Source organism: Gordionus sp. m RMFG-2023, chromosome 3 (assembly GCF_954871325.1).
Source record: "Gordionus sp. m RMFG-2023 chromosome 3, tfGorSpeb1-WG-v2, whole genome shotgun sequence".
Lineage (NCBI taxonomy): Eukaryota > Metazoa > Nematomorpha > Gordioida > Chordodea > Parachordodidae > Gordionus > Gordionus sp. m RMFG-2023.
The window spans coordinates 53803038-53869009 of record NC_088777.1 but is presented as its reverse complement, the minus strand read 5'-3'; the positions used below and the strand labels follow the sequence as shown (position 1 = coordinate 53869009).

The 65972-nt window shown below is 30.0% G+C and overlaps 3 protein-coding genes across 5 annotated transcripts in view; 2 read left to right on the top strand and 1 right to left on the bottom strand.

Moving 5' to 3' along the window:
* Positions 1-8826: 8826 nt before the first annotated feature.
* Positions 8827-30833, top strand: LOC135927328 (casein kinase I-like). Its single transcript, XM_065463289.1, has 3 exons — positions 8827-8931; positions 17359-18898; positions 29717-30833. Exons 2-3 carry the CDS (start codon positions 17868-17870, stop codon positions 30135-30137), a joined length of 1452 nt encoding a protein of 483 aa, XP_065319361.1. The 5' UTR covers positions 8827-8931; positions 17359-17867; the 3' UTR covers positions 30138-30833.
* A 315-nt stretch (positions 30834-31148) lies between these two features.
* On the bottom strand, positions 31149-45435 carry LOC135927398 (ribonucleoside-diphosphate reductase large subunit-like). The gene is made up of 16 exons (XM_065463369.1): positions 45383-45435; positions 45266-45337; positions 45130-45218; positions 44908-45085; positions 44633-44793; positions 38510-38712; positions 38037-38262; positions 37465-37706; positions 36668-36810; positions 36503-36561; positions 35988-36149; positions 35539-35760; positions 33267-33488; positions 32561-32656; positions 32092-32280; positions 31149-31779 (listed from the first exon to the last, which is right to left on the bottom strand). Exons 2-16 carry the CDS (start codon positions 45282-45284, stop codon positions 31438-31440), a joined length of 2553 nt encoding a protein of 850 aa, XP_065319441.1. The 5' UTR covers positions 45285-45337; positions 45383-45435; the 3' UTR covers positions 31149-31437.
* Positions 45436-57907: 12472 nt separating this feature from the next.
* LOC135927533 (myosin light chain kinase, smooth muscle-like) overlaps positions 57908-65972 on the top strand; it is a 20052-nt gene continuing 11987 nt past the window's right edge. For 2 of the 3 annotated variants that reach the window (XM_065463572.1, XM_065463571.1), the window contains exons 1-2: positions 57908-58081; positions 65751-65831. The gene's annotated coding sequence lies outside the window, so the exon portion shown is untranslated. The remainder of the gene's footprint in view (positions 58082-65750; positions 65832-65972) is intronic. The other variant, XM_065463570.1, reaches the window with a different exon arrangement.

The following is a 65972-nucleotide window of genomic DNA, read 5'->3' as shown; positions in this document are numbered from 1 at the left end:
AAGTTTATTTGGTAAAGGCGAAAGAAAATTACGCCCTTCCAAAAATAAGCGTAATCCCGCCTACGGAAAACTCTTACCACCAAGAACATTTAAATAAAAATGATGAGCTTAAGGACTGTATCAAGGAGGATAATTCAACTAATGATTTAGGTATTACCAGATATATAACGGAATCACTAAACGGTATATTAGACGAGGGGAAATTGGTTAGGAAAACTGATTCGAACATAGGAAGTACAAACAAAAATATATTAGATGACACTAACAAACAAACTCAAATTCCATTCGATAATTTCGACCCTGACCCAAGGTGCAATCGTTTTATTTATTGCCAAAGAGCTAAGACGGATGATCCTACGGCATTCTCGGATTCTAAACTAGAAATCTCGCGCGATAAATCACTATTTTTGACCGGAAATAATGAACGCAACCATCAGGATTTCATGTTCAAATTAAATGCTGATCGAAATTCGGATTATAATTTATCCAAAGAAATTACGAATTCCCAAACATATTACAATGAAATTATGTGTAATCGGAATAACGAAAATAACGATGACCACGATATAATTTACGGGTTTCCGCTGAAAAGAAGCGTTGTCATGTCCCGAACTTCTAAAATCAATCTCAATAGAGAAAAGGTTTTCGAAAATTCGAAAAATAACATCAGGCAAAATGTTAATTTTGTAGGCACTCCACTGAATACCAGTTCTCTGTATTTAAATAAAAACGTATTCGATAATAATCATCATGGAAAGGCGGAACATTACGAAGATTCTGATTCGGAGCACACAAAAGAATTGGAAAGAATTAGCTCTTTACACGAATACCAAAATTGCGATTCCCAACTTGAAAGTTCAAACTTTCAAAACGCTCTAATCAATTATAAATCTTACACTGCAAAGTTGTGGACAAAAGACAAACACTGGTGGCTTTGGAAAACAAGTAATCCCGAACAAACTCAAATCGTTATGGTGGCATTATGGTTCGCTATGCTTGATATTCCGGAAAAGCCAAGTGCTATTGAATTGCATAAAATTATTGAAAAGTTCGGGAACCAATATGGGATAGATACGGGACAATATTTTAATTCTGACTCTCCTCCTCCTCGATCCCCCTTAGCCAAATACACCCATACTGATTATCATAAGGAAAGAGATGACAAGCATTTTCCCGACAATAAGGCATCCTTGAGGAGATATATAGTTGATACAATAGAGAGATTAATAGACTGTGACAGCTACGTGCTTCCTTTTGACCCTATCGTTAATAGAATAGATGAATTCAATAGTCTAGAAAGAGCTGGGTACAGTAGTGCGAAATGTTTGGAGGAAGAATTTTATCAACCTGACTTGGTTACTAGAGATGCCAAATCTGATACTTCAATACTAAGAAATTATTTTACGAACCTTGATTGTAATGGCATCAGTAAGAAAAGAAAAGTTTTGGAAGCCAAAAACTATTATAATCATGTCAAATACTTGGATCGATTAATAAGTCGAGTAAAAATTGATGAAAATTACTCTAACTTGGTATGCACCTGCCCTGTATATCCTACTCTGAGATCTGTTAATTCTATAATGAAAGATAAATCAAGAATGCCTGACAACGACATTGAATGCTTGGATCGTGATATTGACAACGATGTTTCTGATGTTGATCTTAGAAACAAAATTGATAAACATAGAAAGGAAACTTCATGCATAGTTGAAGAAGTAGATAGGAATTCGATACTAGATGAAAATGGATCAATAGATGATAGGTAAGATATATGTATAATGGCATAATTTTTTATATTTTATTTCTAAAAGCTTTTATAAAGGATATAATTTATTATATATCCTAACCATCATCATATAATCATAATTAACATCAAGTTTTTATATGTTGTTATTTCTTAATATAAAAATAAATTCACAAGTTGCTTGGTGTGCTCCCATCTTTTTAGAAAGATAGACGTACCCTGTGAATATAAATTGATAATATCAGAAATCCCACCTAAATTGTATCAGTTATGCAGGAATTGGAGCGTGAAAGATAGGAGATATGCCATGTGGAAATGCGATGATCCTTTAGCCAGGATGAGGCCATACATAAATGGTGAGAAAATATTAGAGATTTAGTTCAGTATAAAAATAATAATAAATTGTAAAAAATGTTTTTTAAATAAAAACGCCTGAAATTAATCACCATTTGATTACATATATTATATTTACATAATATCTGATAATGTTTAGGTAAGAATCAAATCTCAAATATTCCTTATAAAAATATAATATATTTTTATTGAGTATTATTAATGTAATAAGAAAATATTTTTTTATATTATAAATTAGATATTTTATTAATCTATACATATGCGATGAACAAAATTATATTATACTCTATTTAAATTTTATTATAAATGAAGAAAATATTTTTTAATATAAGTAACATAATGTCAACCTTAAATTATATAATAAAGGTTATATTTATAGTTTATATGCATCTTAAAATATTAATAAAATGCAAGGAATAGTTAGTTTTATTCATGAAACTCATTATGTATCTACAAACTAGCGCAAACAATCATAAATAATGTGAACTAAAAATAATAGTATCTGTAGCATATATATATATAAATAGGACTTCATATAATTCTTTATAGCAAGCAAATAAACCATTTATACAAATTATATTAATCATAATCCGATAACAACATCATAATAATACAATCAAAAACATCCAATATAAGCATTCTCAATCCATTCCATAATCCCTGGCAATCATTCTCGTGCTTTCCTCTACTACCAAAACCATATGATTTGGATTCACTATTCTTGTCCATCAATCCTCGTGTTCGGTAGCTAATCACTATATTTCTCCCTCACCTCCTTTATCCAATCCAAAACATTCTCGTGCAGTCGCAAACCTTGGATGGCCCCAATGGCGTTAAACTTTGATCGATCAACGAGAATCCCGTTATCGCTTGAATGGCATTGCATTCATCACACACAACCAAATTAGAACATCATTATTACTAATCGTATCCACGTGGACAGTCAACAAGGCGTGAGATGTTAAAAGGTCCTTGAATAATCCGTTATCCCTTGAACCACTCTGATGTCGGTGTAACCACCGCTACCAATTTCCTCTTTATCTTCGCTACTCCTTATTATCATTCACTGAGTAGACATTTTTACTTGTCCATGTCGATGGACCTCATCGATGGTGTATCCCCTTTTAATTTGGGGCAACTATCCCCGAATATCTTTGATGTACAACATCGATTCTAAATACCTTCCATAGAGGGTGGTGACTATGATTGCTAATTCATGGTCCCTTCTCATATTCAATCACTATGGTCACTATTGCTGATAGCTCAGAGTCCTATATTAATATTTATAATTACGCCAAATTAGTCATGTTCTTATATCAGAAACCATTTTCCAATGTCTAAATTATCCAGGTTCTTTTATAAATAACCTTTTAGCCTAAATTATCCAGATTTTTTTTGCCAGTGACCTTTTTCCCAATGTCCAAATTAGCCTGGTTCTTTTATCATTAATCTTTTTCACAATATCCAAATTACCATATATCCATAATCATTATCCATAAACCAAATTACCATGTAAATGTTACTATATCATTAGAATCCATGTTTTCGCAATATTATTTCCCATGATGTTCCATTTTTATTGAGTCATCAATTTCTCAAAATTAATTTCATGTCATAACCAGGGTTTCCATGTCTCCCCCCATCAGCTGGAGACTCCCGCAATTTTTTAGTTTACACGCAGACATCTCTCTCCCGCAAAACTACCGCAATTGGAAATCTCCCGCAAAAATCTACTGCAATTTTTTAATTTCTCCCGCAATTTTTTTTTTGATAGTATTTTAACGTTTTTAATATATAAATAATAATTTTGAGAGACATTAATTGATTTTTTTTAAATATTAAATATTTATTCGAAAAACATGTCTAGTTTGTAAATTTATTTCTATTCTGATTTATTTTTATCCAATAATAATTTTTTCATTCATATAAGTCAGTAAAGTACAGGGGGGTATATCAGCACCGATTGCAATACAAAATTATTCTCAAAAATAATAAATAATACAGATGCAACTACATTTGCGGAAATCCTATACATCTATCATGTAGTTCAACATTCACAGAGCTATATCATCACAATGTGGGTCGAATCTTTTTCTCATGATTTTTAACGACTCCATATAAGTGCAAACCTTACTTGTGGCAAAACAAAAATGAGCAAGGCTATCACAAGTGTTTTAGTATCTGAATCCTAGAGATCAATTCTAGACGAATTGAAATATGGGCATCTATATGCAATTCTAACAGATGCTAATAAGAGAAATATTAAAACATTTCCCTCGATCCTTCGCTCTTTTAACAAGAATAAGTACATTTCAATAAAACTGTTATTTTTTCCTCGGATAGTGAAAAATCCAACAATGTAGCTAGCCACATAATGGTAAATATAGCTGATTCAGGGTTATCAATGATTTACATTAATTCTTGCAAGAAGGCAATGAATGTACTATTTGTGGATGTCGAAATAATTGTGATGAAATGTTTTAACGAATTTAGTTCATCAACTAAAAGAGTTAATGAATTAAAAGAGGTGGTAAAGTGGTCTGACTTAGAATGGTGTGAGTTGTTGCTATATATACCTATCAGGTGGTTATCATTAATACCTGCCATCGATAGAATTTTAAAATTTACAAACCCTTAAAAAATAATTCTTAAAGAGATTTTAAAAGCTGTCCTAAATTTTTGAAAAATTTTTTCGAGTATGAAATGGCAGAAGCATATTTGGGATTCGTTTCACATGTAGGAAATCTACTTCATGCAGTTAATATTCAGTTGCAATCAGAATATTCTTTATTAAAAAGGATTCACAAAATCATGCTACAGCTCTGTTCATCTCTACAGTTAAAAATTGATAATAAATTTTATAGTGCTATTGCTAAAATTATTATATTAAAATGTTCAAATAATACTCTAATTAATACATTTTTATATGTAGCAGATATTTTTATTAAGACAATTTTAAAATATTTACAATCAAAATTTGATTTTAATAATTCTATTTACAAATGTATAAATATTATGACCTTGGAACAGAAACCAACAATTGATGGTTTTTATAATTTAATAAATATATTAAAAATACTGAAAGACATTGATGTCTTGTTTGTGGAGATTGTAATTCTCTCTATTTTTTATGATACGCCAAAATATTTAGTTAGATGGTTTAAAAGCAAAGGTAAAATGGGTAGAATTTTTTCGTAATAACGATAAATCCCCATGCTTGGAAAAAATATGCGAGTATGTCTTCTCCTTACCTCATTCTAATGCCTCATCCGAGAGCATTTTTAGCTTGATGAGGACTGCCTAGAAAAAGGAGAGAAATCGGATTGCTTTAACAACATTAGAGGTCGAGCTAATGGTTAAACAAATATATAAAATGTCATGCCAGAAATTTTATAAATATCTCTATATCGACGGTAAACATTTAGTTCTATTATTTAAAAATCTCAAATAAAATATAATTAAGTTTTAGCAATGGCGTCGTAAAATTTATTGTCAATTATTAAATGTAAAGATGAACACATCTGCAGCATAATTTTGTGAATCTTTGTTAAGATTATTCTCATTGAAATTACACATTAACAGCATGTAGTAGATTTCCTGCATGGGAAATCTTTCCTAAATATACCTCTGCCATTCATTATTAAAAAAATTTTTAAAATGTTAGGACAGCTTTTATAATCTTTATTTAAGAAATATTTTTTTAACGGTTTATAAAATTTTAAAATTTTACGATGACGGGTAAACATATAGCAACCAACATTGTTGACTCAATTCTATAAATACACTCTTTTTACCAAATTCACTAAGGCATTATCAAATCAGAAAGCTGACTTGCAATTTATTGATAATCTCGAATCTGCTATATTTACCATTATATGGTTAGCTATGCCTTTGGATTTTTCACTATTTGAGGGGGAAAAATTTAATAGTTTTATTTAAACGACCTTAATTATGTTGAAATAGCGGAATCAAGGGAAATATTTTAATCTTTCCCTTATTGGATGCATCTGTTAGAATTGCTTATGTATGCCCATCCCAAATCGTCAAGAATTTACCTCCTGGATTTAGGTCTTAAAACATTGATGATAGCCTTACTCATTTTTGTTCTACAAGTATAGTTTTCATTTATATTAGAGTTGTTAAATATTATGGGGAAAAGATTCTACCAACATTGTGATGATAAGTATATCTTAGAAGGTTGTACTACAAGATACAGTGTTGTGAAGATTTAATGAAACATATTGACGATTAAATTAAAACCCATCCATATAAAATTATAATCTTTGCAAAAATAATTTAAAATAATAGCATTATTGAAATTTCTTCTATTTATTCCTTTTGTTATTTTAATTAATTTTATATGGATGGGTTTTAATTTAATCGTCAATATGTTTCATTAAATCATCACAACACTGTAAGTGATTACAATTGCCGCAACTGTAGTTGCATCTGTATTATTTCTTATTTTTGGAGTACCTTATTATGTATTTAAACGTGATAAGTGATAATTAAGCGCCTATCCCTATAATGTTATACACACACGGTAGATTTCCAATTGCGGTAGTTTTGAAGGACATTCGCAAATAATGTTTTTAATTGTAAAATTAAAATCGTTTTTTTTATAAAATTTTATCTTGTTTACATTCTTTTATATTTAAAAAAGATCGTTGGTTTTTTTTTTATTAATTAATATATTTTAATAAATCAAGATGTTATTTTATTTTGAAAAATAGTTACCTTTATATTTATATAAACTAATTATAAAAAATAATAGGCGGATAGGTCCGCAATTTTTTTTTAGCATCTCCCGCATAATACCAAATTTCTCCCGCAATTTAAAAATTTTGACCTGGCAACCCTGGTCATAACTATTTTAACTAAATCCCCAAATAAATTATTACAATTAGTCCATAATCTCAAAATGATATTTGAATTCATTTACCAATTTGCAGTGCCAGATGGCTCGTTATATTTAATAAATATTTACCATGATCAATAAAATCCCAAATCATTACTCTAAATCCAATAATTATTCAATTCATTCTTCGTTTGTACCAAATTAACTATTTCTTATTTTATTATTTTCTTTATTTTGCCAATTCATTCATCACCCAATTTTCTTTGTCATCAATTATAATAATTCATTCAATATTAGATCCATTACATAATAATAATTCGTTTATTACAATATTTATAATTTATTTATTGTCTAAATTGATTCACATTTGTATCTTTATCCCAAATTTAATTTTACTCAATATCTATTCAAATTGCTCAGTATAAACACACATATAAAAAAAATCATACTTCAATACGTACGATTCATTAACATATTTTATTCGATCAAGTTAACCCTATAAAGCTAATATATAGTATATATAACTCGGACTTATTGCAATCAAATAATCCATCTATGCAAGTTTTATTAATTATAATTAATTTGATAACAATATCATAATAATACAATAATATATAAACATCCTCATTCCATTCCACTCCGCCAATAATTCTCGAACTTTTCTTCATCTCCAAAACCATATGATGTGGATTCATTATTCTTATCCGTCAATCCTAGCGCGGTAGCTAATCACAACAATATCTAATAGGGCAGTTAAAATTTTAATTATACACATTAATTAGAATATAATAATAGAAAGCATGATTAAGATGTATTGAAACTAAATTCAGGGAACGTATACTTTTTCATGTAAATAAAGCTTATAATTATTTCCTAAAGTTTGAACAGGGCTAATGAACGATTTATTTCGTGTTAATGCAGCTTTAAATCATCCATAAATCATACCATTTTCTGGGATGATATAGAAGATGTAATTTGCTTTAAAATTAAATTTATTTTAAAAATTGAGGATATGCCGTGCCCTGACCAAATATAAATGATAGCTAACATTTTAGATTAAAAGGAAATTCCTACCTTTTTTGCCAAATTAATATTCTTTTTAAAAACATTCCTTAGCAATCCTAGTATCATTGAAAAACTTTAACCATCCTCCTTATAAAATTTTCCTGTTTTCATAAATATTTTTGAAAAAATTCCTCACCTCGGATTCGTGGCTCGTTTCCATAAATGATATTATGTTATTTTTAATTTAAAATGTTTCTTCCATTTATAGTTTTTATAAATGAATGTCTTACAAAATAGAATACATATAAAAAAATATAATTATTATTATATATATATATATACATATACCATATTTTGGAATTTTATTCATTAACTTTAGAGATGCAATAAAATATAAATAATATAGATATATAAATGTAACATTACAATAACAAATTTACATCGAAACGATAATATATTATATATTAACAAAATTTTGAGCGAAAAGGAAAATCTAATCGTGTTATTGAATTTTTTTAGATAATACATATCTTGTGTCATCCTCATAGTGATTATTTAAATAAATAGAAGGAGCAGAGTTGGAAAGGGAATATGATAACTTTATATATTATAAGCCCTAAAAGAGGATCAGATTATTAAAAAATTTAACTAAAAAATCACTAAGAAAAACAGCGAATAACCAAGAAGCCATGCTCCTAAAACAAATATTTCTAATGAATTGGCATATTCTGAATTATTTGAAATCAAAAATGTATTGTAGTCGTCGAATACCAATAAATAAGTTAGGATGGCATCTTCTTGTACATCACGGATTATGAGATTTTATATATTTTGTAACATATTTCAAATTTCCATAAATTCGATAAGAAAACCTAATGTTTATATTTTTTTTGTTTCGGTACTCAATTAAAAACTTTTCCAGTCCTCGTGATAATCAATATAATGAAATGATATATTCTCGGTATTAGAAGTATAATATGAATAAATAAAAACTGTTTATTGTGTAGAATAATTTAAAATGTTTAAACTATGATAATATATAATAACTTTTTAAGAACAATTTGTAATAAACTCGGTTTATATGGATACTTCAAACTTTAAAAAAATTTACATGCCAGACAAAATTGTATATGTTTGTAATCAAAATCTTTTGAACTCCATATTTTGATATTATAAGTAATTGACCTATTTTAGAGCAACAATATATTCGATTTAAAATTCATTGTGAAATATTCATAGCAAATTATTGAATCTATTTTAATTTTGTTTTACTATAAATTAAAAATACTAGTTATTTAAATATATACATTTTACATGCTTGTTTTAATTTAAGAAAACAATTCATACATTAAATAATCTCTTATTTTCCAGGAACAAAAGTATTTCATAATTTTCTTATAATTTTTAAACTATTATTGTTAATTGATTGTAAATCTTTTTAATTTGGGCATCTAATAGGTTGGGACTAGTATTTTGCTTAAATTACCAAATTATTAAAATGCTTTTTCTTTTTGGGCTATTTGAGAATATTTAATTTTGAATTATGAATATAAATGTCATGGCAAAAAGATCTATACTAAAGTATTATAGTTAAAATATATTGAAATTGATTTTTTTTATTAATAAAAACTGTGAAAGGTCATATATTTATAAATAGATGAATAGCAATTTGAATAAATCATTTGTTATAATGGCAATATCTTTAAGTTGGACATAAATTACCAACAATAATACCTTACTTCACCATTTATTAGGATTTTCCTGGGTAAGTCATTCCCCCCTTTCTTCTGTTTTAATCACAGGTAATTGGTAACAACTGCAGATAGCTAATGAGGCTTAAGAGATTCCCACTGGTGTGGCATAGAATATAATCACCAGTTTCCTCCTCAAAAATGAGTTAATATTAGGAAGGGAATAACTGCTCCAAAATCCTCTTGTGGTCACATTGATAATTAACTCAAATTAAAAATAATTGCTTGCAATAAGCCATGAATTTATTTTTTAAAAATAACTGACAAATAGGTGATGTTAATTTATTTTATTTTTACTTTTAAATTCATCTAACTTTAACAAGTTTATTTCATATTTATAATGATGAATTTATATTAAAAAATTAAAATATTTGTGAATTATATTTTTGCCTTTCCCAATAAACAATACACATATAATAATAACGTTGGTATTACTGGTTGGACAAAAAAGTGGTAATTAGATATATTACATATTCATAATCTTTGGAACCCCTAAAATCTTGTTTAAATGCTGAAAGTTTCTTATAGAGTTTGAAATGCTCTCTAAAATAAATAATCAAAGATTTTATTCTTTTTTTAAAATAGATATTTTTCTTTTTTGTAAAAAATCTTTTGTTATTTATGCATGAAAATCATTTACGATTAAATGACAACTTTTTTTTAAAAAATGATTTAAAATCTTCAATTTTGTGAGTACCTAAAATAAATAAATAATATTTGAATGATATTTGGCATATTAGTCTAAGCCATTGTGGTTTATAGTTATCTTTTAGTGCAATGTTCTGAAACCCTATACTATAAAATATTTGGGTAATTGCTAAAAATCAGCTGATTTCGCCTGAAGTCACTGGGAATTGCACATGTTAATCTATCTATCCTTATCGCCAAGAAAATAGTTCCATATTAAAACTAATTAGCTATTTTTTTAGCTAATTAAAGAAAAATTAAACAAAATACTTGATTGCCATATTGTAAAAAATTGTATTACCCCGCAGTTACAGTTAGCGCGATGAATTATCAGCTAAATATATAAAAATGTCAGAGACCTGTGTGAGCCAGACCATATTTTAATTTTTTTTTTTAAATATGACAAGCTTTATCACGATTATTAGCTATAAAAATTAAAAATAAATGTAATAATATTAGACCTGCGCACCGATGTCTCAATCAATGGCGGCGGTTTTTTTAAATTTTTTTATCGGCGTTCGGTAGTGTTGTTAAACGGCTCATTTTGAGCCGATTTTTTAAAACGGCTAACTCAATATTTTAGCCAGAAAAATATTGCCTAAGTCTCGAGATTTCGAAAATATATGCCTAGACCTTTGTTCCTTCTATGAGCAAAATTTTGAGGCTTGCGTAATATTTTTCTGGACGAAATATTGAGCTAGCCGTTTTTAAAAATCGGCTCAAAACGAGCCATTTAACAACACTAGCGTTCGGCGACGCACCGATTTTGCCGCCGCTTACTAAATTTTCGGGCAGCGGCACAATATTTATTTTAAAATTTTTTTAATGAATTTAATTTATAAATCAATGTATAACACTTATATTATATAAATAAATTTACTCATAGATTTTTTAAACATTTAACATTTCAACTAATTTAATACTATAAATGTAGAAAATGACAAATTTGTAAAATAAATGGATATATAGATATATTAAAATTATATATTATAATGAAAACAATATCAGAAAAAAAAATTAATTAATAAATATTTAATAATACTATTAAAAAAAAGAACGGAGCATTTTTTATAATTTATGTAGGCGATCTTTTCTAACACATTGCTAACATAGTTTAATTGATCTTAAATTATTTCCTGTCTCACTCCAATTTAAATTTATGTATTTTCTCGTTCCCAGAAATAGAATAAGGAATTGTATTTTTATTTTTTACTCAATCAGAGTCATATCAACAACACATATAAGAAATATTCTATTCTATTGATTTTTTATTATAATTAAAATAAATTTGGAATGCTGGCAAAATATGAAGTATCTATATATATAATCACCGTAATCAAAAAATGAACGTTTTCGTATAACCTTAATGTTAATTTTTATTTTTCTCATCAACTTTCCTATCTTCTTAATGTTAAATAAATCGATGGAGACTATCTCTCTAATGTTAAATTTTAAGAAAATTTTTTGTACATAACGGGATTCGAACCCATGACTTAATGTTTTAAAGGCAATCGTTCTTCCCACCCAGCCACCTTCTATATTAAATTTTGAAATATAATCTTTCTTATACGTTATTATTTTTCATTTTTATTGGCTTATTAATCTTTATTTTTATTGGCTAATTAAGGTCTTATTTCATTGGTTTAAAATTATTATCCTTCTATTTCATTGGTTTAAATTTATTTTCTTTGTTTTATTAATTAATTAATCAACCATTTTTAATTAATGATTTTTAAGAAGATCACAACCTTTTTAAATTTACCACTTTTTAATCGAATTATAAATTATTTCTTACTCTGTCAGGTAAAATTATTATATGAATAAAATTTAATATTATAATTTATTTAATAGAATTTTCCTCCATATTTCAGGAAAAAACAGTAGGATGAATCAAATATTTGAATTTGAACAAGTTAAAAATCTAATAATATAGTAAGAATGAATATTATTAAATTTAAAATCAATTAATGTTTATAAGTTAAATTAAACTAATTATGATTTGTGAGTGTTAATAATAAAGTAGTAAGTCAAATTTATTTAATTGAATTTGCCTCCATATTTCAGAAAAAAAAACAGTAGGATGAGTGAAATATTTTTTAAAATTTAATATTATTTTATAGCTAGCATTTAAGTCAAATTTATATAATGGAATTTGCCTCCATGTTTCAGAAAAAAAAACAGTAGGATGAGTGAAATATTTTTAAAATTTAATATTATTTTATAGCTAGCATTTAAGTCAAATTTATTTAATGGAATTTGCCTCCATATTTCAGAAAAAAAACGGTAGGAACAGGGTTAACCTCACGGATAATAATATTGACAAAATGGCACATCATAATAGCCCCACCAATAAACTACCCTAAATTTTTTTTAAAAAAAAGTTTTGCCGACCCGGCCCGAACCCGAAATTTTTTTAAAAAAATTTACCGACCCGGCCCGAAGCCCGTTCGGGCCGGACTCGGGCCGGGCTTAACTTTGCAGATCTCTAATATTAACTACTAACTTACGAGCCATTGGATAAGGATCTAAACAAAATGCTTTCAATGGCCCCTACTACAGCCAATCAAATTTGTCCACGGCTGGCTTAAGAACCCTTTATAAGTGACGTCAGTCTACGGCGTTATCCATCCATTTTTTCCTTCATGAGGTGAACCTTTTGAATAGTTGAAATTAATGTTGCAAACTCATTTGTCAAAATAGTTTTTATTTTGTAAATAAAAATAATATCGATATAATGAAAAAAAAAATTTTTTTCCTCTTTTTATTTAGGGGAAATTTTATCCTGATTTTTAGTAATGTAAATAAAAAATTGCAAACAAAATTATGAAATAATGTTTTTATAACCATTGTCATATTTATATTTATATATATATAAATTGTATTAATAACACCAAATTTTTCAAAAATCACGATTTTAAAATTGAATAATTATATTCCACTATTTTTTACACGATGACTGGGGTGATGTACCAGATTCAAAATGAGTCTGTCTACAGGAAGTGGCCAGACCTGTTGCCAGGGAACTTCAGTTGGTGGGGGAAAAAAGTCTTGTTTTATATGGTATTAGAAACAAATTTTGAGGCCAAGTTTGGGGATAAATTTTGTTTTAGAAGAACCCCCCCCCCCCCTCCTTTTTGATTACTGGGCTGAGAAATGATGGGGTCAGAGAAGGGAAACTGAGGAATGAATTAAGGGGAAGGCCCATATGTTATTGTCATAAATGCTCTGATACCGCTTTTTTTTGCTAAGACCCCCATCACTGTCGGATAATGTAATAGCTCTCTGTCACCGTTATTTAACTTTAAAATAAATTTACCATATTTTTATATAAATGATTAATTTTTGAAAAAAAAATATATATTGTGATTAAATTACCTGGATTATTAAATGATGATCAGGAAAATCAAGATTTTTGATTGGTTCCTTTCAATTTTGGATTAAAAATTTGTGAGGCATATTTTATACGCATCATATTAAATTAACGTAATTTTAGCTCTTTGCTATTTTATACTAACCCTGGCATAATAGAGTTTCGAGGTGCAAAATTTGAGGTTTTTATTTTGTTAAATAATTAGTTTTAGATTAAAAACTAAATTAAGTACGAATATTGAATCTAATGTTAATTGGCTAATTTGAAAATCGATAAATTATGGGGGGGAAACGTTAAAATTAAATTTTTTAAAAATATTGGGTTATCTTATGTCCAATTGAAGGCTAATTTGAAAATCGATAAATTATGGGGGGAAACGTTAAAATTAAATTTTTTAAAAATATTGGGTTATCTTATGTCCAATTGAAAATTACGATCTTCACAAATTTTTCAAAATTTTTTATTATTTTTTTTTCAATTTCATTTGACCACTCTTTCTCTAATATAATTTCTTCGATAATATTTAGATGGTATTATATAGGGAACATTTTTCAAATGCAATAATAAGGCATATTTTTAAAAAAAAATATATATACCATTATCATCCCTTAAAAATCATTTTTAAAAGTAGATTATATTTGATCTAAGAGGTATAAAATTTATTCAGTCCCCGCCAGAGGTATCATTTGTAGGTCCCGGCCCGGGTTTTATTTTTGAAAATATATTTATTTCAAATATTCGGTTTTAAAATATCAGGCCCGGCCCGGATATCATTTTTTAAAAATAATTTCCGGCCCGGCCACATCCGGGTAAATTATGGCCTGAGGGTCTCTCATATATATGTATATATTAAAATTTAGCACTAGCAATTATTGATTACCAAAGAAAAAATATCGTATTTTACTCTTAAAATCATAAAAATCAACCTAAATCAGCTGTAGTTTTGAAAAAAAAAATTTTATTGCACGGTGGATTTTGTTAAGATGAGGAAAAACTTTCTTTGAACGAGGAAAATGGGAAAAGGAATATTGTTTGTTTGAATTTAAAAAAAATAAATTTTATAAAAGCAATTATTTTTTTTTAAAGGTTAACGAATAGCAATGGCACTTGATTATTCATAAATCATAATTATAAAAAAAAAATTTAAATTTGCCTTGAAGGGATTCGTCGAATATACGTAATTTTATTTTCATTTTTTTTAAAAACTTTTTATTCATTTTTTTGTCTTTCCATTCATTTATTCTTTTTTTTCCTCGAGGACTATAAATTCAATCTTTCATTTCCGGCGATTTATATTCTCTTAAAAAAAATATAGATTACGCTCCTCATTTTTTATGAAGAGAAAGTGTAAAAAAAATGACTAATTGGCATTGTCCTTGTCACATACAAATTCTAATTATCTCGCCATCTCGATAAAAACAAGAGAGAAAACACCTGTTTTGTACGACAGGCCGGGTCCTACCCCATACTAGGTCACGTGATCCGAAGATCGACTCGACCCGAAAGCCCTCGATTCGGGTTGGATAAAATAAAAACTGTGTTGGATCGAGTAAGATGTGCCAAATATATTTTAGGGCCTGGGGTAATTTGTGCGAAATTTTTTTAAACCTTTTACCTTCACAAGAAATTTTAAAAATATGAAATGGGAAGGGGCGGTGGGTGTGAGGGTGAGGGACGAATGGATCGGAAGCAAAGGAATGACCCATTTAGTCATAATAATAGGATAAAAGCTGTAATCAACGCTAATCTGGCCACTATATCAAGATTTTATTGGTGGTATTAAAATAACCAATAGCAAAATCACTCAGTGTGCCAATACTAATGAATCAATTCAATAGGCTTAAAAGCTGCGAATTTGGCTTTACTCTAAAAAAAAAATTATTTCCTTATATAATGTATCCCATTTTACCTAAAAAATATTTTTAATTTTTGATTTTACCGAAAAAAAAAATATATTGAACGCTATTATTGGTGGTGATAATTATTTACTTTGGAAAGATTAAATAATATATCGATCTTCTTATCCATACAATTTATTATATAAATGTAGTATCGGTGGTAGCAATATTTAGTATATCTACGAAAATACATTCTCGTATCTATTTAATTACGATATCATATTTGAAGTAAGTGAATATACAAAGAATCAAAAACTTCAATAAATGCCGACAGAATTTTCATAAAATGGGCAATCATTCATGCCACTTACAGTTTATTCCTCTTTAAGTTGGGGGTAAAAATTACAACTGTACTACTATCAATATTATTAAACCTATACAATAATACTGCTTAACTTATGTAATGATTTGAAGTCAAGTATTGGTTATTGTAAGCTAGCCACTAATCAAGACTCTTTTTGGGATTGATGGATTATCCCTAATCCTAAGGTAACTTTCATTTTTTGTGCCCAAATCAAAAAAGGGGGGGGGGGTGAGGGTAGGGAAAATATGATAAAATAAATCAATATTTAATAAAAGAAAAAAAGTGATATAGATAAAATAAGTAATAATAATTCACATAAAGAAAAAATCGATATTTTTGAGAAATGTTTAAAATTTGTCATATTTTTTATCTCTCTTCTCTTCTCTTCTCTTCTCTTCTCTTCTCTTCTCTTCTTCTTCTCTTCTTCTCTCTTCTCTTCTTCTCTTCTCTTCTCTCTCTTCTCTCTCTTCTTCTTCTCTTCTTCTTCTCTCTTCTCTTCTCTTCTCTCTCTCTTCTCTTCTCTTCTTCTCTTCTCTTCTTCTTCATTGAAGATTTTTAATTTGATGTTATTTATAAAATGAAGAGAGATGAGGCCAATTTTACCGTAATATATTATTTCGTATAGTGCCAAAATGTTTATTAATTTTTTGGGGGGAGTTATTTTAAAAAACGTGGGTAAAAAAAACAGAAAATTTACTATTTCTTTGACTCCTTATTTTATTTTTTATTCTTCGGTTCGCGCCATCCACTGGAACCCTGCAATTGTGCTTAAGAACTACATTTTATTTTTAAGAAAGCTCGTCAATATAAAAAAAAGAAAATAAAGGAGAATGCAGAGATGTCTTCTTTGCTTCTTAGGCTAATAATAGAAGCCAACTTCTGCAACCCCCCCCCCCCATCCTACCAAGCCAAAGTTAGCGAACCAAAAAAAAATATAGAAAATTTTAATTAGCGGAGAAAATCGAAATCGAAAATATTCCCTAGCCCCCTTCTCTTTACAATTTCAGCTGACTATCACACGTCACTCTCTCTAGTTGTCTATTATGAGTCATACCCCCTCCCCTCTTGTTGTCGAAGTCCCTGGAGAAATTTAATTGTTTCTAAGCCATAAACAAAAAAATCAAAAGTATAAATTATACGGGAAAGTTTTATATTATAGCGTTTTCTAGTTACGTGTCGTATTTTTCAGAAATGGACTCTTAACGGGATAACGTATGCTAACGCTCTAAATATTCAAACAAAACAATATTTTATAGAGCCTGATTTTTGGATTCGCTAGCTTTTAACGTTATACGCTTGCGCATTACGATTTTGATGAGATGATTATAATCGGGATCATGATTATTTATTAATATTTTGATTATTTATTTTAAATATTTTATCCTAGAAATTCCCTTCGCCGTTCCAGTCATTCAATCCAATCCTATTCGCAATAAATACCGCTATTAACACATGACAACTAATATCTCATAATTATATCGATACTCAGGGTCCTTGGTCCCAATATTCACTTACTCATTTACAACGAGCATAATTTAAAGAGTCGCATTCTAATTTATTAATACATATTTTAAAAAAAGCAAATGTCAATCATCCATCATATCCCCAGCACACTTGCGACAGCATTCATTAAAAAAAAAATTCTACCTTCGCCCTAAAACTTTCGCAATTATACCTAAATTTCCTCGATTCTAACGACTGCACCACCAACTTATACCGATATTTCCGAAAGTATGTAAATATAATTATATCCGCATCCGCGCTACTGCCACGCGCTCGCCCACCCCTTCTTATTTAACAGCCCACTTAGCTTAAAAATTAACAGCCGTAATGGGCATCTTCCTCTGTTTCCAGGGGTCCACTAAACAACACATCGAACTCGAGGAATAAGTGAAGATGAAAGTGGTATCGGCTTCGTCCCACTTTCCCCCCAATCTTCCTGTTCTTAACCATTCGACCCAGCCTAGCAATTCCCAAGAAACAAGCAATAGCGCTAACCCGCCTTTGGGTCCGAGCTCTAACGTGCTCATGGTAGGACCCAATTATAGGGTGGGTAAGAAGATAGGCTGCGGGAATTTTGGCGAACTGCGTATGGGCAAGAATCTGTACACGAACGAACACGTGGCCATCAAACTTGAGCCCGTTAAGTCGCGAGCGCCTCAACTGCACCTGGAATACCGATTCTACAAGATGCTGCTAACCACCCCCTCCTCCACCTCTTCCAACGTCAATCAACCTTTTACTTCTGTCACTAGCTCACCGACGGTGATAATCATAGGTGTACCCAACGTTTACTACTTTGGTCCATGCGGAAAATACAATGCGCTCGTGATGGAGCTGTTGGGCCCGAGTCTTGAGGATCTCTTCGACGTTTGCGACCGAAAATTCGGCCTTAAAACAGTTCTATCTATCGCGCTCCAATTGCTGACTCGTATCGAGTACGTTCACTCTCGCCGCCTCATCTACCGCGACGTCAAACCCGAAAACTTTCTTATCGGCCGTAAATCATCGAATCCCGTTACTTCGAAAGAACGCGTCATCCATATAATAGACTTCGGATTGGCCAAGGAATACGTAGACGGAGAGACTAGCAAACACATCCCCTACCGCGAACACAAAAGCCTCACGGGCACGGCCCGCTACATGAGTATCAACACTCACCTCGGTCGCGAGCAGAGCCGCCGCGACGATCTCGAGGCCCTGGGTCACATGTTCGTCTACTTCCTGAGAGGCAGTCTGCCTTGGCAGGGCCTCAAAGCCGACACCCTCAAGGAGCGGTACCAGAAGATAGGCGATACCAAACGGGCTACACCCTTGGATTTATTGTGCCAGGGTTTGCCCGACGAGTTCGCCACCTATCTGCGATACGTTCGTAGGCTCGACTTTTTTGAAACACCCGATTACGTTTACCTCCGCTCACTTTTTAGGTACTTTTATATACATAGATCTTATAATCTATTACGATTTAAAATATCCATTCAAGAAAGATTATTTACCCCCAAATAACCACCATTTTAATTAAATTGTCGAGTAAACAATTTGATCTTTTGGTTCCGACCCGACCCAAAACTCAAGGAGTCTTGCCAGATCGCACAGGCATAAGAGTGACGGGTTCGGTGTTTCCCCACAAAACCGATAGAACCTGACCCATTTTTCGCCAACAATACACATCGAAGCGTGGATGGCCGGGTAAAATTATTTTGCCATTTTTTTTGCAAACTCCCCTTCAGAGCTCAACGTTCTTAAACGCGTCACTCGATTTTGATTGGCTTAAAATTTACCCACCCCCATCTCTATCGTTAACACATGTTTTATACAGTAATTTTTTTTAATAAAAAAAAAGCAAATTTAAAACGAAATCTCCTTTGCAAATATTTATTTATGGCCTCAAACTGATTTAATTTTTTAACAAAAAAAAAATTTATTGATTTGAAACACATGTTTTTTTGAAAAGAAGAATTTAAAATTTAAACAGTTCCTCTTTCATTTTTTCTAAATTTAAAAAGTTTAGAAAATTGTTGAAAAAAATTCTAATACTACTGCACATATGCACACAATATCTCGCAAAAACAAATCTCTTCCATTTGTAGATTTCAGAGTTGGTAAAAGATACTTTTAAATGGATCCAGTTACAGATACATCGTCTAAGAATTTATCTAGATACAGATACAGCTTCTAAAAAGTTATCTTGATACAGATACAATTCAAAATGTATCTATGCACAGATACATTTTTTATTTTACTCTTAGATGAGTTTTGAATAAACCTAAATTAGAAATGATCTAAAAAATTTATTGACTCGATATCACATTTATCAAAATATAACTAAAATAATGATTTTTAGATATTAATATAATATATGATTAATATAAATAATTATTTTGTATCATTAATAAAATAATATAATGTAAGATTAAATGATTATAAATAATTATTAGCAGTAATGAAATATTTTCAAAATTTTGGCCATTAAGACATCCTCGTTTATCTGTAAAGACATTTTTAGCTATACTAAAAAGTCTTTCAACAGGGGCGCTGGAAGGGATTGTGGTATTATATTTAATAATTAACATTTTTATATCGGGATATTGTTTAAAAATACTAAAATCTCGGCATTCATTTTTGAAAAAACTATTTAAAATTTGTTGATTATTCAGGATTTAAATCATTAACAATCATATCTCCTGCTGTGGGATACTGAAAAAAATCGGATATTAAATTATCGGTTTTTTTTTCACAGGTTAATTTGCACTCATTTGAAGACTTTGATAATTCCTCAACTAATCTTTGTATTAATTAATTTTTTTTATTAAAATTTTCATCCATTTGCAACCATGTCCAATCTAGTTTAAAAAAAAGGATGAAGCATAGTTGACAAAATATTTTCATCTTCACAAATCGTCCCAATAAACTTTGAATTATTAAATATTGATAAATTTATTATTAACTTACCTATCTTCAATCCCTTTGAGCAAGGCATTTAAGAGTGGTAAACAAAATTTCAGGTTCATTTGTTTAAAATTTTTTAATTTAATAATGAGCTGGGAAATAGTTGCACAGTAATAAGCGGTGAACATATATTTATCTCCCTGCAGGATAACAAGTGAACTTGCTACCGGCTTCATTAGCTAATTTAAAATAATGCTGTATATATAAATTTTATTTATAACTTACTAAACAATATTCATGAATAAAATCACATTCATTAGATAAAAATCTAGATATTTTTTTTCCATCGCACATCTTGTCCAATTTTTCAAATTTAGTCTTAATAATTTCTGACATTAATTGTAAAGCATTATAAGTGGAGTTCCATCTAGTTATATTGGGACATATAAAATATGAATTTTGAGATTTATTTTGTCTATTACATATATTTTGGCATTTAGACAATGTTGGGCTATATATCTAAGGAATAAAATATTAAATTATAGTTTTACCCTCTGATATTGTTTACACTACAAGGCCTATTTGCATCTAGAGTGGCAACAAGATTCAATGTGTAACTGGCACAACATTGATGATTAGGTAAAATATATTATTCTGATATCCCAAAATCCTGAGCAGTAGTATAAAGACCTGATATTGATATTGGTGCAACTGTTTCTTCATCTTCCAGATCATCAATGGATTCACTAATATTTTCAATTGGCTTGAAAACTCTATCATAAATAAGTAATATTATTGTTTATATTTATAATAAAAATAAACCTAAAAGACTTAATAAAGTTTTTTGCATTATCAGTAATGGTCTTTGAGATTTTATTTTGTATGCAATAATCCTTTACTATATCTTGTAAATTTTTTGCTATTTTATCATATGCATGATTCCCAGTCATTCTTTTACGAGCCAACGCTACATTTTTTCTTTCCAAACTTGTTGGATCTATATATTGTGCAGTGACTTTATGTATGAACTAAAAATTTACATTTCTTAAAACTGCTCAAATAATTTGTTTGTAATTAAATTATTATACAAATTTAAATGTTAGCTATACCGGCGATAGGCACTCCAACAATCTGCTGTTGTGCATATTAACGATGGTTCTATTAGACTTTTAATGATTTCTTTCTTTTCATTCTCCCATCTGTGGGAAATTCTAGCAACCACTGTCTGTCAGCAAATTATATTTTTTTGTGGAGCTAATGTTTTGATCATTTTTATATGTGAAGGATTTTCAATAATTGAAAATGGCTGAATGCTATCTATAATAAAATCAGTTATTAAATCATCTAAAGTGTTTTCTCTTAAAATTAAAATACATTTATTTAGTATAAATACCCTTAAATGTTTTACAATGTTGCAAGTTTGTCATCAATATTAATCTTAAAAATTAATATAATAGAATAAAATAAAATACCAATTCCATTGCAATTAAAAATGGCAAATTCCTTGAGATGGATTGTAATATCAGAATTTGCTTGTTATTGATAACTCGGACATATTTAATTAATACATATATTCTTTTTTATATATAAGTTTTAATATTTTACATATATATATAATTTTTTAATATATATATATATTAATATTAAGTTATATGCTCATATGAAATAAAATAAATTTTACATTCAAGTATTTTTATTTATAATATAAAAAAGCGTTAAATAGGAGTATATCAAAATGTATCTTAAAAAGTATCTAAAACAGATACAGATACCTCTAAAATAATATCTAGATACAGATACTTTAATCAAGAATCTATCTAGATACAGATACCACATTTTTGTATCTAGATACTTTAACATCTCTGGAAGATTTTGAATCTTTCTTTCTCTCTCTTTTTTTTTTAATTGTTAGTAAACTTCTCATATTTGAACGATAATGAAAGTCGAATAAAATCGGACATCTTTTGAAAGGGCTGTTGGGCCCCCGATTTACTATCAGGAAATTTAGTAGCGACCGAGTTTCCAAGATGGGTTTGAACCCACCCCGGTCCCTAAATACTCCGAGATTGTTGGTCCTCGTTCTCGAAATGTACAACAAAGCGGTTTGCAAATCGTAAAACTCCTAAACTTATTTTGGCGCAAACGCGTCAAAATCAGGAACGGAAAACATTTATTGGCCGCCCATGTCGTTTCGGCTTATTTTTTCGTTTTTTTTTTGGCGATTACAAAGAGGCTAACCCACACAAACTAGTGAAAGTTGCGAACCGATTTACTCGTCTACTCCATTTTTTTAGGTTTTTAAGAGATTTATCAACGATATTCGCAATGGCGAATTTTCGTAATATTCGGTATTCGGGTTATCCGCAATAATCGAATATATTTCGCATGGCCATTTTTATACGAAAAGGCTCACATGAGAGACCTGCCAAGTGCCCGGTTTGTTAAGAATCGGCGCAAGTTATCCGCCATATTTTATTTAAGAAAGGTTAGGGCCCGGCCCTATAAAATTTTATAATTTTTTTTTTCCTCTACGGTTATTTATTTCTTCTCTTCAGTTTAACCCGTTCTTATAGATCATGTTGTGCTTGTATTTATTTTCTAATTAGATCATTATCATTAAAAATTGGGGGGGGGGGGGGTTTATATTACTAATTTTCAGAGTTGTCAAAGGCTCCTAGATACAAGTATCTAGATCCTGTATCTAGATATAAAAATGTGGTATCTGTATCTAGATAGATTTTTGATTACGATATCGGTATCTAGATATTATTTTAGACGATGTATCTGTATCTAGATCCATTTAAAAAGTATCTTTTAACAACTCTGCTAATTTTAGTTAAAAAGCTCTTAAAATGCAAGGACATTTAAGTGGTCTTCATCGGGCGATTTTTTCGCCCGCCCATACTTTGAATGGGTGTTGTCGGGTTTTTTTAAAAAATATTTTTCAACATTGTCAAAACAACGAATGGGCGATTCAGATAATTTACGGCCCAAATGGCCCCCCTCGGTATAATTTTTTTAAAAAAGGGCCGGGGCTTACATGATCCCCTTTTCAATAGGCAAGATAGGAAAAAAAGAAAATCATAATAATAAAAATGTCATTTTTGTTTGTTTTTTAAAAAAAAAATTTCTTTTTTCTTTTTATTTAACCTTTCAAAATATAATATAAAGGAATTCGTCTTTTATTAAAAACGTTTTTGTCGTTTTTTGATCGATAAACAATATTTTTATAATTATTTTTTTTTTCGCGATTTTAATTGAATGAATGAATCAATGAAGAATTTAATGCGCGAAAGTGAAGGAAAGTTACTTGACTTGATAGGTTTTAAATTTCCCCTTTTTGTTAAATGTCCGTGGAAGTTAGAATCTTAAAATAAACGCGTTTTATTGGGGGGGGGGGCGGAAGAAACTCCGTCGCGGGGTTCATTTTGCGTTTCTTAAATATTACTTGTCAATGAGAATTTTTTTTAAAAAATTTTCTTTTTAATGCTATATAAGAAAAATTGATAAAGGATTAATAACGGGAGCCATGATTGATCGATCAAATGTATCGCGCAGTCGCAGTGCCTCCATTTCATATTACGTCAAATAAAGATCCAACCCGAATCGAATACCCCTTCGATTTTTTTTTTTTAAATTTGAATGATGACGTCATATGGCTAATTATGTCAAAATGACTAAAATAATCAAATGTAATATTAAAGAATCAATTATTTGCTTATTTTAAAGAAACTCGGAGTGACATGAAGGTAGGTTTTAACGGGTTTTGCGTTCCCAGGACTTAAAAACGCCGCATTTTTAGCGAGTGGGCGGTCGGGTTCTGAGATAATTCTGCATCTGTGGCGAAAATTTTAAAGGTAGAAAAATTAAATTCTAACTTACCCTCCTCGAATGTTACTGTCGGACAATTATTCGGTAAGGTAATTAACCCACATTTTTCCGATCACGGCCCTAAATTTTTGGGAATGTAAAAAATGGAACTATCAATAATTTTTCGACCTATTTGATCAGATATTTGCCGATATTTACTTAAAATGGCGCCGATACCGATCCGATACTTATATCGTTTTTTTTTGTTATCATTATTTTATATAATACCGGGAATGAGCTTTGTCCTTAAATTTTGTGGTAGGTGTTTTTATTTATAAGAATATATATCAGTAAATAACATCTCTTTAGAATATACGGCCCGGCCCGGATATTTTTTCAAAAAAATTTTCAGGCCCGGCCCGGATACACTTAAAAAAATACGGCCAGGCCCGGGTACCTATGCCGGGCTTAGGGCCGGGCCTGCAGGTCTCTGCTAGATATATATATATAATCGGAGACCTGTAGAGATACAATTTGCAGATTTTTTTTCGGCCAGGGCCGGGTTTTATATATTCATGCCCGGCCCCGATTTTTTTAAGAATATTTTATATTTATTTTTGATTTTTATAGCTAATGATGGCGATTTCAAATATTCGGTTATAAAATATACAGCGGGCCGGGTTTAGGGCAGGGCCTGCAAGTCTGATATATATATCGCATTAAATTCTTTTGTATAAACAAAATTATGCACCTTTTATTTGAATAAATAGTTTTAAAAAAAAACAAATTAAATATCAATTAATAAAATAATTAAAAATTATAATATTGTATGCGGATATTTTCCTTTACAAAAAATAAACGCCTCAAGTTTACGCGGTAAATAAGTTTCTCCTATGAGGTCCATCTTATATCTAGTGTTGTTAAGCGGCTTTGATCCAGAAAAAGTATCACGCAAGTCTGAAGATTTTAGTCATAGATGGAAGGAACTATGACTATATCACATCACCAGCTGTGCTGAAGGCTCATTCTGATGGAACACTCGTAGGAGTTGATGCTTAGGTGTACCCAAAGTTAGAAACCTTTGAGCATTAACCCTCCAAATAGAGAGGACAGGTAGGAGATAGAATAGCTAATATCTTTGTTAATTGATCGAACCGGTTAGATCCGATATCGGCGACGATCCGATGCCGTAATCAAAATGGCAGAAGTTGTAATAAGATACATTTCAAAAGGATCGGGATCTTGATACAGATAAGGTGTACATAAAATGCCTAAATTTAGGATTCTAATCGTTAAAATATTTTAAAGCGAGCTAAAAATGATATTATTATTTTTTATTGGATTTGTTAAATTTTAATAATACATGTATAAAAAATTTGAATGAGACATTACAAAATATTATAATTTTTCGTTATTAGTAATAATTGTTAAATTTTAATTAATCATTTAGGCCACTTTCGTTTATTTGTAAAGACATTCATTTTTGTGGGTCATTCCTTGTCAAATTAAACACCTTTAAGGAAAATTTAAAGGCCCTTTATATATGATGTTCTAAGTAATATCTGAAACGAAATATTAGCTCAACAGTAACAAATTATATTACCTTAGGGTTAAATGATTAGTAAATTAAAAAAAAATTAGATTAGAACATTGAATCCAATATTAATGACTTAAGGTCAATAATTGATAGATTAAGTGGGGATCTGGTCCGGCCGGTCTGACAACATGGTCCGGTGGTCTAGCCAGTCAAAAATTAAATTTTTATTGAAGACAACATGGTATATAAGCTTAGTTGGAGCAGGAGAGATTACAGAAATTGGATAAGACACATCTCCTATCCATTAGAACTCTCTGGATTGTTGGCGGATTCGAAGCAGTAGTCTCTCGGGATAGATATAGGGATAATTAAAAAAAAACATGTCTACAAGGATTCTATAACCATGACACAGATAGCTTGGAAGGGTGATCAAACTTTAATTGCACTATAATTTTGTGCCGAGATCTGACCCCTCGATACATATTCAAACTATTGGAAGGCAATGGAGAAGATTAAAAAAAAGTGGCATTCTAAAAACAGGGCAATTTACCAATAATTTATTGTTAAAATTGAATCCTACTATGCCTGTCGGGAAAACCCATTAAATTATCAAAAATTTAATGTAATCTTACAGATACTACATTTTTGTATCTAGATACTTTAAACAACTGCTAAAATGCGTTAAAAAAATAATAATATATTATATTTTACATTTTTATAAGATGCTTAAAATGTTAATTTTACGGATATAGATTAGATAAATAAAAAAATTAATTAAAATTTTTATTTTGTGAAATCAATGTTTTCTTTACATGTTTAAAATTTGAAATGTTAAATTTAGGGAATATAGATTAGATTAGATAAATAAAAAAAAATTAATTGTTTTTTTTATAAAGTATCAAATTTTTTTTTGTGAAAAAATAAATAAATAGCGGTAGCGGTAACCGACAGCGCTCTATTTTTTGTCAGGTCGGGTTTAACGGTTTTGCTAGGTTGGGTTTAACGGTAACCTTTCAATTTTCAAAAATAGCGTTTAACAAACACTATAATAAAGCGACACTTTCAACCATCGTAATTTATTACCGTGAAAGTGAGCTCATCAAACAATTCTCCGATTGTCTATTCTTTCTTTCTAAAGAAAGAAGGAAGGAAGGAAGGGCTCTTCTCTTCACTTCTCTTCTCTTCTAACATTCCTGTATTTTACTCTAACAAAATTAATTCTATTTGAAGGGGAAATGTTTGATAAGATTAAGAGTTTTTCGTTTTTTTATACTAGAGCTGTTACTAGTGTTGTTAGATTAGCTAACTTTGCTTTGACCATCTCTATTGTGTCCTAGTCAGGTTTTTTAGACTAAAAAATTGTATTAGGCTTCTAAGTTGAGCCCCAACTTGAAGATTGATTAGAATATTTCCGAAATAAAAATATGGCTGCTCTGTTTTATAGTTGACTAAAGGTAGATATAGTTCAAACAACACTAGCTTGTTACCCCACTATTAAAACAAAAGGAGCCTTGATAAACCTTCACAACCAATGAGAACTATTTTGGATATTTTGCATTTGCGCATAGGCAAACCTCCTTGCTACGATTAAGGAGGAGGCATTATTCTAATCAGTTAGTGGTTAAAAATTTAATAAATTATGTTATTGGTCGGAAACATTGGGTTTGGAAACACGTCTCAAAACGAATTCTCTGAAACGCATAAAATTTCTCATTCTCCGTGGAACCAAAAATGAGTGCCAAATTTTACTCAAATACTTTGAGATCAAAAATCTATTATTCCAGCATGAATAGTCAAATTTCAAACACATTTGCCGCCAATTAACTTATAATTTTTATGCATTCTTTCGTATAAACCAAAAAAAAATAAAATAATTGTTAATGGCCAAAATTATTCCGAAATACATTTCCGGTCACGTGAGATTTAAAATTGAGATAAATACTTAGACTGACGATGCATTCGTTAAAAGTGCACATCAACGAAAAACAGCTGGGGTCGATATTCCTATGTCTGACGTAAACTTTATTTAAAAAATTGCATGACCATCGAGATAATAAGGAAGCAAAGTTATCAATTTAATAGTAGTTTTTAACGTGAGAATAATTACTATATGATAGGTTACCAAAATGACGGGTTCAGCTGATTTAACATTCAAGTCAGTCTAGATATTATTATATGTTATTGATCCTAATAACAGACATGTATATTATAATTATTAATTATCACCCACAAGGTAAATCGAATATTCGCATTATTCTTTATTCGAAAAAATCGAATTCTTTCGAAATGTTTTCCAGAAATAGATTTTTCCCAAAGTTTCAAAGGAGATTTATAGCTGCGGAAATAAAGTTCCGCAGCAAGGGAAAATGTTAAATATTTAGGAATAATTTTCAAAATTATAACGAAGAATTCGATTAATTTTGTTATCCGTTTAAAAATACGATTTTGAATCGTCGGTTAATTCCTTTTAGGTGAACAAAATATCGAGTAAACAGCTGTTTTTAAAAATCGGCGAAAATCGAGCCCGTTTAAAACAACACTACTTTCGGATAATAGTTTCAGTGACTAAGAGTCCGTAGAAGCAAGCAAAGGAATTATTGCTTCCCTCGTAAATTAAAAAAAATGACGGCTAGTAGTCGGTACGTAGTGATCGATAATATAAGTCCTTGGAAAACGGCAGTATTGGATCGAGAATGAATAGTTTATTGTTAACTATTTACCCAATCAGAATTCTTTTTAAAATTATGAATTAATCTTCTTTTTTTTAAGACGAAGATTTTATTTGTTTTGAATATCATTTTTTAATCAAAATAAGGTATCGCCCGATAACATAAAATTTTGGGTTTTCTTTTTCTGAAATTATATATAAAATATACTATATATCAAGTTACGTATTGCCTTATACAGTAATCATTTAAATGGACATGTAATATTAACGCCATTAGACAATAATAAATAGAAATTTTAATTGGGAATAAAACATATGTTACACTTACATGTGACAATCTTTATGCTACGTTGAAAACAAAAAATAATACTATTCTTATACTACGTGATTATTTTTACTACCCTTTAAGAGAGCGAATTTCAAATTTCGGATGTTTTGCGTAGCGTATATTTTTGGACATACGCTAAAAAAAAATATTTTTGGAAAACTAAATAATAAAATGAAAATCAAAATGAAATGTAAATGTCTAATTTTACGTTTCAAAATAAAATAATAAACGACGGAAAATAAATAAAACGTGAAAGATAAAATTTTTTAAAATGTCTATTAATTGCGATTGTGTTGGTTGAAAAAATTATTTGAAATATCTTTTTAAATTCGATAAATTTTTTTTTGAAATGACAAAAAAAAAGAGAAATTGAATATCAACAACATGGGATCTACAACTTTACAAAATTTGGGAAATAATAATCGAAATCTTTTAATCCTAACATTGGCACCAATCAACTTCAGAGTTTGGGAAAACTTATTGTAGAAACTAGTGTTGTAAAATGGCTCGCTTTTAGCCGATTTTTAAAAGCGGTTAGCTCCCTATTTTAGCCGGAAATATATATATTGGATATGCCTTGAAATTTCGCTAATGGATTGTCAAAAATCTTTTGCCATCTGTGAGCAAAAGATTCAAAGCTCGCGTAATATTTTTCTGAATAATATATCGAGTTAGCCGTTTTCAAAAAATCGGCTCAAATCGGTCCGTTTAACAACACGTAGTGATTTCAATTGAAAACATGCTATAGTAAAAATCTAGCAAATTACTTGTATAATTTTAGTTATCGACTATTCGAACTCAAAAAAAAACAAAGACAAGTTGTGCTCGTTAATACGTACATCTTAATCTAAAATTAAGCGCTTCCCTAGTAGTAAATTTCACGTTATTGCTTAGTATCTCAGTATAAATTCAGAAAAATTTGTACTAATTTGAATCAACCCCATCGTTCTTTGTATATACGAATTTTAAAATAACTTATAACTAACAAAAAAATGTATGTTTAATAATTAAAGCGAGATATTCACTCGCAAGGGCTTCAAAGATGACGGCATATTCGATTGGACCGACAAACAGTCTCCCTCAGCTTCTACGTCAGTTGCCCCGGCTGCCAAGCACCACCCTAACACTGCACTCGCTCTAAATCCCTTGCCTGTAGAACAAGTTGCCTCGGCTCCCGTCACCGACGTCAATCATCACAGGGAGTTGCTGCTGCCAAAGACGTTTTCCAATGACCACCCACCTCCCGGAAGCAGTAATTCCTATTCCCAACACAAAAAGGTGAGCAATCAGCTGCCCCCCTTCGCTCGTCACGCCGAAACAACGGATCAAGCCGCAATTTACAGTGATGTCGAGGTTGTGGACGAAGTTAAATGCTGCTTTTTTCGCCGAAGAAGAAAACGCCGAAAATCGCCAAAAGATGTCGTCACACATTAAATTTTTTTTTTCTTCCACACAAAACATATAAAATCTCTCGTAAGAATATTTAATGTGAAATTTTTTTTACACCTATTGCTAATATTATTGACAAGTAGGTTACGAATCAAATTATTAGGATTTTCTTTTAAGAGCTTTAGAATACCGAATCCTATAATCTTATTACCCGTTCCTTAGAATCATATCGATCATTTTTTTAAAGTTCATTCTTAATTATCCCTCGAATTAATGATTATATTTAACACTTTTATTAAATTTGTTGAAACTATCTCTTTTTTTGCCAACGGTTTTAAAGATTTTCTTCAATCAAATATAATTAACATAATTTTTCTCGTCTTAGGCACAAACTCATTTACCAGTATTTTCCCTGTACATATTATTTTGCCACCTAAAAGTTAAATTATGTTCTTTGAACCAAAAAATGAGCAATGAATCGCCCTGACAATGTGTTTTTTTTATATTCTTGGCATCCTTTTATGAGCTGAATCATCTAGTAAGTTCTAATGAACGAATTTGGATTAGAATTTTAATTTCTTTCCCCAATTATTTATTTTATATTGTCTATCACTCATAGGTTTATTACATTATGCAAAGCACACAACCAACCTATTACCGTGTTAAGAAAAAAAGGAAATTTCATAATATGTATTATATATTATAAATGATATTTATGTTTTTCAAATTTTATCCCTTAATATTAATATATTATATTTAGTCATGAAAATATCTTCTCTTTTTTTAAAAAAATAATAATAATTGAGTTTATAATAAAGATTATAGTAGTTTTTTTCTGTTTTGTTACTTTAATATATTGATAAATGATAGTATCTTGTTAAGAGTGTTTAGTTGTATAGTAAATTATTTAAACCTCCTGGCATTATGTGATAAATGTTTCACTATTATTAATTTTTCTTAACTAAATTAAGTGTTGTACATATATTTCATAAATCAAAATAATTGATTTAGAACCCTAAGTGTTTAAAACTATATTTTTCATATTTATTATTATTATTTTTTAAAAAAATACGGCCCGATTAAGATTTTAGTCAAAATAATATTACGTAAAGCCTGGAAATGTTGCTCAAAGGTGGCAGAATACAGAACCTCTCTTTGTCAAATCTCTAGGGCTCACTTAACATTATCTTGGCCAAAATCAATGTTTAACAACGCTAGTTATAGGTGGTTAATATACAAATTATGTCACTGGTGCATATAATATAAGTTTCTAAATAATTACAAACATTTTTTTTTTTTAAAATTATAAAAAAAAATATGAAGGGATATATTAATTTCTTTTATTTCATCCACTGCACATTAAACAGGCCTCCTTGTCTTTGAGGGAACATAATAATTTCGCCTTTTCGTGCTCCGATAAATTTTCGTCATCCAGCTCAGGTCGGCCATTTTGTTTGAGCAAAGTGTCGTGATTCCTTTTAAATTCGACGTTTTGAGAGTCGGCTGATATGTTGTCCAAGCTTTCTTCATTTTCTTCGGAATTTGATTGGGTATCATTTTCATTTATTTCCGTATCGACGACCCCATTATTTGCGATACTCTTAGCGAGTTTTGTTTTGTCAAGAGTGAATTGAATAGCGTTGGCTGCAGGTTTGGTTCTGAGGTAATACATCCCGGTTTTTAGGCCCTGTTTGAAAATTGTTTAATTAAACATATTTTAGCAAAAAATCACTAACTTTAATTTAATTAAAAATATAAATGTTTTTCTTGAAAACTAATGAAGAAACATAGACCTAAGAATTTATTTTTCAGAGACAAAATGAAAGTTAAATTATAAAAATACACTTAAAAATAATTTTTTTGAAATATAAAATATTATTAGTTTTTGATTTATAATTCTAATATATTTTTTTTTATTATGCGCAACATTTTAAACATAAACAAAGATTTTTCTTTGCATAAAAAAAATGTTTGCTGATAAAATTAAATGCATGGAAACCTTTTTCCAGGCGTAAAAATGCATGGACGTAAGCTTAGCGTAAGTGGGTTGAGCAATGTGCAAGTTAAGTGATTGGCTCTGATCAATATACGGAGCCCTGTCAGCTGCCATATCAATAATAACTCGCTGAGATATTTCCCAAACTGTTTTGTATAAAGCTTTAATATTTGGTGGGATAGAGCCTATCTTCTAATAAATTGTTTTTTTTTTGAAAGATAAACATAATATTTATTTTATCTTTTTTTTTGCAAATGGTATTTAACAATGGTGGAAAAATGAAAGAATATAAGGTATAAAAGATTTGAAGGGGAACTTCGTATCAAAAGCTCTATTTTAATGTTATATAAATTTGGGCAAATTGTACAGATATAGTAATGAATATCTAAGATGCTTGATAAGGACTAAGTGGTCACCAATCAGCAATTATTTTTTAAAAATGATTTATATAAAAGAAATCTGAAAAACGTACTTGTATAGATCCCATACTACCTATCATTTGGTTCTTCATATCGTCGTTCCAAAGGCCCAAATCCGTCAGATCTTTCAACAAATGATGATTGACTATCTAAAAGTATACGAAAAATTAAAATGTAAAGGACTGGAGCGATAACAAAGATTAGAAATGGAATCAATCCAAAATTTTTGGGTCAACCCAAATAACCAAATTTTTAAAAAAAACCAGATCCTCGCCAGACGTTGGATTTTTGCAGGTATAAGAACCTAGTTCGATATTAAAAGTTGTTATTTACAGAACATAATAGGATTTGAACTGTTAAAAAATTTGTCACCCGAATATATACCCGTAAAAAGGTAGGTAAAATGATTAGAACCTTTCGATTATCCTAACTTTAAAAGATTAAATAATTCAGTTTTGATTGATAAGATACATTTACTATTTTGATACTTTTATTTATCGTTATTTAAAGATGTAGGCTAACGAAGTTAGTAAAAGTGTTCTTAAACCAAGGAATTCATTCTTTCTCTAAATTATAATTTGAACAGAAGAGAATCTTGGAAATATTTTATCTTTACATAATTCTAGTGTTTATTAAACACAAAATTTTTTTTTTAACTGTATTGGATCCAGTCCAGGATCTATTCATTTAAATATAGAAAATTTAATTTTTAGGATCTGGTATAGTTAGTACATCTCTAATATATTTATTGTAATAAACTTGAAATTCTCCAGAGAGAACTCTCCTGGTGTATATGTTGGTGGTGTAAGGTTCGATACTTTCATTATTCCCCAGGATTTGAGCGGTAGATGCAGTGGGCATAGGAGCCAAAAGCAGAGAATTCCTTATCCCGTGTTCGGCTATTTCGGCCTTAAGAGTGTCCCAATTCCAATGCTCGGTGTTCGCAGGTTTCACGCCAGGCCACATGTCGTATTGAAGCATCTGAATTGTGGCAATATGAACATATGTTAATTTTGAAAGATTATTTATAAGAATATTGTTTGAGAGATCCCCACCCAAAAATGGGTTAGAAAAGGGCATAATCTTAAAAATCCGGGCCAAGCCAGGCTTTGGAATTCAAATTATTAAAGAATTCGCACTGGGCTATATGCATTAATTAATTAAATCATATAATGGATTGCTTAATATTCACTTATAGCTCATATTTTCAATTTCCCTTTGGAAACAAACCCAAAATGATTTTTTTTAAAAAAGTATATCAAAGAGACCCAAAATTTGGTCCTTTGCAAAGTCTCTGGTTATATGATTCGTTCTTTAAGATGTGAAATCATATCACCCAGTAGTGTTGTTAAAGCCAGATTTAGGTCTTTGAAAAATGGTCCGATTAAGATTAGAGCCAAAATTATATTGTGTAAACCTCAAGATTTTGCAAGTAGAAAAGCCTTTCTGGCATCAGGCTTACACGATATTATTTTGGTTATAATAATCTTAATTGGGCCGTTTTTAAAAATAGACCCGAATTGGACTTTTTAACAACACTACCACCCAGGAGATACCCGTGATGATGAAAGATGTAGAAGGGTTATTTTGAAATGAAACTATTTACCAACCATGATATATGTGTCTACTAAGAATCTCTTCTACATTTTGAAAAAGTGTTGATAAATGGATATTTGGCTATAATAAAGGGCTGGGCTTAAAAAATATAAATGAGGGCTGGGGTGAGGTATGAAATAATTTAAAGACCAAACTTGAAATTGAAAGAAATCTAATTTGCAAGGGACTTTTACAAGAATCCCTTTTTAAGATTTATAAAAAGTGCAACCAAAGCCCCTTTTAAAATTTACAAAAAATTGGCAGTAAATAACTTTCCTACAAATATTGTTTAAAAAGTTTATGATTTCATTTTATAATGTTTGTATTTTTTGACATAACAGTTAGGCATAGTCCCTTGATGTATAAATTTTGTAGAGCAAAAATCTAACTTTTATTTTGTATCTTTTAACATTGACCATAAAATTTTCGAAATTATAATTTGTAGGGATTGGCTTGTTTGATTGGACCAGAATTAAATATTTGGTGGGTAATTAAATATAGGTATAGTAATTAAGCCCGATAAAATTCCTATTTTAAAGTAAAATAAAACTTTATTTAACAAAATAAAAAATAAATAAGGTTTTTCGCTTATAAAATTTAAGTCTCCCGAGGAACACCTATTAGTTTTTTAAAACGATAAATTATTTTCAACATTAGGAAGGTATAAGCCCTTTTCAAGAATATTAAATATTTAAAACTGACACCAGGGTTGTGCCAATAATCGTTAAAAAAAATCTTATTTGGACAATGTTTAATTTTTTTTGGATTGTCGAATTTACTAATAATAATAAACTTTACAAATTCAATTTATTTGTAAAGTTTTAAAAAATATAATATTTTGAAAGAATAAGCTAAAAATGTGATATTAACTTTTTCTTAATCTTATATTATTCGTAACAAAAAAAATGATTTTAAAATGTTGAATCAAAAATAATAATAGACCAAATATTGCCCTTATTCATCAAAAAACGGAAAAATTTCAGGGTTGTTTAACCCCATACTTCATGTTAATTATTTTTTTTTGCATATAAAAATATTGAATTTTTATGACATTTTTCAAAAAATGATGGTGAATAAAAAAAATAAATCCAAAAATCGAATTGGTGCAAAATTTGCAGAAAGACAGAATCCTAAATGAAATCTCTTTTTAGTACATGTTTTAATTCCCTGATTTAAACTCGTGTTTTTCTTTAGTTTTCATAAAGAGAGATTCCTATTTAATATAAAATGTTGAACATCTTTATAAATTATCTTCCTCTTAAGCCCCTGGATTACATTTTTGTTTCACGAACAAATCAATTATTTATTTCATATACCACTTTACTTTGCAAAGGATCATTTCAAAGCCTAGTAAATTTTTAGGTTTGATTCTGTACATTTATGGATACGATAGAAAAACACCCTTTTTATCTTCTCATTGATATATTTAATAAACCCCTTTAGAGACTGGGCTTCCTTCGTAAGATGAATAAATCCCTAATTTCTGGGCCAGTTGGCAGCTGGCAGTCAAAGCCGAATGGTAAATACATTGAAATATCTGGATATTGAGTTCTTTAGCTTCGGGGCTATCAAAGGGATATCTCATTAGAATGAACGCGTCAGCAAGTCCTTGCACCCCTATACCCAGCGGCCTATGAAGTTTGTTAGATCTTTCAGCCTGCGTAAAAATAAAATTAGACCTTAAATAAAATACATTTTAAAAAAAATTGTGTGGGCAAAATAAAGGCTAAATTTAAAATATAAATAAGATTTAAGAAGAGTAAAAATCAAGAGATTATTAGAACTCTTCCTTTAAAATTGCCCAGATTTTTGCACTAACCTCTCCAAATATTAAACTATTAAACATTTACGATGTAGATATAAGAAGAAAAAAAGAATGGTAACCTCTGGCACGGGGTAATAATTGATATCTATGATCTTATCCAGGTTAGCAGTCACGATTTTCGTCACCTCCTGAAGTTTGGGGAAATTGAAGAAAGGCTTTTTGTTAGCATCCCATTCCACATAATTATTGACGGCTAGGGAAGCCAGATTGCATACAGCCACCTTTAAAAAATCAAAACATATATTTTTCTTTGGTCTTTCATTTTTTTAAACCCTGATTCACAAATTATTCAAGCATAACAAAAAAATGAATGTTTTAAAATCAGCCATTTCTCAAAAATTGGATAAAAGTAATAATTTATTTGCACAAAAAGCATCTTAAAACATATTTATTTAACCCGACATTGTAAGATTCTGTTTTGTATTTATATACCAAAGTCTCGGGTATTATTAGGGAATCCTATATTAATGAAATTAGCAATTATAATTGTCTTATTTTGTCTTCTAAAAATGTATCCAGATATGTGTGTACGCAGGACAATATGGAATATTGAAGGGGGGAGGGGGAGGATTACCTCATCGGGTGAGGAGTATTCCACAATCTCTGTGCAAAGGTTTGAACATTTGATGGTACCTTTTATTATTTTAATTTAAGGAAATTTTTTATTAATTTTAAATTCCATTTGCACATTAAAGCAAAAATTAAATACAGTAAATGAAGTATGAATGAATATATAAACCGATATTTTGTTGATTGGATTTAGAATTGCAAGCATCCTTATAGAGCATATACGGAGTTCCGGTCTCGGTCTGGCTCTCAATGATGGCGTACCAAAGCTCTTGGGCTCTGATGGTTCGGCGGACTTTACCTGCTTTTTCGTACCTTGTAAAAAATATTTTAATTCGTAAGGAATGATTGATATTTAAGGTTATAACTGCCATTAAAGTTTTATTTTATTTACTATTACATTAGATAGGTTAAGCTATTAATAGGGTTAAAAATTAACTTATCAATTTAGATTTTTTTCTTCTCTGAACTATCTTTAATCATTAAAATAGGAACTATCTCTGCCTGTTTTGCTTTCTTTTCCCTTATTATTGAAAGAAGGTAAATTCTCGTATGGTATTTTTCGGATTACCAGTTAATTTTCTTTTATCATCAAAATATAACCCACTTTGGGGGGGGGGGATTTTGTTTTATATTCTTTTCCCGTAAGCTTTAAAAAGATATTCGATATGAAATGAACAGCTGGTTATTATATTCCATCTTTTAAAAAAAATCTCGCAAAAATACGTCATAATAACTAGTGTTGCAACCAGAAAAATATTGTCTAAGAGCGAGATTTGGTTAATAGATGTTTCAAACCTATGTGACACCTATAAGCAAAATCGTAAGGCTCGCGTAATATTTTTTTCCTGATAACATATTGAGTTAGAGCCGTTTAGCAAACACTGTAGCTCATAACAAGTAAATATGACCTTTTTTTCTATAGGGTTAAAAAGGGTTTTTCCTTATGGGGTAATATAAAAAAAATACTTAGTATAAAGCTCGGCGAATTCATTTCCCCAGACCTCGCAAAGGCCTGGACAATCGTGAGGACACATGAGACTCCATTGGCCGTCGGACTGAACCCGCTCCATAAAGAGGTCGGGTATCCAAAGGGCGTAAAACAGATCTCGAGCCCTACTTTCCTCCTTACCAGTGTTTTTCTTGCAATTCAGAAACTCGAAAACGTCGGCATGCCAAGGCTCCAGGTATATAGCAAAGGCTCCAGGTCTCTTTGAAAGAAAAAAATAAATAAAATAATTTGGGATACGATATTACGAAACTGGCGGCTAAATAGTTCCATCTGAGTACTGTAGTGGGACCGAACCAAAACTGGCTCTGAGTATTATTTAGAAAATACTTACTAAATTTCTCCCATTCCCAGGGGTTCCAAGTTGCAAAAATCATTATTATAAATATATATTGAAGCGGGAATTAAGATCACCAAAATAAAAACAAATTAAGATTCAAAAAACTTTTATAATTTGACCCAGATATAGCAACTAATATAAGATTTTTTTTTCAGATATGATTAGCTCTCATTATTTTCTTTAAAAAATAACCTTATTCCCTCCTTGGTCCACGTATCGTGCCGTATTATTATAGACTCTAAGCATTGGGAGAAGTCCATTGGAATTACCATTCGTTCCAGCTATATAGCTACCGGAAGCTCTGATGCAATGCACGTTTAGGCCTATTCCACCAGCGGATTTGCTTATAAGAGCGCATTGCTTCAAAGTGGTGTATATTCCTTCTATCGAATCCTCTTTCATGGTTAGCAAGAAGCAGCTTTCATTTTTATAAAAGTGAAATGGATCAAAATATTAAGATGTTATTTTTTTTTGACTGGTATATCAGTTAATGGCCATGTACTGAAAAATTATTTATATTTGTCTGGAAAAGGGCCTGATGTTGACTAGAGTTTTGCGATCAAAAGCATAATGCTAAAAAAAATAAGTAAGACCATATGGATTGAATCAGCTGATTAGCAACAGTATACCCCTCCAATTTCGAAAAAAAGTTAATTGAGAATAACCTAGATAATTGAGGTCTACAGGTACCCGAATTGAAGAGAGTAGGTGAGGCGTGTATGAAATACTTGGTGGACATGAGCTCGTAGGTTTGCAGGGCCAAATCTATATTTTTCCCGTGGATCCCAACAGAAACCCTCATGAGCAAATGCTGGGGCCTTTCAGCTACTTTACCGTCTATCTTCAGCAAGTAGGATCTTTCCAGGGTCTACGAATAATTGGTTTATATTTTTTTTTTATCAAATATATTTTAAAAAAATATAGGAGTGTGGCTATAAAAAAAAATATTTAAGATCTATGAATCTGGTACTGGATCTTCTCCGTCTGGATCTAGCTAGTTCTTTTATATATTGTATACATTTATAAAATTTCGATAATATTTAAATAAATGCTCAAATTTAGAGCCCTAGTCTGGCTATTTTTTTAGAGGAAAAAAAAATTGTCCAACCTACAATCCCTATATTTTATTTTCTTGAAAGGTCCAGTTCGATATAGTTTTTTTTTCTTTACTGGATTGTTAAAAAATTCAACAAAATCACATTTAAAATTTTGTCGAGGTTCAAACCTACCCCCAAAATACATTTTCTAATGAGTCCATAAGGCCCCATTCATAGTGGAATCAGTTCCGATCCGACACGATTTAACAGCTGCTCGATTTTTTAAAATCCGTTTATGAGATATATATTCCTCTTTATTAATATTAATCTTAAATTTTTTTTAAAAAAATTGATCAGCTGTTAAATCGTGTTGGATAGGAATGCATCCGATTTTTATCTGTCGGCAAATTTGAATACTATAAAATATTAGATAATATAAACATTTTATTTAATTATTTGAGTTAAATGTATTCAGACAATTTATTTATTCCAAGTTATTTAAACTTTAGAAAATTGCTCTTTTTTTTAAAAAAAAAAAGTTTCGAGAAAGGTGGAATTTTAAACTATATATTCTTCCGCTAGGTAAACAGTATTCTAGTATTTAAAAATACATTTCAAAGATACCATATAAAAGTGAAGGATAAACGATGTCCAATCTTTTAAAGCAGACCATAAAATAGGTGGTCAATTGAGAAGAATTTAATATTTCGTATATTTTCTCTTAACACAAGTTTCCTATATAGTTTTTGTATACCATTTTTTTTAGGGTTTATTGAAACATTTTTACGCTATTTTCTTAAATTAAATTATGGATATACACAGTAAAAACATCTTATAAAGTCAAATGTGAAAAGAAGTGAAAAAAAGGTATAATCGCGATTTTAAGAAATAAATTGTCATAAATACTGTCTTAAATGATACATTTTGTAATATAATGTCAATCATTTTATATATATTCGTAAATGATACATTTTGTAATAAAATGTCAATCATTTTACGACATGCCACCCCTTTATCGGCTGTGACACGCCAAAAAAAAATATATATATTTAAAAAGAGTCGACTTAAGCATATGCAGTATACATCATAAACGGGATGCAGCGGACTTTGTGGGAGTCCTCACGAGAGCAATTGATTCTCCCAAAACTCCATATCATCGATACGTGGGGCCTCCGCAGAAAAGGCGGACGTCGTCGAAGCAGGCCCGTGAATACTATCGACAGCTCGTTGAAGAATATTGTCGGTCGGGGGGTTTGATGTGCTGCTAGAACAACCGTTGGAGGTGCCAATTAGCGCACCCCTGTTGGCCGACGGAGCCGGTCGCATAGGAGAAAATGGAGCTGGCCCTTGCGTTGCGTCAACCATTCTCCTTCGATAATGCTCGGCAGATCGTCCCATAGCGTTGTCATTGATCGGGGCTAGAGGTTGTCGACCATCTTTACCTAGGCTCGGACATTGACTACGGATGTGGTCATCGTTATGACAATGGAAACATCTTCTCTTACGGAGCCCCCCGGACGTCATATAATTCTCCTGCGACATTGGTGCTTGTATAGTCATGCCAGTGTTTTTGGGTATCAATGTTACAATGTAACAAGATCCCAGATCGATCAAACGGCTGGTTGTTTCCATGTGAATGATAGGAGGGAATATTTGGTTATAAGATTGAAAAGGGAAACACAAAAAAATTTTTTTTTTTTAAAAAAATTTAAATTTTATACAAAAATTTTATGATTAAAAATATAGAAAAACTTTCTATATATAATGTTTATTGGCATAAATATTATTATAATATATTTTTATACAGAAGTACATGGGTATACCATAAAAATTGTTGTGAAAAAATTAAGAGAGTTATATGCTCGGTTCGGTTTTCCCGACACAATAGTGTCTGATGGGGGACCCGCTTTTGTCAGTGAAGAATTTAAACAGTTTTGTGTTGAGTCTCAGACAAAACACATTCTGGCTCCACCATACCATCCCAGCTCGAATGGACAAGCTGAGAGGATGGTAGCCATTGTTAAACATTGGATTAAAAAGGCTGGAACTCATAAAGAGGAGGCTTACATGTCTCAATGGTATTACCTCAATTCTCGCAATCGAGAGGGGGTTACGCCTGTAGAATTATTTTTAGGTAGGCGAACACGGGGTCCGTTAGATTTCTTAAAACCCAAAAGGAAGATTATTACCTCAATGGAAGTAAAATTTAGGGGTACGGTTCGCAGTGGGACAAAAAGTGTGGGCCCGATTGTTTGACAATCGAATAAAGAAATGGGAAAGAGGTCGGGTCATATTGAACCGGGGTTTGTTTTTATCTTTTCTTGAATGAATAGAAAGTTTTTTTTAAGGGTATTCAAATAGCTGGTGTTATTAATGTTGGTCGAAAAGTTGGTTGTTGTGTTGAATATTTATTTCTCCCAGTCCCATAGTTGCACATTTTTCCTAACTTATTTTTAAAAATAGAAATGAATAATATTAACTTTGGGGGATTCGTGTGAGTGAGTTAGATTACTTTTACAAATACTGTTATGTTATTGGTTTCACTTGACGCTCACCCCAAGGGATATTGTCGATGATAATATTGAGAAAGTTGAAGCACATGGGAGAAATAGGTTTTGTTTTTGTTATAATGTGCTTTGCGCCGTAAATAGTATACATTAATATCAGTTTTTTTTGGTAAAATATATTATAATAATATTTATGGCAATAAACATTATATATAGAAAGTTTTTCTATATTTTTAATCATAAAATTTTTGTATAAAATTTAAATTTTTTTTAAAAGATTTTTGTGTAAAATTTAAATTTTTTTTAAAAAAAAATTTTTTTTTGTGTTTCCCTTTTCAATCTTATATCCAAATATTCCCTTCTATCATTCACATGGAAACAACCAGCCGTTTGATCGATCTGGGATCTTGTTACATTCAAGTAACATTGACAACCAAAAACACCGGCATGACTATACAAGCACCGATGTCGCAGGAGAATTCTATGACGTCCGGGGGGGGGGCTCCGTAAGAGAAGATGTTTCCATTGTCATAACGATGACCACATCCGTAGTCAATGTCCGAGCCTAGGTAAAGATGGTCGACAACCTCTAGCCCCGATCAATGACAACGCTATGGGACGATCTGCCAAGCATTATTGAAGGAGAATGGTTGACGCAACGCAAGGGCCAGCTCCATTTTCTCCTATGCGACCGGTTCCGTTGGCCAACAGTGGTGCGTTAATTGGCACCTCCAGCGGTTGTTCTAGCAGCACATCAAACCCCCCGACCGACTATATTCTTAAACGAGCCGTAAATAGTATTCACGGGTCTGCTCCGATGACGTCCGCCTCTTCTGCGGAAGCCCAACTTATTGATGATATGGATTTGTAGGAGAATCAATTGCTCTTGTGAGGACTCCCACAAAGTCCGCTGCATCCCGTTTATGATGTATACTGCATATGCTTAAGTCGACCCTTTTTAAATATTTTTTTTTTGGTGTGCCACAGCCCATAAAGGGGTGGCATGTCGTAAATGATACATTTTGTAATATAATGTCAATCATTTTATATGTATATATATATTTGTTTATCTATTGTATATAGTTAAAAAAAATGTCAGTCATTTTTGTTGATAAATTTACTTTTTTTAATTTTAATAAAGTTGATGAATAATTTTTTTAATTTGATGAATATTCTATTTAATAAAGATATATGCCTAAAGAACGTTTTCTAGAATTCTTAATTTAGTTTTCAAATTTAGTAGTTTCCTTTCCGTGTTTCTTTTATTTTATAATTCTTAATTTAGTTCTCTAATTCAGTAGTTGCCTTTCTGTGTTTATTCTTATTTTAGAATTTAGTCTCATTTTTTTCATATAGTTAACATTAAGCTTAGTTAACATTAAAGTTAAATTTTGACAAATACAAAAAGAAATTAGATTAACCTTTGATTTGTTGATAACATATGTTATACTTTTGATTGTATCAACCTCCAGTTCTTTCGGTAAAAGGGGCTAAATCTTTCCTCAAACTTATAAGTAAGTCAAAGAAATCTTAAATCAACAATTCCAAGTGCATTTAAAATTCAACAATTAAACTATGAAATAATCTGTTCCAATTTTCGAATTATTTGACCAATTTGCTAATTTTATTAATTTTTTCTTTAAATTGAACATGTAAAAATATCATTATCAGTTTAAATGAATGAATCTATATTTGAAAAGAATATTGATTACCTTGTGGAAGAATATATATAATTAATTGTTTAAGAGATATTTTAAAATATGGTCTGGCCCGGATATTTTCCAGTCAGAGTATATTTTAAAAAAAATTAAAATACGTCAGGCCCATGTACTCAGGCTGGGTTTAGGGTTGGGTCTGCTATTTATTTACCATAAGTTTTTTTCATTGTTATATGAATTTTACTATTGTTAAGATAATTTATTTGTTTCTAACATATGAGATATACATAATGTTGTATAAAACTAAATGGGGTGTATCGATATTTTTTTTTACCATCCAATCCGATAAGATGGCGTCTTAGTTTTTAAAAAATTTATTTCAAATTTCATCACATATTGTTTATTATGTAAATAGATTACTGTTATTATATTAAAAACGTGATTTATCAATAAAAATATTTTAATATACTTTTAGATTCGTGAATATAAGCTATAACTAATTATCATTATAATATATTTAAATGATTTATGTTATAGCTAAATTATAGATACTGATGCGTAGATGTATGCATTAAAAATTTTAACAATTAGTATAGAATACAATAAGATATGATATTGCATTGGTAACAATAGGAATTTAATATCGGATTGGCCAGTATGGGTGTGCCTCTAAAACTAAATAACATTGCATGAAGATATAGAAAAAATTTATGAACACAAATTAATTTTTAGAATAACATAATGTGTTCCTAAAAAGGAACAATAGTTTAATTTAAAATTTTTTAATTGTATGTTCTACCTAGTGGTTTCAATTTTATTTCTAACTACATGTTCCCTTACATTATCATCATAGTTCATTTTAGGGTTGTGTCAATACCAATTTATTCAACAATCTGATATTAGTATAAAATTGACCCAGACTCAATAACCTAACCAATATTTATATTGGTATATCATTAAAAAATCAATATTTTTTCTAATAACCAGCTAAATTTCACAAAAGATTATGTATATTGTTTTATTTATTCTCCTTAAGATAATCATCTCATTTAAAATATAGGCAATGATGGCTAAATGTATTGTTGTTAGACCCAATTTTGCTAATTTTTTAAAAATGGTTAGATCAAGATCTTAGCCAAAATATTATTACTTAAGCCTCAAAATTTTGCCAATAGATATATAAAATGTCACCAAGGGGAAAAATCTTTATGCTTAGGTAATTAAACTAAAATATTGAGTTAGCCTATTTAAAAAAAATGTCTAAATTGAGCCATTTATCAAAACTAGTTGAATATGACTTGGATTGATACTTTTGAGGTCAGTACAGACTGTTTCAGATCCCCAAGTAGAAATATTTTTTAGATAGAAAACTTGTACAAAATATTATGGGCCAGGAGATTATTTTTCCGAATTTTTCTAATTGTTAGAATCAGGTTAATTTATACCTTTCTTATCAAAAAATTTATTATAAGTAGGGCTAGGCAACTTGTATAAAATTATTTTATAAACCAAAAAAATTTATATGGGCCAATTTAGATGAAAAACAACCTCTAATATGTAATATGAAAATTTAGAAATTCATATACTTTAAATCCGAAGTAATTGTATGTATAATCCCTTTCATAAACAATGGCTGAATCCAAAATTTCTGCATTTTCCATTACTATCTGAAAGGTTTGATATGAAACCATGGGTGAATGCAATCCATTTTTGTGGTTAACATAGTTGTACAAATCACTAATACTTTCTTTAATTTTTTAATTAAAAATATTTCTTATTTAATAAGAAAATAAAGAAACAAATTAAACACATATAAATTAAGGTGCTCAACTTTTAATGATATAAAACATATAATCCTTACGTGAAAAGCTTTTTTTTGTTTCTTTATGAAGATTAGATATGGCTATTCTTGCAGCTAATATGGCATAATCAGGGTGCTTGGTTGTCATAGTAGCAGCAGTTTCAGCTGCTAAATTGTCTAATTCAATAGTTGTAACACCTGGATAGAGTCCATTAACAACCTTTTGAGTTATCAAGGGCTTTAAATATATAATATATATAATTTTTTAATTATAATAATTACTGGCAACACATAATTCATATTCAACCCATAACACAATTTTGTGATCCTTGAGGTTATCTTATCAAACATAACGCTTTGTTGAGTTCCATCTGTTATAGGATAGAATAAATATTTATATTTAAATTGGTTTTTTAACTTCTTTTTACAACAAACATTTTAAAAAATTTGGCGGGTTCCTATCTATCAAGTCAGCAGGTTTTATAATTAACTTTATCCGAAAATATATTAATTGACGTAATCGAGTTAATTTTACCATTCAATCATTTGATTTGAGAATCATAATGTTATATTATAATTAAAAATAGTCATTTTTATTTTTCGTCCAATCATTCACTCGACATAGAAAGGTTATGCTTCAAAATGTGAATTATATGTATTGGTTGAATTGATAATTGATTGTAGGATTGTTCATTACCCATTGTAGAATCAATACTGTCCATAGTATATTTTGATTGTAGAATTACTACCGGAGTGATTTATGAAATATGATAAAAAGAATGATTTTGTATTTTTTAAATAATTTTTACATAATTTTCTATTTCATATTATATTTTAATGATATTCTTAGTACAAAGAATTTATATAAAAATTCTTTCATTTTATTATCTAAAATTTTTATAATATATTTTACAAATATTGTCCTTTTATTTTAACAGAGTATTATTGTGATTCAGTGATGAAGTGTCAAACTACTAGAAAAGCAATTGTAAATTTATTTTTAGTAATCAAACCATATAAAATACTAAGGTTTATAAATAAAGAGAATTCGTATTTGTTTTTGTGTAAAATTTCTATTGATATTTTGCGTATCAAATTTATTATATTTTAATTCAATTTTCGCCATATTTTTTTAATTGAATTATCGATTGCAAATGAGCTGTGGATTTTTCGTGCCGTTTAACTGCCTTCAAAAAATTATTCATATCCTAGATTCCTTTATCATTTCTATTTGAACTTCTAGAAGGGTGGAGGGGGTAAAATAAGTTCAATGGTCTGTGATTTTTAGGGGTGTGGGTAGGGGAACCCGATTTTGCAGGGATTTTGGTTATCATACTAAAATCTACAACAGAAAAAAGTTTACCACGAGGAATTAAGACGACAATACGCACACTGGGGTTGGTTTTAATTGAAAGATTTCTTATATTCTTTATTTAGCAAATAAGTCCCATATTTTATGACCGTGATGGTAACAGCCATCCGTAGTATAAGTGTAGATTTTATCCTATTTGAAAAGAAGAAACGTATTTCTCTGCACAGCAGTATTAGAGCATCTTTCTTTTTAATTTATCTTAGGAGACGGTACAAGGCCGATCCAAGGTCACGATGGGTATTTGCCCGAGACATCAAGTAGATGAATCGTTTGAGTTTCTAATAATTTCACATAACACCATTTATTTACAAAATTTTTAAGGCAAGAATTATTCGTCGGGCGGTTCAGACCGTGGTCCCAAATTAAAACACCCGATCACATGTATTTGACGATTTTTGGTAGTTAGCCAAACTAATAAAAAGAATGAAATATTTAGAGGGTAATTATTTTTTTAAATTACATTGACCGTTCCCATCGTTCTTTTACCAGACAATTGAGAAATAAGATGGCCGCCCATCAATCAAATAATAATGATAGCAGATCTCATAACAGCGATAGGGCGTACTTGCAAATGATCGCCGAAAAAATTTTTATCAATAAGTAATAAATGGAATACGATAAAGACAAGAGGTATATTTTTAAAAATAGTTGTTTGTATATAAAATATTAAAATTGTTAAAGCGTCTTAATAATCATCATATCCATATGGAGTTTGCTTACATATTCACCCAGGACATCATATTTGTTATACTTAATGGATTTTTATTATTATAATACCAATACATTACATATTTTTATTAAATATATCATAATTATTTTTAAAAGTAACGCCATCTATTTTATATTTTTTTTATTAATAAAAAAAAATAATAAAAATTTTGATAAAATTTAAAGAAAAGAAAAAAAAGCCATTAATTATATTTTAAAATTAAACAGTTAAATATAAAGTTAATAAACATTCCTAGCTAATATTGACACCCATAAAAAATTCCCTCTCAGCAAAGTTAATCTTTTTAATATATGGGATATAAGAGTAATTATTTTTTGTATATTTTCCAATGTAAGATTTTAAGGGCCAGAAATTGATCCATTAATATATAACTCTATATTAAGTATCTTAAAGAAAAATAAAATATAATAAAATCACGCATTGCGAGATTTTCGACTCTGAAGACATATGTTTTTGGATCTGGTTGTGCTAGTGCCCTAGAATTTTGATTTTATTACAATATACAATAAATTAACTTAGTTTCATTCATTTTTGCGATGTTCGTCCTAACACTGGCTGATTTGCGATGATCCAGATACGAATACATAAGGCATGAAATAATTAATAAATTATTCAGAAAGCATTCTATGGAGCTAATATTCGAACACAGCTTGAACCACATGATTCCTCAATAATTAACAATACTCGATCGGAGCGGTATACACTTATATGATGAGGCAAAAGCAAACATATGTAATAAAACTTTACCCGTTTCGAAATTTTTTGCCCCTCTCATAGAAATTACGATTCTGGAATTACTGAGAGAAGGAAAAGCCTTTTTGTTAAATCTCATTAGTATTATTAACTTCCAGCTATTTTGGAAATGAGGCCAAATCTCCTTTCAAACTTATAAATCATTCAAGTCCTAAATCCACATTCTCAATAAATTTGAACAAAAAATAAGCTTAATTTTAAGATTCTATGGCCATTCATTACCCTATGATTGAGAAAACATCTAATAATATTTTTGAATGTTTTTTTTTTAAATAACAACTGTGAATAATAAAAGGGAGTCAAATAAGCCCGCCCTATCTCCTCGTCCTACCAAAACCGAGAATTTGCGGGCAGAAGATCCATAAAAATTATTCTCCCGCGCAATTTAAGGGCGTTCCATAATTAATTCTGACGTGATAACCTTGGGAGCAGATCAAAATTAGATTTTAATGGGTAACCAAATTACAATTAATGCAATCCTTAAATAAATTATTAAATCCTCATAGAAATTATTAAGTAAAATATCGAAAGTATCTCGTTACAAATCCAAATTTATGATTTATTGATCAAATTTCCTCAAAACTCACAGGCAGACTCACAGTTCCAACCAGACGAATTTCTCGTTCTTCTGTAAACATCATACGAAGATTAAGACCATGGATTTAATTTCCAATGTAATCAAATTAAAAATTGCTCACCACCTACATATGTCAAGATATAAGTGGTGAAATGGTAAAAATAGGGAAGATAAGATAATAAATAACCCAGTATCCTCTCAAAATAAAAAAAATATTGAAAAATAAAAAAAATTAGCGGCAAAACTGATCTTCCATTTTTCGAATTGAATTGAGTATTTTATTTTAAATGAATATTCATGATATCTCGGACTCGGATATTCGAATAAATAATTCGATAACTAATATTATTCATCAAAAGAACGAATAGAGTATACGACTGTTAAATGCTAAGAATTTTGTGAGTATAACCACTAGAATTAACATAATATAACTCGAAAATATGTTAATTTTAAAAAAAAATATTGGCAGACTTACATTTTACGGGAATTAGTATATACATAAAGTTAAGTGTAAAAATAAATAAATAAGTTGGTTAGTTTATACGCGTGGCTATATTTTCCTAGGGGAGTATTTTTAAAATTTATTAACGTTGATACTAATTTTTTTTTTTTGAAAATGATTGTTTATTATAAGATATCGGTTCAACTCAAGGAAATGGCCGCTACAACAGCTGTTTTATTTGAAATTCCTAATAGGTAATATTATTTTTTTGGTTAAAAGATTAATTTAGGCCACTAAAATTGTTATAAGAAATTATTAACATTTAAAAATAATTTTTATTATTCTTGAATAATATTTGAAAATACAAATTTATTCCTCTATTTGATCGGATCGGATCGAATAACAAAGAAATTTATTTGAATATATGAAATCGAAAATATCCGAATTATTATTTGAATCCCTTTTAAATATTGAACACTTGTTATGAACCCTAGCTCGTATATTCAGATTTTTTGTTTTGTTTTGTAGGGGAATGCTTGTTTGTTATCATATTGATACAATTTACGAAATGGGTCGAAGTGAAATAAAAATTTATAGCACAAAGAAAAAACAAAATCCTTGCCATCCAATCCCAGTCTCCTCCTCCATCTTGCCATCATTTAAAGTCCACCGGAATAGGTGATTGGTTCTCTATTGTCTTTCGATAGATCACAATGAATGCGTCAGCATGCTAGATATGGTGGGCGTGTTAAATGTTAGATCTAAAAATAAACCTTAAGTTGGGTATGCGAAGTCTAATCCGTTTTTTTTTTTAAAAAAATTTCTCGGATCAGGCTATGATGGCAAAGCTCATCTAATAATAGGGGTTTGCGTTGGAAAGCTTCATTTATTAAACACCTTTGTTTTTAATTGCTTTTTGCCAATATAAATAAATAATAGTCACTTCATCAGGTACGATTAAAATTATTTCTAAGGAATTTTGAACCTTTTAAAAAATTAAATTAAAAACCAATCTCTAGACAAATAAAGTGTTCTACATCTATTTATTTTAAAGGGGGGGGGGGGTTTATTTGGACTATTTATTATTATTGGTCCAATCTCATGAAGGTCTTTCTTGGTTATTTGAATAAATAAAGTTTATAAGATCTCATGCTTCAATATTATGAGATAGAGAGTTTTTCTTACTCGTCCTCTTCTGAGGGCACTGATCTACTGTAATCTGATTCATTCATAGATATTTTTTTTATTGGCTAAAATGGTTTCGCCATGCAATGCATGCTCTTTCATTCAATTGAAGGAATTCAAAGAAACATTATAATTTGGATACTAAAAAATATGTTTTTTTTAATTTATATAGTTTATATTTTTTTACGAATCCGACAAATGTTTGAAGGAAAAAAATACAAACAAATTAACCTAGGGCTATGCTATGGCTATAAAATCGAAAATTTTCAAAATTTTAGTAAATTTTAAAATTTTCAAAACTTTAGTATAATTTTCAAAAAACTTTAGTAAATTTTGAAATTTTCAAAACTTTAGCAAATTTTAAAAATTTTAAAACTTTAGTAAATTTTAAAATTTACAAAATTCTAGTAAATTTCAAAATTTTAGTAAATTTCAAAATTTTAGTAAATTTTAAAATTTCCAAAACTTTAGTAAATTTTAACTTTAGTAAATTTTAAAATTTACAAAACTTTAGTAAATTTTAAAATTTGAATAAAATCCTTATGTTAATTTTAAAAAAATTTCCAGAATTATTAATGAACAAGCTTTTTTATTTATTTTTTTAATTTATTTTCATAAAAAGTTTAAAAAAGTATTTGAATTTTATTTTTGTGATGTTTTTGGAGGGAGACAAATAATTTTTATTAGTTTAAAAGTCTGACAAACATTTTATCCGAAATCTCAAAAAAATTTATAACTAATACCTGTCGAAAAATTTGTAATACTTTTGGTGTTTTTATAGTTTTATAAATTGTATTATATTAAAGCAGAGTTGTTAAGAAGCGGCCCTCCTGGAGCACCTCTACATTTTTTCAAAAACACCTAGGGGGAGCGGGAGCGGGAGCGGGATCTAGCTCCTTTTAGGGCTGGAGTGGAGGAGCGCCACTACACCGCACCTTTAAATTTAATGTATAAATTAAATTATTTTTTAAATATTAATAATTTTATTTATTTTAAATTTATCCATCATTAAATGTTTAGCCGAGTTTTATATTAGTTTTTACATTTAATCATTTTAAATATTATAAACATCAAGTTTTCCTTTTGATATCAAAAATTTTTTGGAGAATCTTGTAAGTCATATTAATATTCATTTTATAGATATATCATAAAAAATAGTTTTAGATATTATGGATTTAGAGATCGTAGATGAAGAAATCGAATTTCTATTTCCATCTTACAAAAATATTTTAAGCTTCTAAAAGATGTTGATCCAAATGATGAAACAAATTTAAGGGCAAAATGTCTTTTGTGTTTAAGGCTGTGTCCAAAGTATCAAAAAAAATTAATCGCGCAATTTGCGCAAATCTAGCGAAAAAAAAATATAAGCCATTTTTAATGGAAAATTAAAATGTTGACCTAAATGATTTTTTCAAATTTCTATAAATACCAAAAAATGATTTAGGCCAAAATTTTAATTTTCCATTAAAAATGGCTTATATTTTTTTTTCGCTAGATTTGCGCAAATTGCGCGATTAAATTTTTTTGATACTTTGGACACAGCCTAAATAAAACTATTTAATTTTCAAAAGTGAGTCAATCTAAAAAAGCATCTAAAAGTAAAAAATCTTTCTATTAAATACAAATTGATTTGGAAGATTTTTTGTGGATTCCATGAAATTGCTCATCAGGAAGATAATATATTGGACAAACATTTTTTAAATAATGATACCAAAATTACTATTTTTGATAAATTCCCGGAATTAAAAAATATCTTTATAAAATACAATATCCTGCTTCCCTCTAGTGCTCCTGTGCCTATTTAGTATTGCGAAACAGGTCTTAGGGGAGAGGCGTGGATGTTTGTTAGATTCAAATTTAGAAAATTTATTACTTTTAAAAGCTAATAAAAGGTTATAAATATTTTGATAGATAATTTAATATAAATAAAGCTTTTTGATAAAAAAAAAATAAGATTTTGTTTCGTATACCTTCTAAAAAAATGAAAATCAAAGAGCGGTTATGGAGTGGCACTCTATTACTTGGAGCGGGAGCTAGCTCCTTTTAAACATGTAGTAGCGGGAGCGGGAGCGGGAGCGGGAGCTAGCTCCTTTTGAGAAGGTAGGAGCGGGAGTGGGAGCTAGGGAGCTAGCTCCTTTTAAAAAGGAGCTTAAACAACTCTGTATTAAAGTATATATTCTTAAATTTTACAGGTTGTTAGAGTCAGACTTTGGAAATTAGTTCCGAATAATAGTAATTCCTATTTGGAATTGATAATATTATAGTTTGTGATAGCTATTATCCCCACTCATATAATCCATGAATATAACATCTCCCCTCCTTTAACATGCCTCTAAAGGCCTCAATTGATCTTGATGCCTACAATACACAATTCCACTTTCCGCTTTTACGTTGATTTCGCAGACCCTTACAATCCTCCATTTGAATCTTCTTGACCTACGCGAAATTTATTAGCCGTAACCATGTATCCGCACTTTTCATTTCTTTCCCCCCTTAACGAATCCAGTATTAACAATATCTTTCCTGGCAAAATTCTTCGGCTGGGGACACCTCCTATTTCATTCAGCCATCTTTCCCTGTTCCCTTACTTTTCTTTTCTCACCCACGATTTCATCACTGCAACTATTCTCTTGGCTTGACCGTTGGAGCTGTGACAGTGTGTTGTTCCATACCGTGCATCTCACAAAACGCTTTACTTGTAAATTCCGTGCCCCCATCCCTTACTATCATCTTCACCATTCCATACTTTCCAAAAATCCCTTCAATCTCCGTATAACTATAACTGAAGTTTATCCCGAAACCTTTGAACAATCAATCCATTTGAAAAAAGCATCTGTTCTAAGAAAATAATACTACTCCTCCCATTCAAAAAAAATCCAGATGTATCCATTATCTCTTTCCAGCTATCACCCTTCCTCTATCTTGGTAAATTGGACTATACATTATACGTTTTACACTCCGCATCTATACGTATTCTCTAGCCCATTGTTTTATTCTATTTAATTGACAACTTTGTCCCTCAGTCTACGCGATACTTTAGTCCGATTACCCCTCACAACACAGTCATCTACAATAGTTATCTCGTGTTCCATCAACCGGTATGGATTATCTTTCTTTTCCCAACTTTTCTCCCCTATTAAACATTGCTTAATTTTCTTGAACTCCTCATCCTTTAGTGTGCTTTTTTTATTTCCTGCTAAGTCACTGGACCATTCTAGAGTGATAATTTCTTAATCACTCCATTGTCATAATTATCCTTATCTTTGTTCACCACTTCTTCTTCGATACATAATCTATATAGCACATCTGGTAAATGATTAATCTTTCCCGGTCTGTACGTACCTCCACATTGAAATTTCCAAACAACAACAGCCTCCTCTGCAGTCTAGGGGACAGCATCAGCTTTGTTATCCTTCTCGAATAGATAAATCAAGAGTTTGTGATCGATATATATAATTAAACTCTTGAAATTTCATGAGCCCAAATATAACCGCTAACGACTCTTTTTCATTAACGGAATAATGCTCTTTCGCTGAGCGGAATCTTCGTAGAAAAATACAACCGGTCCTTCCTCTCTGTCCAAAATTTATAACAACGCACCTCCAATTCCCCTTGCAGAAGCGTCAACCGATAAAATCACATCTAAATTATTATCAAAACATGATAAAATTGGCTTTAGGCATATATTATCCTTGAAATTGTTAAAACTCCTTTCCTGAATCTCCAACCACTTGAATGCTGTATTATCTTCCAATGATCATAATATAATGGAACGGCTATCTCTGCAAAGCCTCAATAAATCGATGATAAAAAGTCATCATTCCTATAAAGGGTCCTTTGGCGTACGCGTATTTTTTTATACCTTCAATATTCTTGCTGAGCGATCCCTCTATTTTCTATTATACGTCCTAAATACGTTATACTGGGTGACACTTCCGATCATACTCTTATCACGATTTCCGCGCAAACCCTAAGCGGTAATACCTCGGCTAATATTTCCTCCATTGACCTCCCACTACTCAACAGATCGTCCATATAATAAAAAAAAAATTCCATTTCTTAGAATTCATTCATTAGGCATTTCAGAAAGGAAAGCATTTACCGAAAGAGCGTTTTCAAGTAGAATAAATAAAAAAAAGGGAATAAATTAATTTGAAAATTAGAAGATGCGAAACAATTTCATGGCATTAATAAAGAAAAAAATAACTGTGCTTGCTAGAAATTCTTATAATGATATTTACAATTCTTCTCCGTTTAATGGCGATCTCCAGGTTTCCCAGGTTGGCCAGTTTTCCCCCCTCTGATTTTACTTTTCCATTTTTGACGGTCCTGAGCACCAATATTTGTGAGATTCATTTTTTCTAATACCCGCCGCTATCACATTTATCCACGTCATCTTGGGCCTCCCTCTACACTTTTATCAGTTACACTGTAGTAATAATAATTGATAAATATTTTTTCATTGACGAATTTAAAATGAACCAAAAAAAACAATTAAAAAAAAAGTTAAATGGCTACTGTAGAAGAATAACAAGCTGATAATAAACAAAACAAATTAGAAAATCCATATGAAAATTGACAACCGTAATTCTGGCTACCGCGAAGGGTTTAACTTTGTTAGCGGCTTCTCTAATAATAACAAAAGTAACGGACCGTTAGGGTTACAAGAGGGTTCTTTGGCGAAAATATCTGTGGCCAGAGATAACAGAACAGCTGGACCAATTTTAAATTGCATATAAGCTGCAGTCCTTGATTTAATGAAAGAATCGTCACATACCTCTCTCTCTGTCTCTGCCTACCCCCCCCCTCACAAAGAATATCTCGTCTAGGTACGCATTAACCAAAGTGTTATATACCCCCCCCCCCCACCCCCTTTCCCCATTCAGTTGTACTTTTTTAATCAGGAACCCGGAGAGAACCGGAGTGAACCGCGAATGTACCACGAATCGGTTATAAACTTTTATAAATTATCCGAACCTCAAGTAACCGAACCGATATAATAATTTATTTGAAGGAGTTAAACCGGTAATAATTTTATTTTTTTTTTAAAAAAAAAAAACATTCTTTCCCTTGTGGTGTTTTACATATTTTACCATATCTGCGTCGTTATTTACAATAATCAATATTTGTTAAATATCCATAAGAAGTATGCTTATTAATTTTTTTTTTCACTATGACTATAATTGTTCCACAATCTTTTAATTGTGCTTCATATAGTATCAGAGCATTCCTATTTACTCTATTTTAGTTGATGCAAAATAACTAAAATAACCAATTTTTGTAGATTTTTGATTACGTTTCATTTTTTAATTTAATTTAAGTATATTATCACCACCTACGCCATGGGTAGCATGATAGAGGGGTCATTATTCCTATATGAATTTCAAAAAAATGACAAAATTTATAAGGTTTTTAATTTAAATATATTATTTATAGAATCTAAGCATCATGTCATGTGAGTATATTTTAAAGCATTGGTTAGAGTTTTAGCCTTTATTATGAAACATATAGATTTTTTGTGTGGTCTTGAAACGCAAAATATTTGCAAATGCTGTTTTTTTATATTATTTATTTTAGGTGTCAGGAACTGTAAATTATTAAACTAATAATATCCACAATTAGTGATGTTAAATCACCTAACATTGATCAAACTCCAATACGGTGTGTTCAAGATTATTCCCATAAAAAAATTGACTTAAACCTCTAAATTTAGCCTCAACTTAATGATAGTTACAATTTTTTTTAGACTAAACACTTTGGCTAAAGCCGTTCTAGAGCTGGCCAAAGTTAGATGGTTTTAAAACACTAATCCACATGATGTGGCTTTAGATATGAACGATGAATTTGAAATTCTAATTAGTTTATTCGATATCCTAAATCTTACGATATACGTTTATTCTAACCTCATAATCCGGCCCGACCCGTTATAATTTTGAATAAATTTGTCCGGCGCGTAACAACCCGGCCCGTTAAAGTTATAAGTAAAATCCGCCCAGACCCCCAAAAATTTTGTATGTACGGTTTCCAATGTCAATTGTGGAGTCTATATCTCTCCTCTATGGCTATCATTTGTATGTTAATAATACGTAAAAATTTATCATAATTTGCCTTAATAAAAAAAATTAAATTTTTTTTTTTTTTACTTATAAGATTCTCCTTAAATGAATTAAACCTGTAATATAAGGATAAGCGCAAAAATCATACTTAAAGGTGATCCATGGAGCTAATTTGAAAAAGGCGTCATTCTAAAGAATACGAATCCCTAACTGCAAAATTCCAAACCTATTTTGCCATCAATATTCGAAAACCTAGCCATGATATTTCTATTTGAGCAGTCATTTAATTTCTATCATCGGGGAATTAAAACTGGATTTAAAAACACGTTAGTTTAATTTTTTGCACAGAGGAGAAAGAATTCGAGATTCAAGCCAAAGTAATAGTATGATGTATACCCGGAGAACCTGTCTCGTAGAGATTGGCATATGTATACGTCAACTTGCCAAATCTCTAGGTTTACCATATGATTATTTTAAACCAGAATCGAGCTTTTTTAAAACAACACTAGCTTGAAAGGGATCGATAAAAGAAATCATCAGTCAATCAGTTTACGGATGGTCTTGCTTCGTTATAATTTAAAAAAAAAAAATTTCTACCTTTTATAGACCTTAAATAATTAGCTGTTTTTTTTTCTCTTAAGATCCGTGTAACCATTATAATATTTTACATGCTCTACGTACAAACTGGAACCGTTATAACCCCCTGCTTTCCAGCGATGATTACGATTCATGCCAAGGTTTGCAAATTTTAAGATTTATATATTCATTTTCCAACTCAACGATGCTTAGCTAGCATTTTTTTTTTTTTTTTAAAAAAATAACAGAATTTTCGCTATTTTTCATTTTATGTCATGTAATTAAGGTTGAGCGATACTAACATAATTTTCCTCTTGTCATAAATTATATATTAATATAAATAGGTATTATACATATCTTCTTTTTTGAAAATGATTTTAAAATTTGTCAAAACAAAATGATTATTGGGAAAAATAAAATATAAAATATTACGCATCGGGGGGGGGGGGAGCTTGCTGAGTTTTTCCTGCGATTAATCAATCAAAAAATATAAAAAATTATTACGTCATCGAAAACTTTAAAAAAAAAAATGGAATATTCAAAAAAAAATATTCCAAGAATCAACTTTAGGTAAAAAAATAAATGGAATTTATCAACCGGATGCTGTTCTTTTTTGCATTTGCGGAATGTGGGGAGGAGGGGGGTCCATCAAAATGAATTCTACCTTTCGCGGTATAGCTTTGGGAATGACATCGAAAATCTTTGGGATTGGAGAAGAAAAATTTTATAAACGATTCATTTAATTATTTATAGATATAAAATAATAGGTTTAAACTATTTTTAAAAAATTTGATATTCGTAGATCAATCAAAATCACACACGTATAAAAAAAAATGATTACTACATTATTATTAAATGAATTAACAAACAAGTCCAAGAGTCAGATGCTTACAACGTGTAATATAATAACAATTATTGGTAAATTCATAATTTGTAACATGATTTTAATTATGTTTATGACCTTATGTTTCCAAACACAATTTTTTTAAAAATGTTTTCAACATTAAAATTTAATAATTAAATGAATATAAAATATCTTTGTATTTTTCCAAATCACACACTAGGGTGATTTTTCGATAAATAATTAAATTTATTATTATCTTTAACGTATTAAATATTGTGAACAGAGGAATTGAGGATTGATTAATCCTTACAATCCTTAAATCTATAACTTTATTTATAAAAAAAATTAGTATGTTCAATAAGTTCAAGTTCAACTAAATTATTTATTGATTTGTTTTTGTTTCCGATATTATTATTTTATTTATTTATTGATTGGTTTATTTTTGGTTAAAAAATAATTAAATAAAAAAATTAAATATTAAAATTAAAATAATAAAATATTTTTAATTAATAAAAAGAACATTTTTTTGTCAAAATTTAAAATTTTTTGACATTAGTAGCTCTTCTCTTCGTCTTTGGCACAAACAAACAAAACTTTATTGCGAAAATATTATATTTAATCATTTAATTCGATATTATAAATTCCTTTTAGGAATCCCGTTATTTCTTATCGCATCGGAAGCAGGAATCGTTCATCCAGGTTAGATCATATAAATTAATTGTCACATAGTCGGTCTAGAATTTGGAGAGCTCCACTCCACTCGACTTTTTCAAAATGTTTTGAGTTATACGTGCTAATTTTTGCCCAAAGTTATAGCTCCTTCAAAATCCTATATTTGATTTTAAAACTTTAAACGTCGATTGCGCAAGCGCAACACTCCAAATTTCTAGGCCGACGACATAACTGGACCATTTAAAGGTGATTTCGATTTTTTTTTATAAAAACAATGGACCAATCAGATAAGCCCATTGTTTGTTATGATTATGAATAGAAAATTATTTTCATTGGTTGTTTACAAATACGAATAATTTATGGTATTGGAATCATATTATTGGTCAATATCCCCAAACGATAATTAAACCGAACGGGGATTGGGCGGACTTTAGCCAAATTATAAAATATAGCCTCTTTTATCTTATCTTATCTTGCACGTTGCTCACAGACCTGCTCAAAAATGAGCGAAGAATTATATGAAGGTCCATCCTCCATATAATTATCGACAAACCTTGTAAAACAGATGTAAAGTTTAAGAGGTGTTGAATTATGCGCCACCCATATTCACGTGTTTTTAGTAAATGAGTATATTAGCTAAAATAGAAAAGTAGTTCCAAATAAACTTCAGTTCTTTAAATAAATATAGGATTTAGACTGTACTATCTGACTCTAAAGACCCCATGATTATTTTTGATATTTAAGGTGTGCTTATAAATCCTCGAATAAAAGTAATCAGTAAATACTTATAGACTTAAATAGATGAGGCTTAAATAGATGAGGGTAAGAAATATTCCAACGAGGAATATTGAATAGATATTCTAGATGATTTTTTTTTCCAGAACTGGCTCGGATATTATTGGATTAATTCCCCAAAAATAAGAAGTCACGTGGGATGTATGTAGGAAATTAGGCAGGACGCAAAGTTCTAGAAATTATTATAAAAATCTATTTAAAAAAAAATAAATAAATAATACTGATTAATAAAAAGAGGAAATCGGCTATTCTTCAGGAACTTAATTCTCCTTGGATCCCCTCCCCTAAGCCACTAACCGATCTTGGTTCGAGCGATATATACATTAAAATACTAATATTTACACTATACTTGTGCAAAATCCTCTAAAGAAATACTTTTCAAAAGTATCTTGATATCGACACCGATATACAAGAGATAACGATATACTCTTAAAGATGGAAATATGATATATCCTTAGGATAAAACTCCAGCAATCGGGCACATATTTTATTTTGTGGCTGACATGGTTTATTAAAAGAAGAGAAATTCTCTTAAATTGATTTTGCCTCAACTATCTAAATCGATTTTTTTTTAGGTTTAGCTTTCTAATTTATGATTATCTTTGAGTCAGTCCATTGCATTTGAATAAAAACGCATCTAATATTTAATATTTATATAATATAAGATTAAAGGGTCAAGTCTAAATAAAATTATATTTGCACTGATATGATTTAACCTTTAAAGTTTCTAATATTCTAAAAAAAATCGGTTATCTTTGGAAAGATATAATGGTATAATGGTATTAGCCATACTATTAGAATTGCTAGTTTTATACCGGGAAATTTTTTCCTTTAGAGAATATAGGCTTTTATCAATTGGCCAAAGAAAATTTTAAATATTTTGATATTTTGCGTTGATGTTAATATATATATAAATAAATGATTACCATATTTTGACATCCGTTTATTGTATTAAAATTTTTTATGTCTTTTGTCTTTTATTGATATTAAAAATAAATACCACGTTTATATAAGATTATTTATAACTAGAAAGAAAGAAAGAAAGAAAGAAAGAAAGAAAGAAAGAAAGAAAGAAAGAAAGAAAGAAAGAAAGAAAGAAAGAAAGAAAGAAAAGAAAGAAAGAAAGAAAGAAAGAAAGAAAGAAAGAAAGAAAGAAAGATTAAATATAAAAAATTTGAATTATAATGAAAAATTTTTTAAACGTATATTAAAAAAAACCGCAAAATAAAATTACACCAAGAAAAAAAAGAAATAAATTATATTCTGGATTTTTCCATAACCGGTGCTAAGATTTCTGGATAACAATACAATCTAATTCTGATCTCTGAATATTTTATTTTCTCCTTAATATCTTAATAAACGGTCGTTATCCACATTTCCTGGGAACGAGATAGGGGGGGGGCAACGGATTCAGAGGTGAAGAAGAAGAAGAAGAGATTTTTGGTCTTATTGAAGCTATTGATGCTTCTATAAGGATTTATATTATATCATAATTGAATGGCGAGGATGCCCATCATACTGCGATGATTGGTGGAACCTTTAGAATAATATGAAGCGTCCATTGTGCACCCCATCTAACTTTGGCCAGCGCTAAAACGGCTTAGCCAAGTTAGTCTCTATCATTAAGTCGAGGCTAAACCTAGACATCTAAGTCAACTTTTTAGGGTATAGTCTTGACCACGCCATATTGGAGTTGTTCAAAGTTAGGTGATTTAACATCACTAGATGGCTTTAAAATAGCGGAAATTTTTTTTTAACCCTTTTTTCATGCAGACACAAAATATATGGGACAATGATGTATAAGTTTTTATAATCAAATTAAGTATCTAATTTTAACGGCGATTTAAAAATTTTTTATAAAAACAAATATCAATGATTCTGTATGGGATGGAAAGGCAATATTCCTCCAAGAATGCTCATTTTTTTTTCATATATATAACTTGTCAAACCGACCAAAAATTTTTTTAAAAAAAACTTGTATATTAGAATCATCGGGGAAGGAGGGCTCGGGGTTAATTGGTTCAAAGGGGATGAGGAGGGGTTCTAAAGAGTTCTGTTAAAAAATATTGAGAGCCTTAACTTTTTTTCAAAGCCAGATTTCAAAATTATATGCATATTTAGTTCTACTTACATTTTTTTTTGCCAAATATATTAGTGTGATTATACATATTTTGGAATGTAACTTCAAATGTATCTGGTCACTTTTAGAAAAATACACTCATAGTTGGCAGATTAACGAAATCACTTGGGCTATTATGGCTAAAATATTGGGTTAGCCATTTTTAAAAATGGACGCGTTTTAATTACACTACTTCTTAACACCTAATATTATTCATTTTTAATAAATGCCTTATATACTCATCGATTTATAATAACAATTAATATATTAAAAGAAATACAAAATACTTTCCCCAGCCTAGTTTAATTTAAATTATTGACTTTTAATACGAAAATTTGACTAATTATAGTTATGTTAAATCACCCAACGATGACCAAACTCCAATATGGTGTGGTCAAGATTATCCCCTTAAAAAAAATTGAAGGTTTAACCCGCAACTTAATGATAAGACTATTTTTTTAGACCTAATAACTTGGCTAAAGCAGTTTGAGAGCTGGCCAAAAGGTTAGATGTCTGCACAATATCAGTTGGAATCCATTGTTCACGATTCTAAGGAAGCTTCAAAGCTCTCTTGCTTCCCATGAATCAGTTATTTGTTTGAGAGCTGGCCAAAAGGTTAGATGTCTGCACAATATCAGTTGGAATCCATTGTTCACGATTCTAAGGAAGCTTCAAAGCTCTCTTGCTTCCCATGAATCAGTTATTTTCCATCTCAAATTTTAATTATTTTTATTTATTACTTATAAAATTTTGTTTTATTTTGTTTTATTTGCTTCTCTCTTTTTTTTTTAATTTTTCAAAATAAAAATTTATTATTGAATTTTAAAAAATTTCAAACTATTTAACCTTGATCCTGAAAAATTTTTAAAAAAATATATAATTTTTATTGCAAAAAATTTAGAAAAAATGACAAGAAAAATATTATAGTTTTTTTTAAATTTTATTTTATAACTTTTTTCATCCTTATCTTTTATCTTTATAAAATTTTGAAACATTGTTTTATTCAATTTTTTTTTCCTAAATGGAATGATATAGAAGAGAGAAGAGAGGGAATTAAAAATGAGATAAAAAAAATTTAGGAAGATAAAATTTATTGGAAATATATTTGTTCTAATGATCCAAAATATTATTATCAATATTTTATAAATCATTCTCCATCAGTGACATTATAGAATATTGTTTTTTTGGATCGTAAAAAGCTTAATACGTATTTTAAAAAAAAAACATGTTTTTTTTGTTTGTTTTTTTTTTCTAAGTTAATTTCCAAAAATTCAAAATCTTTCTTTAATCTCTTCTAATAAAAGTCTAACTAAAATGGGATCATTTTTTGCTATATTTTTTTTAAGCTTACTAATTCGCACTAACTCCCACATCAGTGTAAATCGAATTTTCATTTCAGTTAGACGCCTGTCAGTCCAACTTTAGCAATACGCCCAAAACCAGGCATTCCCTCCATAACCGAGAAATTTATTATACTCGTACAAAAAAAAAATAACGTTCATTATACTCCTGCCTGGATAAGGTTAAGGCAATGTGACATGTAATAATACCTAGACTGTGACGACGCATTCATTAAAAGTTCACATCTCGCGAGAAACAGCTGGGGACGCCATTTTGGTTACTTATAAAATTATTAAAAAAATTTAAAACGAGAAGCCAATTTAATTATGGCTGACGCCATCTTTATTAAAGAATTGCCCTGATCATCGAGATAACAAGGAAGCGAGTTATCGATTTAATAGTATCGTTTTTTAACCCGAGAATAATTACTGTATGGGTTACCAAAATGGCGGCTCCAGCTGATTTAGCATTAGACGACGTTTTCAAATGCATTATTAATCACTCACTTATAGAATGCTAAGAAGGCTTGTCGTTTCAATTTTAAAAATATCTAACGTCCATTAAAAATATTTTCTAGCTTTCGAGTAATTCACGTGTTTCGGCCTATTTTTTTTCAAATTAATTTATAATCATTATAAATAAAATTTCGTAACCCAAATAAATTTAGGAATATAGAAAGAGAGAAAGAAAGAAAGAAAGAAAGAAAGAAAGAAAGATTAGATTATCATGTTTTGACTTACTCACCTCACATTCACAGTGAATGCGATTACGCTAAATAATTTTATACATCACCCCCCCCCTACTAACTCTTCCAATTTTTATTTTCCTAGTGGCCAAATAAACGCGGTGGAAATGTTAATTTAGGGGGGTGCTAAGAATCGACAGTTTCTATATTTCCCCACTAAGTAATTGATAAATAATTATAACCCACCCCTCCTCCAATTTTTGCCCGATTTGACCAGCACTTTGAATTTTAAACAATTTTTGCTTTTGAACTTTAAAAACTATTTCTTAATTTATATATTAATTTTTTTTTATGAGGATAGATGCTCGCTCTACACCTGATTCATACATTTCCGGTTAAATTGGAAATTGAAAAATTATTTTTTAAAAATCGCCGCCCTCGAAATGATTTTAATTCGAGGAGATCTAAGAATCAATTACGGATTTCACATCCCATTTTACAAACAATATACATTGCCACGGGCCGGGCCGGATTTTAATTTTTTATAATCCGGGGTGGGACGGCCCTGAAAATATAAAAACCGGGCCGGTGTCGGGCCGGTTCGTGCAAATGGCACCTCTTGTATTGTATTGTAAAATAATTAAAAATATATCAATCATACCGGTTAAATCGCATCCTAAAAAAAAAAAATAGGAGAACTTTTAGAAGTTTTAATTATACATTCCTTACTAAATATTGAAAAATTTATTATCAGGAATTAAGAAAAATATTTCGCAATTCGTTAAGCTAGTGTTGTTAAACGGCCCGGTTTGAGCCGATTTTTTAAAACGGCTGACTCGATATCTTAGCCGGAAAAAATATTGCCTAAGCCTCCGAGATTTCGATAATATATGGCTAGACTTTTGTTCCTTCTATAAGCTAAATCTTCAGTCTGGATTGAAATAGTGAGTTAGCCGTTTTTAAAAATCGGCTCAAAACGAGCCGTTTAACAACACTATTCGTTACGAATATATATAATAGTTGTGTCTAATTCTTATCGGGATGATATACTACACACATTATTAATGTTGTTCGCCTGACATCGGAGTTCATCCTCTTTGCTATTCCACTTTAACGTCTCTAATCTCTTACGATTCTTTGGGAAATTTAAAGCACCGATCTTCATTATGCTTAATTTTTATTTATTTATTTTTACGAATTTAATGACTTCTCATTACTATGCATTTTGAATCATTATTATTTAAAAATAATAGGAATATCTTTCTTTCTTTCTTTCTTTCTTTCTTTCTTTCTTTCTTTCTTTCTTTCTTTCTTTCTTTCTTTCTTTCTTTCTTTCTTTCTTTCTTTCTTTCTTTCTTTCTTTCTTTCTTTCTTTCTTTCTTTCTTTCTTTCTTTCTTTCTTTCTATTAGGACTAGTCGGTTGGGAAAGCTACAAAACTCGGCACCGGATTCGAGTTCGAATCCGTCAAACCGACATTCTCTCTGTCTCGTTCGAATTCGAATTTTGATTCTAAAAAAAAATTATTTTAAACCTAATTCCGAAACTCGACTTAAATTTTAAATTATTATTTTTTTGGTGGTTTTCCAAATCTTCATGAAAAAACAAAACGCGATTCCCAGATTTGATCGCTTGGACACTAAAGAGAATAGGTCTGCTAACAGGGCTTTAACGATCTAAAAAACCTATCTATATATATAAATCTTCATCTCTTAACCAAGGTTGGCCAGTTTTCCCTCCGATTTATTCATTAGGAAATTTTGTAGCAAAGGTTTTTTTTTACAATTGAATGCCCTTCCTGACATCAACTCCCTTGGTTTTTACACCCCGTCGAAGAGAACGGTGATCCTATTCTAGACCCAGACCACAGGGAACCTATTAGACCTTCATTAGCCGCCAAAAGACGTTGCCACTCTCCGCGCCACGATGAAGTTGAAGGTCGGATTTTGGCAATATTTTTTTTGTTTAATATGTAACGCGAGAAGATTTAAAAGAAATGCAAGTTTAATTTATCCACTAGGAGAGGAAAAAAAAACTAAAATTTGTCGCACGCGAATGACTCATTAGCACTGCCGATTACTGATGCTGATCTGATAGTAAAAGAAGCGTGTTGACTCTTAAACTTATCGAAAAAAATTCGTGATAGATGGATAAGTGACAATTTTAAAAAAAATAATATAGAAAATGAAAGCCTTTTCTTAAAAAAAATTAGGATAATTAATTAGAGAATATTGGTCAAGTACACAAAAAAACCTAGGTATCCGAACCGTTTTGTTTAGTTTGCGGTTCCGTTTCACCAAAACCGCTAAAATTTATAACGGTTACGGTTTCCGTTTCCGGTTGCTAAAATTAAATGGTTGGTTTATTTCGACGAGAATTCGTTTTAAAATTTGACATAAGCGGGCGATCGCTTTAAATTACCAGTAACCGATATTTGTTTTTAAAACATTAACCGTATCCAAGATTAACCGGGTGGGGGGGGGTCACTATTAGGGTGGGGCTTTCCGCTATAAATTTTATTGGGTGTCCTTAGGTCCGCTTACTGTATATCTCTGCCTATTTAAACTCCTTTTTTTTCTAAAAATTTTGAATCATTAAGTCGTTATTTTTAAAAAGTAATTTAAACTTTTAACTAATAATTCTTCTTTATAGGTATATATATATATATTGTATAAATTCTTTTTGGGGGTATGTATGGGGGGGGGGAGGGTGTAGAGAGTAAATTTTATATTAGCAAAATGATATTTACGTAATACAGGCAAATTCTCGCTGAAGGGAACTAGCTCCTTCCCAGCCGCTAATTACGTGTCTGCAGCAAGTTAAACAATTGTACAAGAAAGTTTGTTTCATTTGAAATGAAAATATATTAGTAAATATTTTGAAATTATTCGTTTGACGCAAATTAATCAAACTTAAAATTAAACGCAGTTAAATATTTTATTTGTCTCGTATTTATGTGACACTTTTACATCCCTTTTTT

Excerpts from the sequence above, each read along its gene's own strand:
- LOC135927328 (XM_065463289.1), top strand. The coding sequence starts at position 17,868 with ATGAAAGTGGTATCGGCTTCGTCCCACTTTCCCCCCAATCTTCCTGTT. Across the intron at positions 18,899-29,716 it reads TACCTCCGCTCACTTTTTAG|CGAGATATTCACTCGCAAGG; the intron begins GTACTTTTATAT and ends TAATAATTAAAG.
- LOC135927398 (XM_065463369.1), bottom strand. Across the intron at positions 44,794-44,907 it reads AACAAAAAAAAGCTTTTCAC|AAAGTATTAGTGATTTGTAC; the intron begins GTAAGGATTATA and ends AAAAAATTAAAG. Across the intron at positions 32,657-33,266 it reads TTCTCTCTGGAGAATTTCAA|ATAGTCAATCATCATTTGTT; the intron begins GTTTATTACAAT and ends GTATACTTTTAG.